The 72,089-nt window shown below is 38.1% G+C and overlaps 1 protein-coding gene across 1 annotated transcript; it reads left to right on the forward strand.

The window, feature by feature from the left end:
• The first annotated feature begins 16,518 nt into the window (after nucleotides 1-16,518).
• LOC131043442 (uncharacterized) lies at nucleotides 16,519-53,739 on the forward strand. Its single transcript, XM_057976639.2, has 4 exons — nucleotides 16,519-16,773; nucleotides 17,117-17,207; nucleotides 52,090-52,299; nucleotides 52,692-53,739. Exons 1-4 carry the CDS (start codon nucleotides 16,699-16,701, stop codon nucleotides 53,393-53,395), a joined length of 1,080 nt encoding a protein of 359 aa, XP_057832622.1. The 5' UTR covers nucleotides 16,519-16,698; the 3' UTR covers nucleotides 53,396-53,739.
• The last annotated feature ends 18,350 nt before the right edge of the window (nucleotides 53,740-72,089 follow it).

Raw genomic sequence — 72,089 nt, forward strand, 5'->3', positions numbered from 1 at the left:
AATAAATTGTATTCTATCAAGAGAAAATACTGATCAACTGGATCATCAAAAGTTACATACAATGAATATGAGCCTTATTATATAGGCAAGGCTATATGGATATGTGAGCACACAAACATGACATGTGGCTCAATAAGAAACAAGGGTAGGTAGGAAATATGTGTGGCTAGGTAGGAGAAACAATATAATATTCCACATGAGGTGGATCACCCACTGAATGTAGAATGTAACAACAAGATAAGTCCACAAAAGGTGGAAATTCTCCTACACACACTATCCCAATGTGGCACAAACACCCAAATGTCTCATACCCAAACTACTATGAAATGCATTTCCTAAGTAAACTTAAGTAAGGTGTAATAATATCCAAGATGAATAATTATTTACACCAACACCCCCCTTAAGTGCAACTTAGGGGAATGCACTTAAGTCCACAATGCAACTAAGCAATGCAAGATGGGTCCCGACTACTAGGTCATGTTAGGTACCCATGTACAAATGCAAATGCATGCGAACCAATGCAATGAAATCTCTCACAAAGCGGGGAAAGAGAGAAAAACCCAATGGGAAAAAACCCTCCCCCAAAAGAGAGATGAAAACCATATACAAAGAACTCTCATAGAAGTATGTGAAGGACAAAACCCCATGTGAGGAAAAAGTCCCCCCCATATGAGAGAAGAAGAAGAGAGACTAGGAAGCCCCCCCTCAATGTGGAATTTGCACCAATGATAGAAGCTCGAAGATTAATGAAGAAACTTCTCTATGAATGTCGAACAACATTCCTCCCCTTAGGAAGAAACAAAATCAAAGGTCTATCCATGAATTCTCCCCAATCATGAAGGGAAGATGTAGGAAAAATACTCATGATGAAAGGAATCTCTTAAAATTGCTCAAGTGTCCCCATGTCAATGTTGAAAGTAACCTCCTCCAAAGGTGGTAAACTGTGCCACACTACTAAAAAAGGCACTCCAAGAGCTAGTGGAGATGAATGTAGAACAATAACTAAAGACTCATATGTCTCCTCGAAAGATAAAGAGACCTCCTCCAAGTGTTGTACAAAAGTATCCACAATCATGTCAACCTCTAAAGATTGATCATGTAGAGAATGCACAAGAGGGTCAAAGTGATCCCTCTCAACAATCAAAGAAGGATCATCTTCATCAAAGAGAAGATGAATGTCATCAATGGTGTCTCCCAAATCTGTAATGTAGGATTCCACAAACAAACTTGCAATGTTTGTCAAATAGGCATCCCAATCAACTGAAGCTGGAAGACATGGAATATCCTGCTGCACTGAATCATAAGAAAGCAAAATTGTCGTACTAGCTGCATCATCAGGTACAATAGGTGGTGTGATATCAAGAGGAGGAGATGACATGCAAGGCTCAAGAACGAGGTCACAAGTGATAATCCCCAAGTGCAAATGCCCAAAGTTCTCCTCAAAATCTGAATCATCAACATAGGAAGAATCAACTGCATCAATAGGACCAAAATCTGAAAAAGAGTACAACCAAAATGAATGATCAACCACCCCAGTCGCAATGATAGCTCCACTCTCCAAGTCTCTAATGATAATTGAATCAGGTGTGAACTCCACAGTTTTCCTAGTTGCCCCATGTGTGATTTGATAGATGGAAAGAAGATTATTTGTCAAGTGGGGTACACACAACACATCATTGAAGGAGTTTTCCCCAATGGAAATAGATCCTTTCCCAATCACATCCATGTATGTATGATTGCCCATCAAAATTTACAGCATGTGGCAAGGCTCAAATGTAGAAAACATAGACTGCAAAGGTGCCAAATGATGAGAAGCCCTTGAATCTAGAAGCCATCTCCCTAAATCAGGACTTGTAGTAGCACAAAGAGCTTGTCCCTTTCCTTGATCTATCCCAAAAGAGTGATCCTTTCCTTTATTCTTGGAAGAAGAAGCCGATGTAGACATTCTAGAAGGTATGTTGATTCTATTCTTCTCAAGAAGATTCTTCAACTCATCAATATCCTTCTTATAACAATGATGTTCATCATGTCCTGACTTCTTGCAATATCCACAAAAAAGATTGTCCTTATATGATTTCCTCTTAGGTGAGAAAGGTGTATCACCTTGTTGTGGAGAGGAAGATTGTGCTCCATCTTGTTGTGGTTTTGACTTAGGTTGCTTTTGATTCTTGCCTTTTCCTTGATTACTTTGATTCCCTTTATTAGCCACCAAATCTTGTGACTGAAGATTTGAGAATCCCCATCGTGGTCAACTTAGATTGCTCAAGTATCAACATCTCCGTGAATGAATCAAATGAGGGAGAAGTGTATGAGGAACCTTGAGCCAACCTATGGGTGTGAAAGTTAGATACAAAGGCTGCATACTCTGAAGGAAGCTTGTCCAACAAGTTATAAACCAATTGAGCATCCTTTTTGTCAATTCCACAATCCTTTAGCTTTGCTCTTAGCTCAATTGCTTTTGTGACATAATCTTGGATTGTATCAAAATTCTTGGGATTCAAAGTTGTGAGTTCACTATCAAGCTTGTAGCCCTTAATCTCATCAACTTGACCATATAATTTCTTAAAAATATCCCAAGCCTCTTTAATTGTTGTACACTTATCAATGTGAAAATGAGGTCATCTGATACATACTTTCGAAGAGTTCCAAGTGCCATAGCATTCTTAGTAAGCCATTCAATTTAAGCATTAGGATTAGCCTTAGGATCAGGTGGTGCTGTTATAGTTTCATTTACATAATGAATGAGTCATTTTTCCATTAGTTTACTCCATGCCTTAATCTTCCATGATGCATAATTATGAGGAGTTTAAAGTGGAAATTTAGGAGAACCCATAGCACCAAAATGAAAAAACACAAGATAGAGAGAGGCACAATCACACAAGACACCCCCCAAAAATACTCAATCAAGAAACCCCCCCCAAAAAGGCGATTTTGGCACTTTATACTTAGTGCATATACAATGGGCCACTTGCAAAACATGGCAAAATGGACTTCTGATTTCAATTTACAACTTCTCAAAATGAGATCTAAGAGACTTAAACAAATACTTCTAGTGATCTAGACTGAGATCAAAGCGAAATACAAGTACCAAATATGCCAAGAATGGCCAAATACTGAAAGTACAATTTCTATTTAAAATAATTGTAAACAAATGGCAGATTATGAAAGTAGATGAAAAAATACGCACTTTCAAAAAAAATGGCACCTGAAAAGGAGGTCGTATGACCCCAAATGAAGCCTCTGAAGTTGCAAAATTGGGGATTAGACAGGTACAGTCATGAAGATCTGCAAATTCTAAAAAATCCATCCATCAAAATCAGAAAAATCTTCGACCGTTGCGAAGAGCACGAAATTCTAGCCCATTTCAAAAACAATTGCACCAAAAAAGGAGCAAAAATGAGGAAGATATGGCCTTCCAAAGTTGAACTGCAAAACTGAAAAGCTCAATGAAGAGGGGGTCAAAAAATTTCAAAATACTGCTGATGTGGTGCTGATGTCAGCAAATGGCGGAACCTAAATTTGATGCTCATCTGGCCGTAAAAAAAACTTCATCTCCCCCCTGTGTGGCATCTGTACTGTATAGACATGCTGATGTGGCACTGTGTGACGAGGCGATGAGCTGGCATACAAATGTCGACCGTGGGCCAGTGGTCGCCTTCCACATGGTGGATGCGGTTCCGCCAGTTTTAAAGACTACCGGCGGGAGGGTAAGCACCGCTAGGAGGTGTAGTAGCCGCCACTGGTCAACTGGGGAGGTAGCAGCCGCCGGAGGTCAACCGCGGAGGAGTGACCGGCGGGCCGGAAAGCGATGGACGGTGCGGAGCTCTGCCGACAGGTCAGTGGAAGTAGATGGTGTCGGGGAGGTGGAGCTCAAGCAGAGGAGGTGTCGGGAAACTGCAGCAATGGCGGGAGGACGTCGTCGGGAGGTGGGAGACCCTGCGGTGGTCGGTAGAGAGATCTGTCAGTGGGGTGAACTGGAGCAGCACATGGTCAATGCAGTAGAGGTAGGTACGGGTGGCGACTACGGAGTACGAGGGCCCTACAACCAATTTCACTGCGGTACGGGGGTCACAGGGGGGTCTGCAGACCCCCAAAACAATAATTTTTTTTTATCGCTTTTTTTTTTTTGAAAAATTTCCGATTTTTTTTTGAGAAAATGTTTTTTTTTTTTTCAAAAAAATATGAAAAAAAATTCGAAATCCGTACAATAATAGCCAAAATGGGCAAAAAAAAAAATTCTCACCAAAATAGGTCGACTTTATAGTCAAAATTCATGGAAACGACCTTTCGGATTCAACCGTGATGTCCAAATCGCTGTATGACACCCCCAAAAAATGAAGATCCCCAAATCCAAAAATTGAAGCCTCCAAAATGTCTCCTAAAGACTAATCAATGAAGCCCTATAGGCTTTGATACCATGTGAGATTTTGCCAAGATCTAGGGCTCAATGAAAAATACAATAGAGAGACAAAATATTGATAGGAATAAACTGTATTCTATCAAGAGAAAATACTAATCAACTGGATCATCAAAAGTTACATACAATGAATATGAGCCTGCTTATATAGGCAAGGCTATATGGATATGTGAGCATGCAGACATGACATGTGGCTCAATAAGAAACAAGGGTAGGTAGGAAATATGTGTGGGTAGGTAGGAGAAACAATATGATATTCCACATGAGGTGGATCACCCACTGAATGTGGAATGTAACAACAAGATAAGTCCACAAAAGGTGGAAATTCTCCTACACACACTATCCCAATGTGGCACAAACACCCAATTGTCTCATACCCAAACTACTATGAAATGCATTTCCTAAGTAAACTTAAGTAAGGTATAATAATATCCAAGATGAATAATTATTTGTACACCAACAAGTTTCATTGGAGAAAACATTGCTTTGTTGGAGGCTTTAATCATAGACCGATTGTGAGATCTTTCTTGCCTTTTCCCTTCTTTCATTATTTAATATTATAGTCGCTTTCACTCTTTATCACTTATTTACTTAGCTTAAAGTCTATCTAGAATGCATATCCGTTGCTTTGTACTTTCTATGTACATCTCTATACTTTGTGCATACAAGATGTTAGTGCGTCGTGCTATCATCTTCAAGCCATACATGTCCTCAGGAAAAGATTGTGAAAAGGTTACCAGAGAGTCTTTGTGACTTGTCCTTTCAAGTTCGGTAATTTGATATACCTTCTTTTTAGTAAACTCTACTAATAGGTTTGTGTAGTTAGTAGTCTGTTTAGTGAGGTGGACTCATACTCCTCCAAGTTTTCATCACCTTGAGGGTGTCAAATTTCCCCCTCCACAATAAGAGCATCCTTTCAACTCATTTTCATATCACATCATCATGACATCCTCAAGTATTCCAACCACGAGCATTTATTATCATCTTTTAAAACTCAAGGTAGTATTTCATTCCACCATATTCTTCTAACATTTTCAACATCATGAAGCAACAAATTACATCAATCTTCATGCAAGCACGTGTTTGTCTTTGAGTCATTCACATTTCATCATGCTATTGCATCAACACCTGTGATTACATTCAAAGAGCATTGCATCATTAACCTTCATCAATTGCAACAGATTTGAGGCATATCATCTAGCATTTACTTTAGTGTTTCCATTTGTACAATTTCAACTAAATTCAAGGGTTAATTCCAAACTTGGGGTTTGGCCTAGGCAAATCCCTATCGATAACACATCTTCCCTTCTTTCCATTTAGGCAACATATTTAGAAGCTACATGCGAAGATTCTATTAGAGGAGACAATGATGATTAGATCTGACTTTTGCAAAGGTGAAAAACGAAGGACCGAGTTGCCTTGAGTATCTCAATCTTGTGAATGTTTGATGAACTTCTGGGAATAAATTTTGAGTGACATTCTAATTTTGAAAGTTTCATGTTCGTTTGCATTTGATAGCCATAAGATTGGTCACCCAAAGAATTCTGGTCTCGTACTTTCAAGCTAGATTTTCGGACACAGGTTCCCCATTGTCCCTTATGCTCGAATCTAGCTTTGTGTCTCCATACCACATTTGTAGCTTGTTGTTCATGTTTTTTTATGTCAATTTTCCATAATTTTCCCTAGATCTAGCATTCAATTTCAAATCTCTTAAGAATCCTCAACTCAAACAAAAGAGAGGGTAAAGTCTAATTAGCATTCCATTTCATTTGGGGTTGAATTTGGCAATTTTACTCCCCTCTTTCATGTTTAGTGAAAATAAGTGGACTAATATTTGTCAATCCCTACTTCATCACTAAGCACCTCTAAAATCTACACCAAACTCTCATGCAATTCTACCACTAAAAGAAACCTTGCAAATAAATCTCAAACCTAAAATGCCCTATGAAATAGTTGATCAAAATCTCCAACATATGCCAACCAGGGTAGATCTTTCACCACCAAAGATAGTCTTCTCCAAGAGGGATTTCATCCTTAAGAAGGCTAAGTTGAAGCGAGTCCAACTCCAAAAAGCACATAGGGTTTTCTTCTCATCTTAGAGAAGTAGAGCTCAGCATAGTGCAAATGAGCTCCAATATGCATTTTTATAAACTCCCCAAAGCTCAGCGCCCTAATTAGGATTTTGTACCTGATTTGATAATTTAAAACCTTAGGTGCCAATATAGAGTTGCTTTATTAAATTAACATTGATAAATTTTTAATACAACTTAAACACTTTAACATTATTTAAAATAATATGGACCAAAATACCATTAGTCACCAAGACAATTTAAGCAATCACCAACTATCTAAAAATGACAAACCTGCCAATTATAAAAGTTAGTGGCCAAACTGACACTTACTATAAAACTAAGTGTGGAAAAATTTGTCCAAAATCCCTCCAAAAAGTGTTGGACATCTTCATTTAACCATTTGAGCACACTAGCAACAATGAATTTCTCCTTTGATCAAGTTGACACAAACCTAGAAAGTCAACTCCAACTGCACTACAAGAGAACTAGTAAAAGGGGACATTATAGTCCTTCAGTCTACCTCTCCCTTCTTCCCTTCCTCCCTACCCCCTCTCTCTCTTATTCATGGTTTATGGTTTAGGGCCCAAGGTTTAGGGCTTAGGGCTTATGGCCTAAGCTTTAAGGATTAGGGTTGATGACTTATGATTGAGGGTTGAACATTGATAGTTTAGGGAATAAATTTACTATTTAGGTTTTAGTGTTAAATCATAAATGTCAATTTTTAGGGTTTATCATATAGTGATTAGGGTTTGAGGCCTGGGGTTTACAATTTAGGGCCTAAGGTTTATGGTTTACATATAGGGTTGAGGGTCTACCTACCTCTCCTTCCCTCCCTCCCTCCTTCCATTTATAGTTCCATCTCTCCCTCCCTCCCCCTATCTATCAATCTACTCTCTATCTCACCTCTCTCTCCCCCCTCTCTACCTATCCCTACCCACCTCCTTCCCTCCACCTCTCCCTTCTTCCCTTCTCTCTTTATCTCCCTCTCTCTTATTCATAGTTTATGGTCTAGGGTTGATGGTATATGATGAAGGGTTCAACGTTCAAGATTTAGAGATTAAATCTAATTTTTTAGGTTTGTGTTAAATTATCAATGTCAAATTATATGATTTATTATATAATACTTAGTGTTTAGGGCTCAAGGTTTATAGTTAATGATGTAGGGTTGACCTAGACTAATTTTATTATCAACTTTAGCATTCTTTAAAAACATTGAATAAGATTATTTTAATTTTTTATTTCAAATTATGATCTCATAATAAAAACTATTTTTTAGGATATTTCATTTATTAGCCACTTCATGTCATCATGTCAATCATGATAAAAATGTAGCATCTACTATGTAGAGAGATTTTATGCACAAAGTGTTAAAAGTGTTTCGCCTCTTTACACCTCTACTTAAATATCACACTCTTCAACAATCAAATAATTAATAATAGTTTTATACTTCATCCCTTCCAAAAATTGATGAATGAAGTCCATTTATTTCCTAAATATTAAATAAAGTGGTGTTTACTAAAGAAACTCAAATTATTGAAAGTTCAAACTTAGAACCTACTTGTGGCTAGTGAGATTTTTCACCAGTGTGCAACTTGCCTTTCATGATGGAAACTTTCAAATTATATCATGAAATCTATTTCGCACCCTCTAAGGTAGATTCATGTTGAAATCAACTATGATACCTATTATGCCTTCACAACTCACACCCCTTTTTCTTGCTTGAGAAAGTGGGGACCCCCCTTTTTTTATTTGTTTTGTTTTTCCTCCCTCCCTCTATTTCTTTTCCTTCCTCTCTTTCTTTTCTTCTTCCTTCTTCCTTTTTCTTTCCTATCATGTTTTGCCCTTTTGGGCCTTCGGAGATTGGGGTTACCAGTGTTTCTATCTCTTTTGAGGGGTTGGCACCCCCGACCCTTTCTTCTCCTCACATGTTTTTCCCATTGCGCATTAGGGATGTTCATCCCCAACCACTAATGCCCTCTTTTGGGGATTGGACATTGGGGGTGCCAAGAATGCATGTCCTCATGCATCCTTGACAACCTTGACCCTCAATTCTCGATAGAAGGTTGAGACCCTACCTCCCCCACAAAGTGCATTTATTGCACTCAACACCTATAAAAACCCAATTCATAGGTTCATTTAGTCACCTCATTTTCATTGTTTTCACTGGGCTTGAGCTCTCTTTACAAGTTTTTTAGGCAACAATGACATGGTATTGCATGCGAGTGTGATCAAGTGACTCCTAGAGCTTTGTGTCCATATAGTCAGGTTTGAAGCTTGTCATTCATAAATTAGAGTAGGGTTTGTTGTTGTTTTCTCTTCTTTTTGTGGGTTTGTTTAGGGTTTTTTCTCCTTTTTTGTGTTTGGAAATGCCTCTCAAACTTCTAGACCACCTTTCCTTATTTTTTTTCTTTTTTTTGCTTGGTGTAGCCGTGTGGCATTGGCTTCTTGTCATTTCACAACATGTGAAAGATGTTGTTGGGGTTTGTCTTATTTTGGCCCAACATTTTTTATGTGTTTGTGTGTGCTTCTGTGTTGTTGCAGTTTTAAGGATTTCATTTTTTTACCTAGCTAGGGTTTAGGAAAATCTGATTGATGATGCTCATGTAACAAGTATTAAACACACAAATCTATATGCCCTAGGGTTTGGAGTAACCCATCAAGTTTTAACCTTTTAATTGATCAAGGGTTTTGTTATATAAGTGAGAACAACTTTGCAAGTAAAATAAAGTAAAGATTTCCATATGAAAGGATTCAACTTTGCATCTCGATCCTCAGCTTAGACAAATTTATGTTTTTTGTTCCATGGGGTTCAAGAATTCATAGTACCAGTATGGATCGGGGACATTGCATTCATGATCCCCAACTCCAACACTTGTACAAGAATTGGGTGTTGAGGATGTTACATCCCTAATACCCCAAAAAGTGTTGGGGGTGTGACACCCTTGACCCCCAAACAATATCCACTTTGTTGCTTAACAAGGCATCAAGAGTATGACACCCCCAACCCTTGAAATCCCAAGTCAGTGCTTTTATGTGGGGATTGGGGATGTCACACCTCCGACCCCTGAAAAAAGGGACTTTTCTTTCTCAACAAGAATAGTTGTTTTAGTTGCTTTAATTTTGATCTTGATTTCAACAAAGTGCAAGAGATAATTAATAAATAAGGTTGGTTTGATTTCCAAGTGATATGCTACTAACTTAATATGTTTTCATACAAAATTGATAATGTCTCGAGAAATTGTAGCAAATGAATTACAAATTCAACAGACCTTTCTCCAATAAAATGGTATCAATAGACAAAGATGTCACTGATATTGAATTGGGGCATGTATACTTGCAATATTTCTTGAGGATAATGTTGAATCCAATTGAAAGGACAGTTGGGGCCACATCCTTAGTTTGGTCTAAATTAGTACAAGCTACAAGCATCTCGGTTTCATTGTAGTCTCCAAAGTTGGTGTTAGCCCTTGGTAATTTTGGATATCTTCCTTGACTCAATTGAGAAAGTATTCGACATCCCATGACATGATCAGTATGCTAAGGTTATAGTATCATGTGGGGTACAATTCTATGATAATGAAAAGAATCTAATGGCATACATTAATGAGAAATTGTTTGCAAAGATGAAGAAGAGTCAACCATTAGAGAAAATAAAAATGATCCATAGGGCTTATCTACATATAGATGCTAGGGATTATGTCACTCTATTGAGTATAGTGGCCGACCTACTATTTGCCAAGGAATTTAGGTCGTGGATGCTCCTTGTCATAAAGACTACTACGTAACTAGAAAGGAGTACATTGATTGGGGGAGAATGATAAGTAACAATCCAGATGAGCAACTAGTCAGGGTAAATAATGACCCTAAGTTCTAAATGACATCATACTTGGTCTACTTACAAGCTACTCAAGCCACTTATCTAGGGCAGAAAGAAAATATCACTTACTAATCCAAACATGAGAGTATACATTCATTATCCACAACTAACTTTGGAAAGGAGCAAAAAGAATCATTATATTGTCAATGATGCTTTTGTGTTTGTAATTATAAGGACTTTGAAAGGAGATTTTGCTAAGAGACTATCACCAGATGTTGTTGTTGAGATCCAAAGGTTTGGCAATTACTTTATCCAATTTAAGATCTTTACATATATTAGAGTAGCATGTTGCACTCTAGCTCCGAACAAGTTGTCTTGATATCCATATGACAGGCTAATTATCCTAGAACTTTGAATGCAAGTGGGTGATGCCCACAAGCGAGTGGTTAAAAAACAAAAGCCTTGCTTTCACTTGTTAATTAGAGTTGATTCTCATGTCTATTTAGAAATGAAGGCAGTGAATAATATGTATGCTAAAATGTTATATTTTTCTCTAAAGCCCTACAAATTAAAAGGAGCAAGTTTGATTCAATCAATAGATTCAATCGTGTAAATGAGTCACACTTCAAACATGTACCCAACATTGAAGATCATTAGACAAATTGTGTAGATGATTATGAGGTCAAAATAATGAATCACTATAGGTTGGACTTAGACTTGGAAAACCAAGCAGAAGGAATGTGGATTCCAAACAATGCTTTGGCTAAGGATAGTGAGTATAGGTTACATCCAATATACAATAGAAAGAGGGTCTTTGACATCCTTATTCGAAATGCGGACATAAACCTAATAGAACAAGAAGACATGAAGCACTAAGCATGGGATGTCATATATTGGACTCATGAGTGGATCGACAATCCTTATCCAATGATTCCTTTTCTATAGGTAGAAGGAAATCCCCAACAGGAGCAAGCAAGCACATCTAAGAACAAAAAGGCTCCTTCTTCCTCTAAGAGGCCACTTCCTCTGCCTCACTCAATAGGTCATGCTAGAGAATTCGCCAAGAAGATTTACCTTAGGGTAGATAAGCAAATGAAAGACAATAACGAAACCCACAAGGCTTCTTCCACTGGTACAAATAAGACCATTAAAGGGCAGTCAAATCTTCCTCCTACAACATCCTTAATTTTAATCAAAGAACTAGATCATCCAAGGTTAAGGAGAGAATCCTAGAGGATATTCCAAGAGTTTAAAAGAGGTTGAGGAAAGGACCAAAGCCACTAAGGACAATCATAGATTGGTCTGAGGAAGAAATTAAAGAAAAAGAGCAACCATTGCAAAGGAGACAAAGACAATGGTAGAAGCCCTTATCGCACAAGAGCAAGGTGTTCTTTCCATTTAGACTAAGGAGGCAACCCCTACTCCTTAGCCTACTTAGACAAGGCAAGGGGAAACTTTTACGCAAACCCTAGTGATATAGAAAAAGAAACAATTGAGCAACAACCGAAAGATATTATTCATATCAAAGATGATGAGAAAGTGGAGGTTGGAAGAGATAATGTTCCAGAAACTCACACAAAAGAAGGACCAAAGGAATCAAAAGAAAACATAATAGATGAAATCCTTCCTCGAGATGACACCCAAGAAATGGACTTATTGCAAGTAAATGTGAAGATTGAAGAAACATAAAATGATGATAAAGTAGATAAGCTTGCTGACACAACAATGTATATGGAGGCATTCAATAAAGAAAGTGAGGAAGCTTTGCACACTCCATGATCGGAGGAAGGAATACAAATGATAAAAAAAATGAAGAGAGGAATGAGCCTCCTTACATCCAAAGGAGTTTCAAGAAGAAGAACTTTTGAAGGATGGTCATGAAGAAGAAGCTCTAAAGACGATGAGTCTCCTAAGGAACAAGGACATGAGAATGATAAAGAAAATGATCGATAAATGGACCGAGAAATAGAATAGGAAGTACCCCACCACATGATAACAAACAAAATATAGAAGAACATCTTGATTAAAAAGGAGGTGATGGAAATGAATAGATGATAGACAAGGGAAATGAAAATGTAGTTGGGGATTAGCCTCAAGCCAATGAGGAGCAACAAGAACAAGAAGGTAGATGCATGTCTAAAATAGTCTTTGGTACAACTCCAATATGGTAAACCTACACTATTGAGCAAAGGCAAAGAAGATATAAGAAAATTGATGAAGATGACTTCACCATATTGGAACAAACATTTGGAACTCCAAAGCCGAAGAGGAGAGCCTGAAAGTTGTTAGTTGTTACCACAAACTTCTTTGGCCATCAAAGGGCCCAAATTGTAGTGCCATTAGTTGATAAGTTTGAGAACAAGATGGAACTTCAAGACTATCAAATATAAGAGGTAGATCTTAGAGAACAAAACAAAGAAGGGGTAAAGCATTCTCTCATACAGGCAATAGAAACAATATTCTGAAGGTTAGATAAAGAAGATACTAAGGAAGAATCGAAGGTACAAATTAGAGAACTAAAGAAATACATTGGTCATTTCATGGGACCAATATATTCAAGTGACTCATCTACTAGCCTGGAGACCACTTTTTTCTCAAAGCACAATGTTTTAAAGTAATGATTACTTTATTTCTGTTGCTTTAGAATGGAGACATGGAATTGAGTAGCAAGGTGAAGAAGTAATCAACAAAGTGGTAAGCTTGTACCATGCCATCAAATATCAACTTACAGTTTTACATGATGACTAGAGAAGGAGAGGCCGGGGTAAGCATTGATGATACAATCCTTATGTGGGATGATTATCTCCCCATTAGATTCATATTATTAAGGCAACAAATGAGGATACACTGTTAAAGAAAGGAATTATGAATAATGCTAATAAAGAGTGTCGGTCTATTTGTCATTGTTGTCATTGATGTCATGAATATCGTATGTTATCTAGCATGTATGTATGTGATCCGATCTAGAAAGTGTGCTTTATATATGCAATACTATTTTATTCTATATGCACAGGTCCAACATTTAGTGCTACTAGAAGTTGTTTTTGGGTCTAGTCTTATCCAAATATGATGGTAGCACATGTCTCGAGATGCGTTAATATTTGGTCCTATCCGGATGCACTGAAAAGCATGATCCACCTATCTACTTGTTGCTGGAAGCTGACACCGCATGAAGACACCCATATTACTGTAGCATGTGGATAAGTCCAGTCTCATCTTTTCCAATTGAGCCAACTTGTCAGTTAATATGATGTGGATATATATTGCCAATAATATTATGTGTTGATGACATGGTTGTTGAAAAACAACTATTTTGTGTACTATATGTGAAAAGACTATGGTTGTGTATTATATGCAAATCGGGTATAGAAAATTTATGAGATAACTTATGTACTTTAAGGGAACTATATTTCATGCATATGTGAGATGCAACTACAATAGTTTGATTTTTGTATACTTCGTAGTTCGGCTATGAGCCCTCTTTTGCATACCGACAGTGAGCCAAACTGGTAGCGAGCCACCCTATGTACTGTGTAACTAATTACATATTACACTATTCCTAAGAGTATCATCTCTTTGTGGTTTTTCCCATATTGGGTTTTCCACCTACAAAATCTAGTGTTATGTGTTAAGTCTTCATTTTGTTTTTTGCATATTGAATTATGTTATGTGATTGGTTAATTAGAAGTTTAAATAAGTTCAAGGGAATACCGATTCACCCCTCCCCTCTCAGTATTCTGGTTATTCAACAAAGAGTTGATAGTAGAATGGGTAAGGGCCATTAAAATGGTTATAAAAGAATATATAAATTCTAGGGAGAAAATTATTGAGCATATCAATGCTGCAAATACTCTATTGGTCCGAGCTGAAGAATCCATTGAAAGCCTCCCTTGCACTTTGCTAGATGACAAGATGATGGTAAATGATGCTCAACAAATTATGCAAGAGTTTAAGGATAAATTGCATAAAGACTGTACTCTTGAGGTAATAGAGAAAACGGTCTCAATAAAACAACGGATTCAGATTATGTAGGCTGAGATTCCTTAGTTTGAGAGGAGAAGGAAGTTGAAAATCTTTGTCAAGAATTTGATTGTAAAATTAAAGTATACAAAGACACTTGATGTTGAAAAATTGAATAATGTTGTCAATATGTTCAACCAAGAATTTCCAAAGGAAGTCGTTCACTTATAAAAACATTATGTATCCATTTTTGACAATAGTAGTAGCATAAAATAAGAAGTAGTGAGTTTTGGATAGTGTTCTCAGACATATTTTTGGACAACTCTAGTTAACTCCAGTTTTCATGTGGAAGAAATGGGCCACAAAAGGGGTGTTTTTTTAGCATTCTCATTTTGGATAAGCTCCAATTTATTTCCAATTAAGTTAAGCAAAGAGTTGAGTGCCAAAGCCCATGTTTTGATGGAGAATCCCATTAGAAATAAAGTAGCAGTTAACCGACAATCAAAAAGTGACAAAAAGAGCTTGTTTTCTCCATATTTGGTGTCCCAAACTGGTCATATACCTCTTTCACAAGATTTATGAGTAGTTTTCTTGAGTTCTAGAGTAGTTTAGAGGTAGTTTTATTCATTTTTCAATAAATTTTGACCCTCAATTTTGCCCAGAAACCCTAGTTCGGGGTTTGCAAACTACACATTGTAATTCTTATATAAACCCTTCATTCTAACTCAAAAAGGGTTGGATTCTTGATATATACATTATAGTGGAATGATTATGTAATTTTGGTGTGAAATTTCTACCAAACTTGTGAAATTTGAATGAATAAAGTTCAAGTTTCAACATTTCCTATTTGTGTTGATGATGAACAACCAGATTCATTAGATGATATTGTTGATTATATGGTGATTTAGTTGCAAAGATAACTTGGTTAGATCATGTTTTGAAGTGCTTAAAAATAATCTCGTCTGATATGTGCATAGGGGTATGGCTGTGTAGTTTGTTGAATTTTGAAAATCTATAACTTAGTTTAATTCCTTTGGTGATTGCATCATATTTACATGCATTATGATATTCTGATTTATGTTTATATGGTTTCTCTTGATCTAGTTTAATTGTCACAAGTGGCAAGTTACTATATGATTGGAATTGTCCGAACTTGTTTCAAGTTATCTTTACATTCTTTCTTGTACTCCCTTTACTTTTCCATTTTATTTCGTAGATCACCAATATATTAGTTTTCCAAATCAATTTAGTTAGTTAGAATATATTTAGTTGGCATTACTTGATTTGTACAAGTTTTACATCAGAAAACACCAAAAATGATCATTTAAATTGTGAGAAGATGGTGACAATCCCATTCTCAAATTCTTTGCTTGAATTGTTAAACACTAGTGACCACTTTGAACACATCCACATTGTTCCTACTGATCTGCCTCGTACAGCTAAGACCTAGCTTTCTGTAACCTTGGAGTGAGGAATCTCATTTTTCAATAGAGAGGAGATCCATTTCGAACCTCCTCCTATTGTTTGTGCTAATATCACAATCAACAATACCATTTCAAACATGTTATAGTTTAGTTCTAATCAATTTCAAATGAGTTAGAATTTCAATTATGATATATGAATCTTAGTTCTAATTATTTTTTAACTACTTTGGACTAGAAGTTATTTCATTGATTTCTATCCTATAAAGTCTGCATTTAATAAATTGTATACATTTCATATTATTTTCTATGTAATTAAGGGTTTGATTCAATGAAAAAATTATTTGTCTCCAACAAAAATTTATTGTAATAAAAAAATTGTCAATGTGCTCTCTATTGATCCAATAGTTAGTGAGAAAAACAACTAAATTACATAGAATTAACATCTCTATCCTTTTAAACATATTCTACTATGATGAATAAACATACAACTAAACTAGAAACAATCATTTCATTAAAATACATATTTTAGCTAAACTAGAAACCATCCTTCTACTAAATTTTATAATTTTGTCAATAAATCCTTGCTCTTGGTGAAGTTGAATAGTTCTCAATGAGCTCTAAGGCTTCAACATCATAAAAGATGAGGCCGGAATAAACTCATGCACCCATTTCAAATAACTAAAATGACTTTATGAATAAAGATCCCTTCATAAAAAAAATTATAATTTTTTCCCAAAAAAGTATTAAAACATTTTAAGATGAAAAGTAAATCTCCATCTAAATTGCTTCCATAACTTCTATCCCCTCTAATATAATGTTGCACTACATGTTAACCTAAGAAGTCATTTTACCCTACAGTTAAAAAAGTGTGCGGTGTCAATGCCCACCTGTAGACGGTGGGGCAATACAAACTGTATGCTTGTAAAAGTTATTACCTCGATTTGGAATGCGGATGGAGTCGAGTGAGGCAGAGCAGTGAGCAATTTTGTTGAATAGGTGAGCAGAGAAATGGGTAAATCTGTAGAGAAGGAATTCCAACGAACTCTAACGAACTGCACCCAAGCCATCGATCGAACATTCATGGTAAGCAACTCTGTCTCTTACCATACTAATTTTTCTGCTACATGTATGCCAAATTGATTTTTAGAGTTAAAAGGGATTTACGTTGATATCTTCTAAACCATTATACTTTTCGAGCTTTCGGAAATCCTGCTTCTTATACTGGTTGGTTATTGGTTGAAGCACAGTAGGCTATGCCCAGTGACCATAAATTAGGGTATAGATAATTAACTTTTGAAATTGTCCTTATTTTCCAAGTGGGTTTATGGTTTATCATCCCGACTTTTGCCTTTTGAGTTGAGAGTGGAACTAAGGATGCATGTTGAGGGTGTTGCACCCACTAACTGTTGTATATTGTGTTTGGAAGCTTTTGAACGAGGCAGCTACTGGATTGGAGAAAGTGCCATGGACTGATGTGAAGAAGTCTGCAGAGCAAGTATCAAAGCAGGCCACTACAGGTACTTGAAAGGAACTTATTCACTTGTTCCAACTTTATGCTTTTAAAAGAGTGTGAGTTTGCAAAAGATCTCTTTAGGGAAGTGTTGTGACGTTTTCACACATCGCCCCATTGCAAATGGGGACCCATGTTTTTTTGCTCATTTTGCTCGTTTTCGCTTTGCTTTTTAGGGTTTTGGTTTGAATCCGGTCGGTTTTGAGAGCTTTTTGAATTTCCTTTTGTAGGATGTAATTTTGAATGAAATGAATTCGCCAGAATGGTCTATTTTCAATTGGAATTTTGAACGCAGAGTCTAAATTTGTCTAAGTGTTGATGATGAAACATGAATTTTGTCCAATTGAGTAATTTTGACCAAATTTTGACTTTTTTGATATTTGATCCTGGGCATTGGAAATGATTTGTTTTTGCCTTGTGAAGTGTTAAAATGTGTAAAATCATGTTATTTTGGCCTGTAGGAGCAAAATCGCTCCTGTCCCTCAGTAAAGGACGGGAGCTCGTTTTCAAATATCTTACTATTCCTGCAGAGTCCAGATGAATTACGAATTGGAAGTGATGGAGAAAGACGAGATCTTTCCATTGAATATAAATTGAAGATTTTCATGAGCACAGAAATGCCTCCAGGAGAAAAAATCGCTCCTGTCCCTCAGTGAAAGACCGGAGCTACAAATCAGATTTTGCTTTGTCCTTGCAGGATTTTAACGTCTTGACGATGTGAAAAGGTCCAAAGAGGTGCATTTTATCAAATGAATATAACTTGAAGCGCTGTCGGGGAGATCAACAGGGTAGCAAGTCTGGCTAGAATGTCCTGATCCTGAAAATTTGGCTAAGTCTGGAATGTCCTGATCCTGAATTTGACTAAGTCTGGAAACTGAAAAAACCTCCAAAAACTAGATTTTGCAATATAACTCCTGGAGGTCTGAAACCACTCTCAAACATCCTGAAAGTATATATGGAATATAACTTAAAGTCACTTATACTTAAATGTTATATTCCATAAAAATTATCCTGATAGAGAGTTCGAAAAGTCAAATTTCGCTCCTGTCCTTCACTAAGGATCCAGAGCGAATTTCGCTCCTGTCCCTCTCAGGAGGACCAAGGCGATGCGCTCCTGTCCCTCTCCAAGGGACCAGAGCGAAATCCTTCATAGGGCATGTACTAGGCAAAGATCAAGCGAGTTTTATGTTTGAAGGCCAGGAAGACGATGAAATGAACTCATTGAAGATAAATTGAAGATTATGAAACGTCAGCAAGGACCCTAAATGCTTAAGTTCGCTCCTGTCCCTCAGGAAGGGACCAGAGCGATTTCTGTTGTAGATGATTTTCTTGCCCAGTTTGGATGGATCTCAAGGCGTGGATGGATGGAAGAAGGTACAACGGATCCGTTGAAGATAATTTTCGAAGATGACAAAGTGAGATGGAGCCTACAAGAGCAAGATCGCTCCTGTCCCTCTCCAAGGGACCAGGGCGATATGATAAGTATGATGCCGTTCCTTTAAGTTCAAGACACTCCAAGTTCGAATACAAGGTGGTGAAGACATTTTAAGCCGTCCTAATCAAGCGCAAAGTATCAAAGGTTGCTAACATTGAAGAATTTACACCAAGATTCCCAGTTCGCTCCTGTCCCTCAGGGAGGGACCAGAGCGAAATTTGCATAAAGGCATAAAATTTGAAAGTTTATCAAGCATCAAGTGATCACGAAGGATCAAGGAACTTTATTTTGCACGATGATAGCGATGACAAGTTGAACGAGGCAATGACAAGCTCAAAATCATGAAGTTCGCTCTTGTCCCTCAGGAAGGGACCAGAGCGATGTTGAATATATTGGCTAATTCATGCAAAAATCACGTTGAGTCAATGTTTTGCAAGGTCATACAAGGTATAAGGTGTCTTTTGAAGATGATATGCAAGAGTTTTGAACGTAAAAGTGTTATCAAATGAGCCAAGGAACTCATATCGCTCCTGTCCTTTGGACAAGGACCAAGGCGATTTTTACTAAAACACTCATGTTCCGACAAAATCAAGACAATGCAAAGATAGCCTAGGTCAGGGACGTCCTTTGGAAGGCAATGAACGAAAAACGAAGATCAAAAACTTGCCAATTTGAGCCAGGACATAAGGATCGCTCCTGTCCCTCTTCAAGGGACCAGGGCGATATCACCACAAAAGGACATTCAATCGCAAGGATAAGTCAATCAAGTTCGAAGATCCCAAGGAAAATGGCAAATTCAACGTAGAAATGAAGACCTTGGATGTAAAAAATGCAAGAATTATGATCAAATTGATGGATCGCTCCTGTCCCCCAGTCAGGGACCAGGGCGATGAGGTACGTATCTTCTCACTTTTTCATTTTGGCGCTTAAAACACATTTTTTAATTTATTTAAATGCTAACAAAATCGATATTTTATTAAAAATAGCATTTAAATATTGCGCTTAATATTAATTAATTATTTTGCCTTGTAAAAAAATAAAAATCGAAGTTCATTAATTAAAAAGATGGCAAATTAATTAATTATTATGGAGCGCTTAGTATTTATTTATTTTGTCAAGGTCGGCTTTGTTATTTGTTTGAAAATCATTTAAATTGCCTTATTAATTACCGAGTCGGCCTAGAGGGGATGGGTGGTATGAGCGCTTATAAAGGGAGGTGAAAGATTTTTATTTTCACATTATCATTTTTATCATCTCAAGTGCGATTTAAGGAAGACAAAGGGAGAAGTGCGAAGTTGTGTTCAAGGTGGTGCGAATTTCATTTCAAGCTAGGAGGTGCGAATTTATATCCAAAGGAAGGCGCTAGTACTATCCAAGGAAGTGCGAACTTGTCCAAGGCATTGGAGATCACGTCAAGGACATATCAAAGATGGCGAAATTGCTAACTTGAAGAGGAGATCACGTCCAAGACTTGAAGGGTGGCGAAGTTGATAAGAGGAACGTTCTTTTGAAGATCACATCAAGACTATCGAATTTCAAATTTTGCCTGGGCGAATTCCTTTATTTTGCATTTTAGAGTTAAGCTCTCAAAGAGGTATGGCGATATGGATTTTTTGTTTTGATTTTGAGCGTTGATCGTCATTGCCTTAATTTTGAATTTTGAAATTTTGTTTTTCCTTAGCTCAATTGTTTTTAGGAAATGGTTAACAAAGGACTTATCATTAGGTTTCCTAAAAATTTGCTCTCTAATTTATGTTATGTATTGCAAAATCATGTTACTAATTTTGAAATGTTGTGTAGGCATCAAATGGAGGTCTCTTCAAGGAAAATCAAGCCGGATCAAGGACGGTCTTCGCCAGGACGATCAAGCCAAGACATGGGCGAGACCTCTTTCAATCCAGTGTTCCAAGGCGAGGTACATCATCTTCCTGCACATCAAGGACACAAGGAGTTAGAACAAGGGCTCGTTGAAGAAGCAAAATAGTTCCAGATGAATTCATTAAAGCAAGCTTCTCAACAACATCAAGTTGAATATCTACCAAGTTACAGGTGTCAAGTGAGGTGGCGTCCTAGTCATCATTTCTCCAATCAGTGGAGTCCATCTCAGCATGTCCAGATTCAATGTATTTAACTTATGGAAGGTGGCACAAACTCCGATGTACCTACCCCGGTTATCCATTGGTCGATTTTTCTAGAAAGGACATGTGTCCAAGCAATACAATTTTATCATTGGTCAAGCATTAAATGTTATGTAATGGTTGTAACAAACCCTAATTAGGGTTTTCATTGTAAAATCTTGGCCATTGATCTTGAATTGATCTAAGCCATCAAATTGTATTGTGGGCACTATATAAGCCCAGACATTTCATTTGTAAAAGATTAGAATTGGAGAGATAGGATAGAAATAGTTGAAAGTAGTTAGTAGATAGATAGTAGAATAGGAGGACAAGGCAAGAAATTGTTGCCATTGATTGTAAACAAACTCCATTTTCATTGAAGTAATGGTGAAATATGTCGTTTTCTTGCAATTTGCATGGTTTCTTGTTGAAGTCTTCAATCTTAGATGGTAGATAATTAGATGAATGGAGGAAATGTGCTTGATTAATGGTGAAATTCGTATACCCATACTACTAGCAGTTTGTTGATTGCAGACTTGCCTTGTGTAGTCAACTGGAATCGTTCAGCTCAAGCTCAATTTCAATTTGTCGCCTCTCCATTGATATGCATCAACTTGGATGGTATCTATGGCTGCGGTGATGATTTGAACATCATAAAGCTTCCCATAGAAGATCGCACTAGCCTTGTGTAGATGTTCCATTGATGTCAAAACAACACCTAGTTAGAGTTTCATCAAAATCAATCATTGCTCCTACATTCTTAGTATTAAGATTAGATCCTCTCTTCACCCCCATCCTTTTTCCATTTTTTAATCTAAGCTAGTAAGAGCCTGTGTTCCAGCAAAGCAGATCGGAAGTTCAATGTAAGTCCCCTTGTGATTCCAGCAAATCACATCATACCACAGCGAGCTTATCCACATGTAGAGACCCTACCAAAAGGAACCTTGAAGTCATCCTAACTGATCCTTCATGCGAATCTTCAGCAGTTAGCGACTTTATTCAAGAGAGGATAAGATACCCTTAGGTATTTTATTCTGTGTATGATGGTGTACAAAATACACGTCAACAGGAAGCAATTGCCATGTATGGAAAACTTTGGTTGCATTTGAATAGGTTTGAGTACTAGACCTCTTGGCATGATCCTCTTTTCTGACTTGCAAGATATATAATGACTGATATTGGGATAATTTAAAAAATGGGTTTTCTGCATAGCATAGGTTGGGTATGATATGAGAATGCTTTTTCAGTGGAAATATGCCCAGTGTGTGTCTTGCTATTGTTTACATTCATATTGATACCTATTCTTACTCCCCAAATATTTAGCTTCTTACGGTTTTATGGATGTGAAAGAGAGGGTTTGACACAAAATCCTTTATGTATATCAAATTCATATAACAGAATCACAAGATACGACTGAGATCTGATAAATATTGAATATTTGATTATCTCATTTAGGCGCCATAATAATGTAACAATTTCTAAGGTCAACTGGAGATTGTACTTGTAAGCATCTATTAGTGAAAGTCCTCTCACCCCTGGCAACCAACCTCGTGGAGAAAATCAGAAAGAAATACTAAACATTAGAATGTTTATTGTGCTCACAGATGACAGACTACAAGGTCTTTCTGTTCCTGCTTGTATATTGAGGTAATGACAATGGCGTGAAACAAGTGACATATGAGCCATTGCTTCTTGTCATAACAGATAATAGCCCAAAGAGATAATGTTAAGCCTCCCAGAACATGAGACTGTAGCTGAGGACAATAGCCCTTCCTACTTCACCAAGTTACAACGTCGAAATGCCATAGTTGAAAACTCAAAAGTGCGCCACACATTCCTTTTCTGGCCAAAAAAAGGTCAGAGACATGGACCCCACGAAATGTAAGTCAATGAATGTGGTGCACAAGGCAAAGCTTAGTCTATAAGTATAAGAGATGATTGACATCCATGTTGGAAACAACCATAGTCTACATATTTATTTTACAAATATGTGCTTGCATGGACATACAAGGGCTTAAAGGGAGTGATGCTCACGCTATGTGTGCATGGAGAAAGCTATACAAGCCAAAGTTTGTATTCAAGTAGAAATAGACAAGATTTTGGAATTTAGGATTCTTTATGGTAAACTCTAGTGACTGCATTTCACCGATATTTATTACTTTAAAGAAGGAAATGACACTGATTCACGTGTGTCTTCACATGTGTGGGCTTTAGAAGTCTTAATGTAGGCAAGCATATATATTATATCCCAATGTATTGACTAATTTTTAGCAGACAACACTGCTCATCTTATACTCTTTATTATGAAACTACATAAAATAATAAAAAAATTATACCGAATACAATAGAGATGAAACATTTAAGGTAGGGAAACACCATGGTCCATATTTAGATTAAACCATTATTCCATAGAGTTTTGGGGATGGGGGATGTTGTTAGTAACAGTTTTGGGGGATGGGGAGACCTCGGACCCAAATTCAGGGATGGTGGGGGGGCTGGTGGTACAAATGTAATATATACTTAGTTATAAACTTATACATACATATATATTTTACACACAGATGTATACATCTATATGTATAGACATATACACATACATTTATGCATATAAGTATAATATATACATACACATACATATAAGTTTATATTTGAATATGCATAACAGTTCCGAGGGAAGGGGGATCTTAGACATAAAATTGGAGACAGAGAGTAGCTGGCAGGACAAATATAATATATAGTCATATAGATACATAAATACATATGTATGTATGTATATGTTTGTGTATATATGTGTGATATACACATAGAGAAAACACATTCTATTTTTTTCTTTTAAAAGCCCCCAACAGGGTCGAGGGGCAGCTCCCCTGATTCTTCCCTGTTGTGATATAGAGCAGGGTTGAGGGGTGGCCCCTCACTACCAAGTCCAAATTAAGGTCAATCAAGACCATATGGATCTTCGTGGTGCATGCTACATAATTTTATCATATGTTTTCTCCAACGTCAAATCCTCACTATTGCTGGCAAAGTTTGGGTAGGGTGTTGATGGATGTTATCAAGTATTCATAAATATTTGTGAATCTCTGCTGACTGCTATAAGGATTTTCTAAAAAGTTGTTGATGGATGTTTTCAAGTCTTCATAAATATTTGTGAATTTCGGCTGACTGCTATAACTATTTTCTAAAAAGTTAAGACATGAAAGAAATAATAAAAAGATTCAAGAATGATGAAATAAATAATAAAAAGATTCAAGAATGATGATATTGCTGTCTTCAGAGAATTAGTGGTGAAGCTGGGGAATCTGACAGGTCTAAATGATGGGGGCTGCACATTTGAAGATAGGAATATCGTCATTCTTGAATCTATTTATTTTCTTTCCTGCTTTTTACTTTTTAGAAAACCCTTACAGCAGTCAGCAAGACACAAATTTATGAAAACTTGATAGCATCCATCATCACCCCACTCTCAACATATCCTACACTCTCTACTTAGCACAAGGTGTTGATGAACTACAAAGTTAGAATTATTTGAACACCAACTTCCTTAAGTTAAGACGAGAGTGTGCATCCAAGTAAACAAAAATAGTAACAGTTGTTTTAATTGTCTATTTTGCTTCCAATACCATATAAATATTCTCTGCTTCTTCCAAAGTCAACCATTTCTACATGCCATCATGTTGTCCATTTGTTTAAAGCTTTGACACGAATCAAAATCATTACCATGACATAGAGAACTGAGGGGACTTCCTGATTTCACGAAGATTGTCTAGGCCATATAAGGGATGCTAGGTCTTCCCCCCAACATCCCTAATAGGAGGGGACATCTTGGAGATGTGCCCTACTTTTGTAGGGTGTCCCGGAAAGACCCCCATTTCTGAAAAGGGACGATCCATCCTTGTGAAACCCCTTATAAGACGTGCCCTGCTTCTGTAGCAGCAGTTTTGAAGTAGTTTCTAATCAACTCTCAACTCAAGGCTCTATGGAGTGGCCTCCCATTTTTAATCTTATTGAATATCTGGCTTGAGCACAACAGAAGAATCTTCTAGGATAAGTATATCCAGTGGGAGCACTGTGTTTCTAAGATTGAGATAGCCATCTAGAATGGGTTTTAGTACAGGCCAAGCTTTTGCTCCTTCAAGCTCAAAGAATAAGATTGGAGATTGTTAAAACAATGGCCCCTCATTAAATAATACTAGTTAAAAGAAGGAAAGACCCAAAAGTTACAAGGACTGATATCAAGTGGTTCCTTCCCTCAGCGGCCGCATGGAAGCTAAATTTTGATGGTGATTTCAAAGCAACTTGAGAATTGTGGGTGCTGGTTGCCTTGTGATGGAAGATTAGTAATGGTAACTGTGGCACACATTTGAACAACACAAACAATGAAGCAGAGGAATTCACCATTGTGGCTTGCCCTGTTAGGACCTCCAAAATTTGCTAAATTTTGGGGTCCCATGTTGAGAAATTTACTTGTAGCACTCAGAGACACCCCTGCAGAATCTTGCCCAAGCAGCTTGCTTTGGAGAGCTACCTTTTGAAGCCCATTGATTATCATGCAAAATACCTTTGAGGAGGTATTGAGCACTTATTAGTAAGCACCATTGATTATGTTGCAGCATCCCACAATCAGATTGGATGCATTTTTCAAGCACTCAGTTTGAAGGGTCCATGAAGGTTCATTGTGTGTGCATTTCTAGAAAAGCCTGAGTAGCCTACTTTTGAGGCTTGCATCTTGCACTCAGTTGATTGTCATGATGAATCGCTTGTTCCCCTGTGTTCTCTGCAATTTTTTGTGCCCTACTGTCCATTCTCAGATTCCCATGATCTCGTTTGACATGTTTTTTGAGCCCAAATCATTTGCAATTTGTCACTTTCTGCACTTTGCACAGTGAAATGCTTTTCAGCAGAGCTCACTTTGAGCGTTTATAACTTGCACCCAAATGATTGTTTCATCAAGACAAGTGGTTCCTGTGATTCCTTGTAGCTAAATGAGCTCATATGCAGGATCCCAGACCCTCATGACATCGTTTGCTATTTTTTCGAGACAGATTTGAAACAGACTTTGAAGAGGGTTTTGATAGATGACAGTGCAGAAACAGCTGAGTAGTGATCTTTGGTGATTAAAATCTTAAAACTTAGGAAGAATTAAGACAATTCATTTTCCAGAGTGATACACAATATATTAGACTACATTCCTGTCAGGTGGCATGGTCTCATGAGGTCATTTGACTAGTTTTTGAAGGCAGTTTTCAGAGGTCCTGGGCTTGATTTGGACATTTTGCAAAGGGTTGAAAAATCATTTTTCAGTGATTTACTGATGCATGTTTTTGGTCCAGTTGCATGTTTAAATGGTTTCAGATCAGTTTCAAAGTTCAGAGGTTTGCAAATAAATTTTTTTTTAAGTCGGGCCCACAAGGGACTCGACATATTCCATGAACATTGCAAGTGTACTCAAGGTTGGTATAAGTGTTTAATTATTTAAATCTTCTCTATGATTTAAATAATTGATATGCATGTTTGAGAGATGAAGGCGCAGTTTTAAACAATGTGGGGCCTGTTATCCGCATCACATACCCATATTCACTAGTAAAGGAGGGAGGTGGGCCCATATTTGCCTTCAAGTTATATTCCAGCAAGTGCCAAGTTGAGGCCAGGGAAAATAAAAGTGAAAATGTGCGGGGACGTGTTGATGTGTTTTTTATGCACATGCGAACACAGAATAAAATACCTAAACGTACCTTATCCTCTCTTAAATAAAGCTCCCGAATGTTGAAGATATCGCAGAAGGATCGATCGGAGAAACTTCAAGGTTCTGTTATGTAGGATCTCTACTCGTGGATAAGCTCTTCGTGGTATGATGTGATTTTGTTGGAATCACAAGGGGACTTACATTCGATAACCTGCACGTCTGATTTGCTGGAATCACAAGTCCTATTTACTAACAGGAAGACAAACAAATGGCAAAAGATACAGGGTTCAGGAAGTCTACTCTACAACCTAGAATGCGAGAAGATGGATGAATGACTAGGTGTAGGCCTACTGGGCTAGATCTCACCATCAGGTTGAACAATTCAACACCAATTTAGTGCGATCTTCTAAGGGATGTTTCAAATATATCCAAATCGTACACCATCAGATACTGATCACCATTCAAGATAATGCGTGAACAACAGAGGTGTTATGACTTGGGATTAAGCTTGTTCTATGCCAGTTGACCACGCAAGGCGCTCTTATAGTCAGCAAAAGGCTAGTAGTTTGGACTAGGTAGATTCCATGCGAGTACATTCAATAAATTCTTTCATTCAATCTAATCATTTATAATCTACAATGAAGATTCAACAAGAGACCATGCATATTGCAAAGAAACGACACATTTCACCATATCTTCAATGAAAAGGGGGTTCATTTACAATCAAGGCAACAATTTCTTGCCTTCTCTTCCTACTTTACTCTAATTTCTATTCTATTCACTATTGATCAATAGCTATTCTAACCTCTATGAACTAACTATTAACTATTTACCTTTACAAATGAGGAGTCGGGGCTTTATATAGAGAGCCCTTTACAAACAGACGACTCTGATTGATTTAGAATCAATGGCTAGGATTACAAGATAGAAACCCTCATTAGGGTTTGTTACAACAAACTTCCTTAGCCAATTAGAAAATTACATTCCAAGGGTGAGGATTAATAGGAAGCAGGGGTAGGTGCCTCGAAGTTTGTGCCGTCCTCAATGAGTCAGGTACATTGAATCTAGACATGCTGAGGTGGACCAATCCAATTGGAGGAATGATGACTGGGATGCCACCTTGTCTGACACTTGTAACTTGGTTGATGTTCAATTTGATGAGGCTGAGAAGCTAACTTTGATTAACTCTTCTGAAACTATATGCTTCTTCAACGGACCCTGGTACCGACCTTCGTTGATTCTCCTCTGTCTTTGATGTGTTTGATGAATGGAGTACCTCTCCTTGACTCCCATGTGTCTGATGAAGTTTCCTGATTGTCAAGTCATCCTTCTCTGGAAGTACACCTCCGCCTGGGAGTGGTGGCAAAGCCTTTCTTGGTCATCTTGTGAATCCTTAGTGTGGCAAAGTGAAGGGCTTTGGAAATAGCTGGCAATTCCTCGAACACCTTGAGTCTTCCAATGCTTGTGGAACGTTCTTGACGATGCTGGACTGGAATTGGTCGTCCTTGATGATGCTGGACTGGAAGAGGTCGTCCTTGCCCTGGCTTGGTTTTCTCCATCTGCAAAATAAACCAAAAGGTGATTAATTACATATGATATGTTCATTTCAACAAAGCATTTTCACCTTAAATCATCAACAAAAAGACTTTAAAATAAAGTTCGTTCAAAATCTTTCATAGGGACAGGCCCTATAAGAATTTCGCCTTGGACCCTTTGGAAGGGTCAAGAGTGAAATTTGCTATTTTGCCCAATTTAGACCTCTTTTCAACATTATCTCATGACTAGCTCTTTGCTTGGCCCAAACAAGGTGAAAAATAGGAGTTTCCAAGGATTTCACCCTGCACCCTTTGGAAGGGTCAGGAGCGATTTCCTTGATTTTGTCTTAATTGCCTCATTTTTTCACTCCAAAATCTTCTTAAAGGTGAGCATATGCTAGTTTTAGTTCAACAAAGCCTAGGGATTCAATTCTTTAGCTTCTAACATGGGCAAATTAGGTGATGATGAGAATTTCGCTCTGGACCCTTTGGAAGGGTTAGGAGCGAAATTCCTTCTTTAGGTCAAAATCCTTACCTCTTGGACTCAAAACCTACTCAAACGCATGATTGTGGCAATCTCCAAGTCCAATCCTCCTTGACCACTATCCTGGCTTAGCTCAAACTTGAAGAAAAAAAGGACATTTTGTGAATTTCGCCCTGGACCCTTTGGAAGGGTTAGGAGCGAAATTCAAGTTTTAGGTCTCAATTCTTCATTTCCCTCAGTTCAATTCATCTTGTAGGGCAAAGAATACCTCACTCCACCTTCAAACCTGCCATAGGTATCAAAGTTTAGCTTCACTCAAGGAGAAAATGGTTGATTTAGAGAATTTCGCTTTGGACCCTTTGGAAGGGTTAGGAGTGAAATTCAAGTTTTAACTTAAAATTTGCATTTTTGAAGGCAACAAACCATTCAAGGGCAATCCTAGGGGCATGCCCAAGGTCTAGGCCTGGCTTGGCACAAATTTTTGGAGGATAGGATGGGTTTTAGGATTTTCGCTCTAGACCCTTTGGAAGGGTCAGGAGTGAAAATCTTGTTTTGAGCTCATTTCTTCATATTTGATGACTCTTGGCAATTCAAGGACATGCCTAAGGACACCTTCAATCTTGATCCACACTAGACTTGGCATAAAATTGAGGAAAAAAGAGAGATTTGGAGAATTTTGCTCTGGACCCTTTGGAAGGGTCAGGATCGTAATTCACACTCTAGGCTTGACATTTCATTTCTTGAACTCCAATCTACATTGCCAAGCAAAAATACATCACTCCACTTCCATATACGCCATAGGAACCAAAGTTTTGACCTCATCCAAGGAGAAAATAGGTGCTTTGAAGAATTTCGCTCTGGACCCTTTCGAAGGGTCAGGAGCGAAATTCATGATTTGAGCTTATTCCTCCATCTTTTCAACTTTAATTCTCCTTCAAAGGCAAGGTCAAGCCACCTCCGTTCTATGTATGCCATGAAAGCCAAGGATTTAACTTATTTTGAAGGGAAAATAGGTGATTATAGGAATTTTACTTTGGACCCTCTGGAAGGGTCAGGAGTGAAATTCTTGATTTGACTCAATTCCTTCAAGCTTGATGATCACCAATAAGTCAAAGTCATGCCTCAAAACATCTCTCAACTTGACAATACTCTAGCCCACATCTGACTTAGCATAAAATTGGGAAAAAAGGTGTTTTTGTGAAATTTCGCCTTGGACCCTTTGGAAGGGTCAGGAGCGAATTTCCCTTTCTAGACTTGATTCTTCATCCTTTCAATCCCAATCTTCATTGCAAGGTAAAATTTCATCCCTCTTCACCCAAGGAACAAGGTTTTAAGCCCAAGCAGGGTTAAAAAAAAAAAGGTTTTCAAGGAATTTCGCTTTGGACCCTTTGGAAGGGTTAGGAGCGAAATTCACCCTCTAGGCTACAATCCTCACTCTACAATGCTTCAATCATTTTCAAAGGCAAAAAACATGTCCATTCTTCCTCTCATCATGCCTTGGATATTAAAATTTGGTCAAACAAGGAAGGGAATGAGGTCTAGGAGGATTTTCGCTCTGGACCCTTCAGAAGGGACGGGAGCGAAAATCATGATTTGGGCTAGATTGTTCATTTTTCAAACTTCAATCTTGTTTTGGGAGCAAACATAGACCACTCTCCTTGCATCTCCATCTTGGTCCTAACTTTGGCAAAGTGGAAAATGAGTGCTTTCAAGAATTTCGCTCTGGACCCTTTGGAAGGGTCAGAAGCGAAATTTACCCTCTAGGCTAGAATTATTCATCTTTTCACCTTTACTCACTCCCTAAGGCTAGAACATTCAAAAAACACCTCCTAACATGCCTTAGAAACTAGGAATTTGGCCTTGATAAATGAGAATTTGAAGTTTAAAGGGATTTTCGCTCTGGTCCCTTTGGAAGGGTCAGTAGCGAAATCCCTATCCTTGGCTAGTTTCTCACTTCGTTTCATCTCATTCCCTTTCGAACTTGATCAAATCAACTTCCTCTTTTCGCAATCCAGACAATCCATCATCCAACTGGGTCTAGGCAAGGTCAAACTAGGTTTTTAAGGCCAAAGGAAGGGAAAATGGAAGATTTCGCTTTGGACCCTTTGGAAGGGTCAGGAGCGAAATTCTCCTTTTAGGTTGATTTTCATCATCCCAAGGTCTAAAACCTCCTCTCCAAGGAAAATATACATCAAAACCTTCTCATCTATGCCTCAAAAGTCTACAATTTTGGTCATATCCTTGAGCAAAGTGGAGAAAAGGTAGATTTTGATCTGGACCCTTTGGAAGGGTCAGGAGCAAAATCAATGCCTTAGGTTCAAATCTTCATCTCTTAATGCTTTCAAACACTTCTTAGGCAAGAACATATCAAAACCTTCACCACATTTCCAAGGAACAAGACTTTTAGTGTAAATAAGGTGAAGAATAGGTGTCTTCTTGGAATTTCGCTCTGGACCCTTTGGAAGGGTCAGGAGCGAAATTTACCTTTTGAGCTAATTTCTCACTTATTTTCCCCTCTTCATACCTTGGACAAACTTCATTAGGTTTCCTTCCATCATGACCACATGAACTTGCTCTTCAAGTTGACATCTAGCCCAAGAATTTGGTGAAAAATAGGGTTTTACATGAATTTCGCTTTGGACCCTTTGGAAGGGTCAGGAGCGAAAATCATATTTGGTCTCAAATCCTGACTTCATTTTCACATTTCTTGATTCAAACAAGTTCCTTTTCCTTCATTCAAACCTAGGAAAGGATTAGCTCAGAGCCCGGGTCGAGGTGGAGTGTCTTGTAGAGAAATTCACCTTGGACCCGTTGGAAGGGTTAGGAGCGAAATCCTCATTTTGGGCTTAATTCACCTCCTTTTCCACTTGACTTTGCCTTAGTCTTGATCTTTGATTCATTCCTTCCATGTCTTAGCCAAATTTGCTCAACCACTCACTGAGTTCCTCGAACTCAAACGGGACACCACTAGCAAAACTAAGCCTGAGGAAGACCTTGAAAGAAACCCTAACTTGGAGAATCTACTGACTCATCCTAGCTCAAGCAGAGCCTCCCATCCAGCGATCCCCCTGACAGCACTCATCATGCAAAGGCTAACAGACAAAAACCCTAAAAGACCAAGAAAGCAAACCCTAGAAAGCAAAAAGTAGGGGTCCCCATTTATAATGGGGCGATGTGTGAATACGTCACAACATCTAGCGCCACCTTGAATAAATGTTCCTCTACATTTCAGAGATAAAGACTCAATTGACACTTAGAACCCTTGGAAAATTCAACCTAACTTATCAAGAGATTAGAAAATGTACTCAAAGTGGAGGGAAAATCCTTAACCAGATCTAGACACTTAGTCTTTGATTACCTAGGTGTGTGCAAGTGTATTCATTCCTCTCGACAAGACAATTATGACCTTCAGGTTCTCCTGTGATCGGCTACGTAGTATATCTAAACTTCATAAGCATCCTATATAGAGCCTCACTGCCAGTCAGATGTCTATAGCCCCGACGATGTTATCGCCGCAATCTCACGAACATCGCTCCATTGCCAGCCGGGCGTCCATAGCCCTGATGGAGTTACTCGCATATTCCCATTAGCCAATTTTGATATTTCATTTCATTTAATTTTTTTTTTAATTTTTGTATTTTTTTTAAAATTTTTTTATTTGATTTTTCTCTTTCATTTTCTCATTTTTTCTTTTTTGATATTGCTTTTTCATTTTGTCAATTTCTTTGGCTTGTAAGCAACGAAGCTTACTAGGGTTTGAGGATTGCGGTGGCGCTGAAGTCAGATTTTAGATTTTTCACCAATCACAGCTTTGCTTGAAAACCATAATGATTCGGAGTCTATTAATGTGTGAAGATATAGTAATCAACAGATATCGGCATCAAGATACAGAAAATGATTCCCTTCCAAGTCAAATACAGGTCCTGATCAGATGATAAAGCTGGAGAGGAACAACCTCAGATTCTGAGCGCTTCATGAATAGATATCTAAGAAATGAGTCTAACATAAGATCCAGGATATTGCCAATGTGTGAGAAACAACACAGACACCCTTCTCACAAATGGAGGCTCCTACTCAAGACACCTAAACTAAACAGACAACTGTTTGCCACATACGGTAAATGATTAAATGCAGAAAGCAAATGCACAGAACATAATGGAAATATATTAAAGAACCAGTTTCTGTATTAATTCAACAGTCCATGTACATCAAGTGCTTATAACATTAAACCCAGATACGATTATCATGATGATACTAAGAAGGAACGGTATGCAATATATAATACCCGAAGGGGTGCGACCAACTGTCGTGTCCAATTGCCCTTCGGGACGACTAACTAATTGATTGTCATAACTCATTATTACTGACGACAACATAAACATTCCCGGCAACATCATCCCCCCCAAGAAAAGAAGTCGTCTCCGGATGACTTAATACAAAATAGAGATGACATTAAACAGAACCAAGGTAGAGAACTGCTGACGCTAGTCGAGCACGGAACTTATACACCTGTTGCATCCTTGCCTGAAAACTCTTTTTTGCTACCATCCGATGCTCAAGTGCGGATGTCACCATTATTGCTTCCGCAAGGAGTTCTTTTTTTTTTTTCCTTGACATCACAGTTCTTCGGTGCCTAAACCAAACTTGTCTGCAAAACAAGCTTTTCAGTCTCAGCCTCCACCAACTGCTACTCAGATGATACTGTCTCCCTAGCCAATTTGTCCTCAATAGCCACCCGTGTTGCCCTCTCGATATCCAACTCTTGGGTACGCTGAGCTAAGTCTCACGCTACTCCTGCCTCCAACCTGGTGGTTAGCTCCTCCCGAGCCCTCTGTGCATCCACTAAGGCAACCTCTCGTCCAGCCGAGACATACCCGAGTTCCTCAAAGCGTACCATTCATGCCGGGAAGGGGCCACAACCTTCGGGCACAAAGGCTAGGAGACGCCTCAAATCCTTCATCACACTCCCCAAAGGTTGATAACTGAACTGAATAACTTCCTGGTGCCGTATGACTTCGCGTGCCTACAATGCCTTCCCTCAGACTCTGTTTGTTCGCAACCTCCAAATCCGTCTCCCTCTACGGCTTATGGCTTCCCTACCACTGCTTAGCTTTAGGCTTCTTTCTCACTGTACGGGACAACCCAACACTTACCTTGCCTTCTTTGATGCCCTTCGCCCAACTCAAAAAGTGTATTGTAGCTCAAAAATAAATTGGGGGTCTGGGGGCAGTGCCGCCAGCGGGGTCGAGGGGCAGCGCCCCCGCCGCCAACACCAATTTACAACCCTCAGAACCATACGAAAGTCCATGGCGCACATCATTTCTGTGATATTTTAAGATGCCAAAACCCTTCTCCACTCTAATATTTTCAGCATCCTGGCTCCAGACGTCATCGAATGATTTTTCAATTTGGTCTTCGTTTTTTTTTTCCACTGTAATGTCCTCGATGGCACCCCAGCCATACAACCTCCCCATATGGTCAACAACAACACTGACACCTCCAATCGTACGACCACCTTCCCGTGCGGTCAACACCCTCCTTACCGTACGGTCACCCCTCCATTGTACGGATCACACCATACGAACAACATGACCAACCGTCCACACTGTACGGTCTTCCTTTCGCACGCCCAACGTAGTTCAATCGTACGTGGGTCCACTGTACGGTGGTATTCCACCGCAGTTCAACCATACGTGGGTCCACTGTACGGTGGTATTCCACCGCAGGTGTCCTCCGTCGTCAGTGGTCCACCGTACGGTGGTTCCACCGCACGTGGTCCAATGTACGGTGGTTCCACCGCAAAGGGATCCACTGCACGGTAGTCTCACCGTACGATGGTTTCACCGCATGGTGGTTCCACTGTACGGTGGTACCACCGCCACTTTCAAAGATTTTTTATTTTTTATTTTTTTTATTATTCAAGAAATTTTTTCAATTTTTTTTTCTTAAATCCCTAATCTAGTCTTCGGCTCGGGTCTCGTGCCTCTGGGATTGCCCTTTCTCGGTTTGTCTTGCTCGAGAGTCTCCCGCTTTGGTCCCGTGCCGGTCGAGTCACCTGCCTGGCCTCTCGGGTCCCCTTCCATCCTCTCGGGTCCCCCTCTGGACTCTCGGGTGTCCTTCCGGCCTCTTAGGTCCCCTGCGCGCTTCTTGTGGTAGGGTTTCAATTTGGACCCGTTGATGGCAAGTCTATTTTCAATGGCCATCCGAAGACCTGGAACCATAAATTCTATAGGAACCACGGTCTCCTTCCCGTACATAAGAAGAATAATAAAGATTTTGAAGGCTGCGGCCTTCCACACAGGGTTCCAATCGTTGCCGACACGAATGATATTGGGATTATCTACGTCACCAAGGTTTGGGGCGTCTCCCTTCCAATATTCTCTGTATTCCGGCAAGTACACCTCCTCTGTTGCTTGCTCTAGTTCCTCTACTTCGAGCCTGTAGCTCTGGAACATTTCGTAATCCTCCATCTTCCAATGGAATAGCCTGTTCAATGACCTCGTCTCATCCTCGGAGCACTCTCCTAGTTTGAGAATCCCTTCGCCGTTGGGCTCCCTGCAGCCTCGTCCTTTGTCCCTCAGGTCGCCTTCTCCTTCACACTCCGATTCCGAAGATGATGCCAGTTCCTCACTAACCAACTGCGTCCCAAGGTCTATGATAAACTTCCTTCCTCCATTCTCCATAGACAGAGTGTTCTTCTTCCAGTTGTGGGTGGGCTTGGCTGCCACCAACCACCCTCTCCCTAAGATCGCATCATACCCTTTTTTCTTTAGTGGGATTACCACGAAGTCCAGTATGAAGGGTTGCGTCCTGATGGTAACTTGCTGGCCCATCAGTGTCCCGATGGGTTTGATTCCATGTTGATCTGCTCCCAGCAAATTGAATGTAGATGGCCACAACGTCGACTTCCCCAGCTTCTGCCATGTTTCTTCTGGAAGAACATTCACTCCTGATCCACCATCGACGATGGTATCGGTTAGAATGGTGCCAAGGATACCCATCTCCACAATGGCCGGGTTCCTTCCAATGTTAACTGCCAATAGCATGGGGTCTATTGCAGACACCTTAGGAACATCTATGCAGTGGTTGGTGTTGGTGCGTGGTTGGGAGAGATTATTCAGCAACGCCGTTCGTAATTGAGGCATCGTCTGGAGGAGGTCGTGTACCTTCACAGGCACCTCCAGTTTTAAAATTTGATTTAGTATAGCCTCCTTTGCCTCCGGTTGGCTAGAAGTACCCACCGTACCCTTCGCCTTCGACCTTTCTCGTATCTCTTTCTCAATTTCTTCTCGTGCTTCCTGTACCCTTCGCTTCTCCGTCTCCGGGTCTGGGCACATTGCGTGTCTGGCTTGGGCGCGGGTTACGGCCAACACTTCCTCTTCTTTGGTTTCCTCGATATTGAGCAAGTTGACGTCGGACTTTGGGCAGGTGGCGTCTTCGTGGTCTCTCGGTTCGCACCATTTGCACAAATATTGTGTGGCCTCTCCCTTTGGGCAGTCTCGGGCGAAGTGCCCCCACTGGTTGCACGCTCTGCATTGTACCATCGGTCGGCCTTTGGAGTCGTATTGGATCCGACTCCTTGTATTGTTATTGTTGTTTCGTCCTCCCCACCGGTTTCTCGGTAGCCTCCCGATGTTGCATTGTTGTTCGCCTGGGAGCTGTCGGTACCACCCGATGTAGTTGGTTGTTCCCGTGTAAGCAATACTTGTTGGTTTCGTGTTTTCATGTTGTAGGGGCATTCCCTGGTGGGATGCCCCATCAACTGGCATATATCACAATAGGCCTTCTTTTGGCAGGAGCCTTTCGTGTGGCCGTCCGTCTTACATTCCGTGCACCAAAGCTCCCCTTCGTTGATCTTGCTCAAACCTCCCTTCATAACCTTCAGCTCTTTCATCATCCTCAACATGTCCTTTTGCAGGGCTTGCACCTTTTTGCCAGACTCGCCATCGCTGTTGCTTCCCTCGGAAGAGTCATCATCCTTGGACGAGCTATCCTTCTTCTTTTTCTTCTTGGATGTCTTGGTCTCGCTCTCGAGATCCATCGCTCTATTATATGCATCTTCGTACGAGGTTGGTGGAACAATTTTCATCTTCTTCCGGATGGAGTGTTTCAGTCCCTCCACGAACAATCTCTTTTTCAACCCATCCGCTAGTTGACTCTCCATTTTCCCCAACAGTTCCTTGAGCCACCGACTATAGGCTCGGACAGTCTCGTTCTTGTTCTGCTTCGTGCCATAGATTTCGGCTACTGTTTCATTGTCGTCTCCGAGGAGGCGAAACTCTATCCCGAACTCCTTCTTCAGGCCGGGCCATGTGCCGACTTTGGTCTTGTCCATATCGGAGTACCAGTCGATGGCCACTCCCCTTGAGGTTGCTGGAAATTGTGTTACCCATTTGTCCTGGTTGGTAACACCGTTTGCTGACCATATGGTTTCGTAAGTTCGACAATGGCGGATGGGATCTTCCTTCCCGTCGCCGTTGAACTTCGGCAGCTTCTGCTGACTTGCCATCCCACCGCTGGGTCTTGCTCCTCTGGTGCCTTGTGTGCTTGTACGTGGTGATCCTTCGCCTCCGCCTCCTGCCCCTGACCCTCCACTCGTGGGTCCTCCAAAGAAGGTTGTTGACCCCGAACCGAACAAATTGCCTCCTGTATGGTACCCTTGTGCTCTCTCGGCACCGTCGGCCATACCGTCACCTTTGGTCGTCTCCCTCCGGTTGTCCTCCGAAATGGACAAGTTCTTTAGTAGGTCTCTGGTAGCGTCGATTAGGTTTAGACTTCGCCTTGTTTGTTCCATCAACTCTTCGCGACTTCTTACCCTACGGTGGTATTCTGGCGAACTGTAGAGTTCTCCTTCGGCACCCTCCGTGACTCCTAGGTTCCCTTCGGGCAGCCCTACGACAGTGTAGAGAGTGTAATTCTCTCCGTCTATCTCTAACTCTTCGCGACTTCTTACCCTACGGTGGTATTCTGGCGAACTATAGAGTTCTCCTTCGGCACCCTCCGTGACTCTTAGGTTCCCTTTGGGCAACCCTACGACAGTGTAGAGAGTGTAATTCTCTCCGTCTATCTCTGCCTCCGCAACCTCCGTGACACCTCCTGGGTTCCCTTCGAGCAACCCCTTGGCCGGTCGTCCTTCGGCAAGCTGCCTTAGCCTACGCCTTCGTTCTATTTGCTGTCTAAGATTCAACGCTCTTTGTGCCACTTCCCATTCATCACTTTGTATCTTTTTATTTTTGTCCTTATTTAGTATATTTGGCATAAATCACTTCCGTACATAGCAAGCACACATCATGTACACAATTTTTTTTTTTCCCTTTCGGCCACAATTTATATCAACATTGTGCTGGGATTATTACAGGGTTCAATTTCCCCTTCGCCTCTTGGCATCATGCTCTGTGTCCCAACGACGATTGTTCTGTTTGCACGTCGTCGGCCTCTGGGTTAATCTCATCGATGGGTAGGCCCATCGTGTCCGTACGCCATCCACTGCTTCCTTTCCCGAGTATGTCTAGGCAACGGCGCCAAATGTTTGCCACATACGGTAAACGATTAAAAGCAGAAAGCAAATGCATAGAACATAATGGAAATATATTAAAGAACTAGTTTCCGTATTAATTCAACAGTCCATGTACATCAAGTGCTTATAACATTAAACCCATATACGACTATCATGATGATACTAAGAAGGAACGATATGCAATATATAATACTTGAAGGGGTGCGACCAACCATCGTGTCCAACTGCCCTTCGGGACGACTAACTAACTGATTGTCGTAACTCATTATTACCGACGACAACATAAACATAATATGACAACATAACATAATGATTATTCCCGACAACAACGACTGACCGACCAAACCCAAAAGCAAACAAAGCTAAGACAAACCAAAAGCTAACTAAAGAAAGCAGACAACTAATCCTGAGCCACTCAAGAATCATGAGTGAAATGACCCAAGGCAAATTAAGAACAAGGCTCAAAAACCTATAAGCTAAAACACACGAAAGGAAAACCTACTCTAAACCTATATACAAGACTCCTAGACTCAACACGACTCAAGGAAGCAAAATATGTACATGTCCTTACATGGTTTCTCAGGTTGTGCAATAGGAGCATGGCAAACGTGATGGTTCTCAGTCGGGCAAATTCATCCTTAAATACAGAAAAGCAAACTCTCACCATGCATTTCTCATACTCAAGCAAGTTTTCACTTAAAATGATCAACAAGGGTAATTCGTTAGGACCATGATCAATCCAGATGCAAGTTGTTTTCCCAAAATCCCCATAATCAAAATCGTAATAACTCTCAAGGCTGGGATTAAGGAAAGAGACAACTTGGCACATTTCAGGCTCAAACAGAACTGTATTGTCGGAAGCGAGGTCACCAGCTGCTTCAGGAGGCCGCCATTGATGATGAACCATTCCACGAGCATTTGCAGTATGTTGGTCCTGATTTGGAAGTTCTTCTTGAAACAAGCCCAGCGCGCCCCTTCGAATAGCTCAACATTCTTTGCTTTCACTGAGACATCTTGCATAAACCAAGCATCTTCATGAAGTTCTGTTAGCATATCTTCAAAAATGAGAGTCTCCTCTAGTTGATCAAATACAATCTCTGGTGGCGTTTCATCTTCAAGCATAGTCTCGGGAGGTCGGAGTTGATGATGGATCATATCACTCACAGTAACTTGCTTATCTTGAAAAACATTTGGCCGTGATTTCATTTGTTTTTCCTCCACGATCTTTCAATGCCCCTTCAAATATCATGAGAGTGAGGACGTCCTTGAGTGCCTCCTCGAATTGTGCTTCATATCTGAGCTCACTTATGATAATTTGTAGCTCTTTGTTCAATATGTCAACTTGATTGTCCTCGTCAAGGATGCTACTTGAAACCTCTTGTATTTCATTCTCAAGGATTTCCTTCTGTAACATAAATGAGAATTCTTCGAGGAATGAGTCCTTTTCTTCTTGGATTGCTTGTTCAACTCCCGGATCTTCCTTTATCACTGTTTGAGTGTTCTCAACTAATTCTTCAATTTTTGTTTCATGGTTTTCCTTTTCAGGTGCAAGGCATGGCGAGCTATCCACTGTAGTACATTGTTCCTCAAGTGCATTTGTATCGTCAACGTACAACTGATCCTTCTCACAATTAGATGCTGGAGCAATGTCTTGTTCATAGTTTCTCCTGAATTCAGCTGCGAGATGTGCACCCCAAGATTTGTTCACAATACATTCTTCCTCGGACAAAGTTGGCATTCCAAACTGGTTTCTGACTTGATTGATAGCCATTTCACATACTGAGCAAGTAAATTCAGAGTAAGGTGAGTTGTGAATTTTACACCACAATGGTAGTAATGTGTTCTCTAAATGCATTTCACCATTCAAAATGAGCCGACTCTCGATCATCCACAAGAAACTTAGAAGAGGATCCTTGCTCTTTGGGACACTGAAGCTGCCTTCTTCTGTTTCTGCCCTGGGGACATCCCAAAAGAAGATTTTTCCCTGCGCTGCCGATTCCATCCTTGATAAGTACTTCAAGCAATGCATTTCATCATGTTTCTCTGTCTCATGGACTCGACACTGCCCTGGTCTTGCAAACTGGGACAATCTGCGTGGATAACGCTGTATATCTAATCTCCACCAAAGTTGAGGAAAATCAACTTGTTGCTCCTTGTGAAACTGTTGCCGCTCCATTGAGAAATCTTTTCTTTTTGATTTTTTTTTTTTTTTGAATTTTCTATTTTTTACTTTTTTTGATTTTCTATTTTTCACTTTTTTTGGATTTTCTATTTTTCACTTTTTTTTTTGGATTTTCTGGAATAAGAGAGATCTTGAATATCTCAGATTCAACTTGAATGTTCAACTGATTCCAGCATGCTTCCTTGTTTTCACAAGTCCAACTAACGACCCAGCAATCACCTTCCTTCTTTGCATCACTTCCATTGAGCGTTGAAGAAGGCTTTCCACTGATCTTCCTTGGATTCAAGATTTCGCATTCACTGTCAGGCACTCCTAATTCTATCAATTGTTCAGGCGTTTATCGCGATCATGCCCTCCTAGTGCCAATTCTGTTGATGTGTTTTTTATGCACATGCGAACACAGAATAAAATACCTAAAGGTACCTTATCCTCTCTTGAATAAAGCTCTTGAATGCTGAAGATATCGCAGAAGGATCGATCGGAGAAACTTCAAGGTTCTGTTATGTAGGATCTCTACTCGTGGATAAGCTCTTCGTGGTATGATGTGATTTTGCTGGAATCACAAGGGACTTACATTCGATGACTTGAACGTCTGATTTGCTGGAATCACAAGTCCTATTTACTAACTAGAAGACAAACAAATGGCAAAAGATGCAGGGTTTAGGAAGTCTACTCTACCACCTAGAATGCAAGAAGATGGATGAATGACTAGGTGGAGTCCTATTGGGCTGGGTCTCATCATCAGGTTGAACAATTCAACACCAACTCAGTGCAATCTTCTAAGGGATGTTTCAAATATATCCAAATCGTACACCATCAGATACTGATCACCATTCAAGATAATGCGTGAACAACAAAGGTGTTATGACTCGGGATTAAGCTCGTTCTATGCCAGTTGACCACGCAAGGCGCTCTTACAGTCAGCAAAAGGCTAGTGGTTTGGACTAGGTAGATTCCACGTGAGTACATTCAATAAATTCTTTCATTCAATCTAATCATTTATCATCTACAATGAAGATTCAACAACAGACCATGCGTATTGCAAAGAAACGACACATTTCACCATATCTTCAATGAAAAGGGGGTTCATTTACAATCAAGGCAACAATTTCTTGCCTTCTCTTCCTACTTTACTCTAATTTCTATTCTATTCACTATTGATCAATAGCTATTCTAACCTCTATGAACTAACTATTAACTATTAACCTTTACAAATGAGGAGTCAGCGCTTTATATAGAGATCCCTTTACAGACAGACGGCTCTGATTGATTTAGAATCAATGGCTAGGATTACAAGATAGAAACCCTAATTAGGGTTTGTTACAACAAACTTCCTTAGCCAATTAGAAAATTACATTCCAAGGGTGAGGACCAATAGGAAGCAGGGGTAGGTGCCTCGAAGTTTGTGCCGTCCTCGATGAGTCAGGTGCACTGAATCTGGACACGCTGAGGTGTACCAATCCAACTGGAGGAATGATGACTGGGATGCCACCTTGTCTGACACTTGTAACTTGGTTGATGTTCAATTTGATGAGGCTGAGAAGCTAACTTTGATTAACTCTTCTGAAACTATCTGCTTCTTCAACGGACCCTTGTACCGACCTTGGTTGATTCTCCTCTGTCTTTGATGTGTTTGATGAATGGAGTACCTCTCCTTGACTCCCATGTGTCTGATGAAGTTTCCTGATTGTCAAGGCATCCTTCTCCAGAAGTACACCTCCGCCTGGGAGTGTTGGCAAAGCCTTTCTTGGTCATCTTGTGATTCCTTAGTGTGGCAAAGTGAAGGGCTTTGGAGATAGCTGGCAATTCCTTGAACACCTTGAGTCTTCCAATGCTTGTGGAACGTTCTTGACGATGCTGGACTGGAATTGGTTGTCCTTGATGATGCTGGACTGGAAGAGGTCGTCCTTGCCCTGGCCTGGTTTTCTCCATCTGCAAAATAAACCAAAAGGTGATTAAGTACATATGACATGTTCATTTCAACAAAGCATTTTTACCTTAAATCATCAACAAGAAGACTTTAAAATAAAGTTCGTTCAAAATCCTTCCTAGGGACAGGCCCTATAAGAATTTCGCCCTGGACCCTTTGGAAGGGTCAGGAGCGAAATTTGCTATTTTGCCCAATTTAGACCTCTTTTCAACATTTTCTCATGACTAGCTCTTCGCTTGGCCCAAACAAGGTGAAAAATAGGAGTTTCCAAGGATTTCGCCTTGGACCCTTTGGAAGGGTTAGGAGTGATTTCCTTGATTTTGTCTTAATTGCCTCATTTTTTCACTCCAAAATCCTCTTAAAGGTGAGCATATGCTAGTTTTAGTTCAGCAAAGCCTAGGGATTCAATTCTTTAGCTTCTAACATGGGGAAATTAGGTGATGCTGAGAATTTCGCTATGGACCCTTTGGAAGGGTCAGGAGCGAAATTCCTTCTTTAGGTCAAAATCCTTACCTCTTGGACTCAAAACCTACTCAAACGCATGATTGTGGCAATCTCCAAGTCCAATCCTCCTTGACCACTATCCTGGCTTTAGCTCAAACTTGAAGAAAAAAAGGACATTTTGTGAATTTCGCCTTGGAGACTTTGGAAGGGTCAGGAGCGAAATGCAAGTTTTAGGTCTCAATTCTTCATTTCCCTCAGTTCAATTCATCTTGTAGGGCAAAGAATACCTCACTCCACCTTCAAACCTGCCATAGGTATCAAAGTTTAGCTTCACTCAAGGACAAAATGGTTGATTTAGAGAATTTCGCTTTGGACCCTCTGGAAGGGTCAGGAGCGAAATTCAAGTTTTAACTTAAAATTTGCATTTTTGAAGGCAACAAACCATTCAAGGGCAATCCTAGGGGCATGCCCAACTTGGTCTAGGCCTGGCTTGGCACAAATTTTTGGAGGATAGGATGGGTTTTAGGATTTTCGCTCTGGACCCTTTGGAAGGGTCAGGAGCGAAAATCTTGTTTTGAGCTCATTTCTTCATATTTGATGACTCTTGGCAATTCAAGGACATGCCTAAGGACACCTATAATCTTGATCCACACTAGACTTGGCATAAAATTGAGGAAAAAAGAGAGATTTGGAGAATTTCGCTCTGGACCCTTTGGAAGGGTCAGGAGCGAAATTCACACTCTAGGCTTGACATTTCATTTCTTGAACTCCAATCTACATTGCCAAGCAAAAATACATCACTCCACTTCCATATACGCCATAGGAACCAAAGTTTTGACCTCATCCAAGGAGAAAATAGGTGCTTTGAAGAATTTCACTCTGGACCCCTTCGAAGGGTCAGGAGCGAAATTCATGATTTGAGCTTATTCCTCCATCTTTTCAACTTTAATTCTCCTTCAAAGGCAAGGTCAAGCCACCTCCGTTCTATGTATGCCATGAAAGCCAAGGATTTAACTTATTTTGAAGGGAAAATAGGTGATTATAGGAATTTCTCTCTGGACCCTCTGGAAGGGTCAGGAGCGAAATTCTTGATTTGACTCAATTCCTTCATGCTTGATGATCACCAATAAGTCAAAGTCATGCCTCAAAACATCTCCCAACTTGACAATACTCTAGCCCACATCTGACTTAGCATAAAATTGGGAAAAAAGGTGTTTTTGTGAAATTTTGCCCTGGACCCTTTGGAAGGGTCAGGAGCGAATTTCCCTTTCTAGACTTGATTCTTCATCCTTTCAATCCCAATCTTCATTGCAAGGTAAAATTTCATCCCTCTTCACCCAAGGAACAAGGTTTTAAGCCCAAGCAAGGTTAAAAAAAAAAGGTTTGCAAGGAATTTCATTCTGGACCCTGTGGAAGGGTCAGGAGCGAAATTCACCCTCTGGGCTACAATCCTCAATCTACAACGCTTCAAACATTTTCAAAGGCAAAAAACATGTCCATTCTTCCTCTTATCTTGCCTTGGATATTAAAATTTGGTCAAACAAGGAAGGGAATGAGGTCGAGGAGGATTTTCGCTCTGGACCCTTTGGAAGGGTCAGGAGTGAAAATCATGATTTGGGCTAGATTGTTCATTTTTCAAACTTCAATCTTGTTTTGGGAGCAAACATAGACCACTCTCCTTGCATCTCCATCTTGGTCCTAACTTTGGCAAAGTGGAAAATGAGTGCTTTCAAGAATTTCGCTCTGGACCCTTTGGAAGGGTCAGGAGCGAAATTCACCCTCTAGGCTAGAATGCTTCATCTTTTCACCTTTACTCACTCCCTAAGGCTAGAACATTCAAAAAACACCTCCTAACATGCCTTAGAAACTAGGAATTTGGCCTTGATAAATGAGAATTTGAAGTTTAAAGGGATTTTCGCTTTGGACCCTTTGGAAGGGTCCGGAGCGAAATCCCTATCCTTGGCTAGTTTCTCACTTCCTTTCATCTCATTCGCTTTCAAACTTGATTAAATCAACTTCCTCTTTTCGCAATCCAGACAATCCATCATCCAACTGGGTCTAGGCAAGGTCAAACTAGGTTTTTAAGGCCAAAGGAAGGGAAAATGGAAGATTTCGCTTTGGACCCTTTGGAAGGGTCAGGAGCGAAATTCTCCTTTTAGTTTGATTTTCATCATCCCAAGGTCTAAAACCTCCTCTCCAAGGAAAATATACATAAAAACCTTCTCATCTATGCCTCAAAAGTCTACAATTTTGGTCATATCCTTGAGCAAAGTGGAGAAAAGGTAGATTTCGATCTGGACCCTTTGGAAGGGTCAGGAGCAAAATCAATGCCTTAGGTTCAAATCTTCATCTCTTAATGCTTTCAAACACTTCTTAGGCAAGAACATATCAAAACCTGCACCACATTTCCAAGGAACAAGACTTTTAGTGTAAATAAGGTGAAGAATAGGTGTCTTCTTGGAATTTCGCTCTGGACCCTTTGAAAGGGTCTGGAGCGAAATTTACCTTTTGAGCTAATTTCTCACTTATTTTCCCCTCTTCATACCTTGGACAAACTTCATTAGGTTTCCTTCCATCATGACCACATGAACTTGCTCTTCAAGTTGACATCTGGCCCAAGAATTTGGTGAAAAATAGGGTTTTACATGAATTTCGCTTTGGACCCTTTGGAAGGGTCAGGAGCGAAAATCATGTTTGGTCTCAAATCCTGACTTCATTTTCACATTTCTTGATTCAAACAAGTTCCTTTTCCTTCATTCAAATCTAGGAAAGGATTAGCTCAGAGCCCGGGTCGAGGTGGAGTGTCTTGTAGAGAAATTCACCTTGGACCCGTTGGAAGGGTTAGGAGCGAAATCCTCATTTTGGGCTTAATTCACCTCTTTTTCCACTTGACTTTGCCTTTGTCTTGATCTTTGATTCATTCCTTCCATGTCTTAGCCAAATTTGCTCAACCACTCATTGAGTTCCTTGAACTCAAACGGGACACCACTAGAAAAACTAAGCCTAAGGAAGACCTTGAAAGAAACCCTAGCTTGGAGCATCTACTGACTCATCCTAGCTCAAGCAGAGCCTGCTATCCAGCGATCCCCCTGACAGCACTCATCATGCAAAGGCTAACAGACAAAAACCCTAAAAGACCAAGAAAGCAAACCCTAGAAAGCAAAAAGTAGGGGTCCCCATTTATAATGGGGCGATGTGTGAATACGTCACAACAGGACGCGGGGTAAAGTGACAGGATAATTTGGTGTGCCTGCATTCCCGCAAGGAAAAGGGAAAGTAAAAACTTTGTGCGAGGGTGCGGGGTGAGGTTGAAAGTGCCAATGTTTTAAAATTTTGCAATGTTACGTTGACCTCCGCATACGCCCATAAAGTAGTGGGAAAATCCTTAGGTAATAGTGGGAATGCGGGAGAGGCTAGGGTTTCAGACGCATTTTGCAATGCTTACAGGATATGCATGAAACATTTGTTGCAGAGGTTTTTAGAAACTCCAAGCAAGTGCATTGGCAGGTGTAAATCCATCTCCACGCCTCTTCTAGGTTTGCACTTTGCCTGCACCATCTTGGGAGTTTTGGAACAAAGGATATACGTCCATAAAGGCATATAATAAAGGAGTTTTGTTGAGCAGTGAAGCTGCAACTACCAAGGCAGCAATGCATACAAAATGTGGAACCATCGATAAGGCATGTAAATTATTTGCCCCAAATGCTTTGCAGAGATGTATCTCAGAAGTGCCGACTGCAGGAAATGCACGATGTATGTATGTTGCCAAAGCTTCGAGACCTCCAAGCAAATGCAATGGCATGGAGCCATGTGCCACGCCCCTTGTCCAATGTATTCCTTCTCTGTGCCATTATGCAGAAATGAATGCAGAATGTAGAGGCACGGCACAGACAGTGATTGTTTGAAGTATGCTTCAAAGAAATGTGTCTCTGGAACGCTACAATTGCTTTATTGCGTAAATTGCAAATGTGTTAGATCGAATGAGGAGATTATAAGGTTTCCATCAAACATTTGTTGAAAAGGATTTAGAAATTGTAAAGCAAATGCAATCTGCTCTGAATGTATGCAGAATATATAAGTACAGACATAGCATCTGGGCTATTTCAATGTCTTTCCAAGCAAGTATAAATGACAGGTGAAAGCCAAATGTCATGACCCTTTCGCGGTGCATTGTGAGAACGATGGAGTAGGATATTCATTATCCCTCAAAGCATAAATCATAGGAGGAATTTTGTCAAATACTATATCTGGAAGTTCAAATTAAATTGTTGTTTAGGTCTTGAAAACTCTCAGAGAAGGGATATCTGTATAAATACAAGTAAATCAAGTATGACTTAAAGATGTAATGCATTTCACCAAAGTTCAAATATGGATGAGAGGCAAATAGAACCACTAATGGGCACAATGTGCAGAGGAGAGGTATAGTGTGCAGTTAAATATTCTTGTGAAAAGCGTGAACATGGAAGTGTGAGAAGGTGCTTTTTACAAGAATAATATTCTTCGCCCAAATGGATAAGATGCCAGTGAAAGTGTGTTTTCATAGAGCAGAAATAAGATAAATGAGGAGCATAAAGAGTGGGAGAATGTTTTCACTTTGGGTAAAAATGGTAAAGAAGTGCGGTATAATAAATTGTTTTACACAGGGAGTCAACAGTAAAAGTGCAGATAAAATGCTTTCATTGAAGGTTCAAACTGGAAATTGTTTCACCAAAATGTTAAAATTAGTGAAAGAATGTATATAAAGACACATGTGACAGATTAATACAAGAGGGAAGAGGATTAAATCGTGAGTGATTAAGTGTTTTATCACTTAGGGGAAAATACAAAATATATTTGAAGTGCAACATACTGCTGCACAACAAAGTTCACATAGGCATTAAAATTTTACTAAAAGGCACATTCACGGGGAATGCAAAGACAAAGTGTTGCTTAATGGAGACAAGGTGGAGGTTAGTGTTGTTTTCAGTTGTAAGGGGCAAAGAGGTGAAGTACTGGAATTTCTCAGGCAGCCAGGTGTCATATTCAGTTTTCTATTGGAAAGAAAGGCAGGGGATATTTTTTAGTTGCAGAGAGATGAAAGAGGAGAGACAAATGTCATCAACAAATTAGATTTGGGAGAAGACATGTGGCAGCCATCAGACAAATCTGGAGATTTTTCTTCTTCTTTTTATTATTCTCCTCTTCTCATTCTCATGGTTCCAACTTCTAGTTTTCTGAGCAGATGTAATTGTTTGTACAGGGTAGCTTAAGGCTGGTTTTTTCTTTGAAGTTTTAGTTTCAGCATGTTGTAATTAAGCTTGTGACTATGATAGGCAAACCAGTTTGCGTGATGTCTCCTAAATGTATGCTGTGATGTCTCCTAAATGTATGCTGCTTTATTTTGAACCTTGATAATCAAGGATTTGCAGGCTTCTTGTTGCACATTGGCTGTAGCAGGTGTTTGGTTGAAGGCTCATGTTCAAGGAACAGGTTAAATTGGCTTTCAGTTGAAATACTGAAGATTATTGTATTGCTTTCAGGATAAATTTGTCATTAGTATATTCATAAGAGGTCTCATCTTTGTAATGCATTGATGGTTTGGAAGATCACTGGTTGTGTGTTATTGTCACTATCATGGGTGGATATTTCATGTTGACTCTGTGAATGGATAAGGGACTGGTTAATTGGGTTTTTCTGTGCAAATCCTGGAGGGACCAAATCTCAAATCAAATTAATCTTTCTGTTAATTCTTTCCTCTCTTATAAGTTATTCTAAATTATTTGTTCTCAAATTTTCTCAAAGACAAAGCGAGTGGGATTGAGCTTCAATCTAAAGTGATGCATAAAGTGTCTTATGAATCTGAGAATAATCCATCTTCCATAGGCCTGTAGGTTGTGCTGTTGTAAGATTATTATCAATGCAGGCCCAAAATAGCAACACCCTCCTGAGTATGATGGAGCTCGAAGTGAAGAAGGCTATTAAAGCCTTGTCATGCTGCATTTCCTTGTCTTCAGTCTGTCAACAGTGCAGGTTATGAACTCTAGGTTTTCAATCCCATATCCTAGAAGTTTTATTTCTCCTTAAGACTGGAGTTATCAAGGAAAAACACCAACATGCCCATTGAAGATTTTGTCTTTGGAGGTGGAGGGAGACTCCTGAATTGTAATTAATGTAATGAAGAAAAGACCAAATTCCTCATGGAGAACCTGACTACATTCTAAAGAAAGAAAATTTCCTACTCACAAAGTTTGAAAAAGCTTAAAACATTGTTCCCACAAAGCAAATAAGCTAGAAAAACCTCTTGGTCATGTCAGTACCTCCTTGGATTCTGTCTCCTTTGTTGTGAGGTCAAAATTTCAAATGCCAATGATGGTTTTGGTCCAAAGAATCTACCAGTCACGAAAGCTTTCTCTTGTGCTTTGACCCCTATAATTGTGGGCTCCCTCATTTCCCCATCGGTTGTGGGCCATAATAATTTGTATGCCTACAATGATCTTTAACTGTATTGCCGTGCCCTATCATTTAAAGTATGTCCCTTTTTGAGATAAAAGAACCCTGTAAAATTTTATGATAGTATAAAGATAAAAAGTGTTGCTTTCATTCCTCTTTGGCTTCCATGAGTCAGGAGTAGGACAACATTTTCTTCTCTCATCTCTCCTTCACTTTGTGGTGTGTCCACGTAGAAAGAATGCAGAATTGCACAGAAGGCTGTTAACTATTAAGTTTTTTGAAATCTGTCGTTTTAGTCACTGAGAAACATGACTGGTGCTGGTCAGGTTGATTCTAAACGAGGAATTGAGAGCATCATCCTTCAGGGTCAAGAGAACAAACTCAGTATTTGTGGATGAGTTCTTGTGGAGGCTTTCCCCTAAATTGCAAACAAGGATCTCTTAATTTGGATGCATAAATACTTCATTAACAATGTTTGTTTGCTGGACAAAGATGAGGTGGCCCTCTAATGGGAAACTTTTCGAGGGTCCTCTGATGCTGTCAAAGTGATTTGGAGGTGGTGGCTACACAAGGGTAGGCTAGTGCTGTGCATAGGACGTTGATTGAAGTAATAGATTCCCCTAGCTCCTTTGTGATGAGGGCAAGAGTGGAGCAGCTTGAACAAAGGTTTTAGTTGCTATGCACTCACCAATTTTCATTTTTATGTTTTGACAATGCTCTAAAAGTAGCAGCAAAAAAAAGTGTGGTCCACAAGGAGTGTGCAGTTACTAGGCTAGTTTTTTGCTTTTTTTCTCACTCATCTCCTCTTGTGCTCTCCTTTGTGCCCAGGGTAAAATCTCGCGCAACTTCCCTACTTGTTTGAGAGGGATGGGTAGGGTTCTCAAGAACCTTGCTAACCTGCTCAAGTTGATGAAGGAGCTTAAGTTGGGGCTTGGATGTCAATGGGGTTGTATAGGTATCTATTTTGCAGGTATAGGAGAAACTGATCAAGTGGAATGTCACAATTCCTCTCGCAATGGCCTTGGGAAGGGAAAACTTACTCCTGGTCCAGATGGAGATTATTGCAACCAGCGGCAAAATAAGAGGTTGCCCAAGTTGTGGCAACAGGTGGAGGGGTAAAGGCCAAGGTTGATTTTGTGTAAGAATTGTGATTGTGACAGTGGATGCAGATGTAATAGGATAGCTAAAAGCCTAAATGGTTCCTGATGGTGAACTCAAGGGTGGCACCATGGTGGTCCTGGCCCTCCTCCCTTTTCTTAATCATGTTGTTTGTGCTGATGTCAACTTTTGCTTTGCCTTGCATGGCCAAGAGGGTTTTTGACCTATGACTATGTAATCACTGTTTTTTAATCATCTTGCTTCAGGCATGCACAAATATTTTCTTTTTTGTTGTTGTCTGCGACCTTAAAGCTGCTTGTCTAGGTGAGGACCTGTAGGGAGACTAGCAGCTTTAAGGCTAGGATCTATAGGGACACCATTTTATAACCATGCTTATTGTTTTGGGGGAGGGTTCCTAATAAAAATTCCTCCTTTATCTTTAAAAAACCAAGATCAAGCCTATTTGGTATGGACCTTAAACCATATTGCGAAACATTGGTAAAAATACTTTGAGATTGGATCTTCTTTCTTAACTAGGTATACAATGATGTTGTGAGTTCAAGTAAACTTAAGCTTTACAGGCCACTGTATTTGGACAAACAGCTTTTATCTCTTAATGACACATCCAAATTTTCATTACTGTTTGGTTGAAGCTACTCTTCTTGATGCTTGTGCATATAGCGAGACATAACTCTGCTATCAATGCCGGAGACATTTTCTAGCTTGGATGAGATTATTTAGAATTTTGGAAACCCTTAAAACAGTCATTATATATAGATTCATACCCCAAATCAAGAAGTATTTGATCAATCAAATGCTTCAACTATAAAGGAAATTGCATGGAATAAGACAGCCAGACTGGGAGTATTTTTTCTAGATTAGATAACACGTCAGTGATCTCAATACTTCAATTCATAGGTGGCCTAAAAGACTAGAACTTTGCATGGATGAATGTGTTGCACCTCTGGAACCTGATTCCTTGAGAAGCCCATAAATTACTAGATCCCTTGTTCCTTTATTTATGTGAAGATGTTTGTCAATGTTCCCCAGTTATCATCCACTTTTAGAATGCTTTCAGTGGTCAGATCAATTTAAATTAGTATCATGAGATTGGTACCCTTATAATTTATGCATTGTTTGTACTTGCACACATTCTGAAAGGTAGAGACATAGGAAAAACAGAATTTGTTTGTATTTAAGAACATGAAACTCAAGAAACATATGCAATTTATGGTCATAACTGGAGGAATCAGTATTGATGATATCAAGCCAATCTTATTTATCATCCAGAAAACCCATTCATGGATAGCCTAAGAAGATAAAATGAGATCACAAGCTAAATAATATGTATAATCCTGGAAAGGAGACATTGTGATTGGAGATTCCTAGATTTGGTTACAACTTCAGAACGTCAAATGCTGTATACTTTAGTTTCTTCACCTTAGCTTCATCTAATATTATTATATTACATTGTAGCTTGATAAACACATTTTGCAGAGATCAGTTAATACCAATTTTGCAGCTGCCCAACTAACAGAATGTGGTATATGAATATTCTTCCTTAAATATTCACTACTAATTCTGCCAGTTGGTGGTAGCTTTCGTGACCAACTTGTTCCTAGCTTATGTCCACTATTTGCTATCGTGCTAGCATAATCAATTGTTAGCTTTGAACCAACATCAGCTATCTTGCTACCAGCAATTGACTTCTGAATGGCTTTGGATTAACAATGTATCTCTATACAGCGAGTTTCCAGTGTTCAATTTTCCTATATACCATTTGAATTCTTGACATGGAGACTGTTAAATGTCTTTTTATTACTATGCTTGTATTGATCTTGCCTGGTTCTAGTTAAGGATTATGTACCGCAGTTACCTTAATAATGACCATTGTAATACCAAGATGTACTGTATATTCAAAGGCTTTTTCATCTATATTTTGGATAGTGTTTTAATATTTTATGAAAGATTGTATCATTAAAAATCATTTTGCTTATATCTTTGTTCATATCTAAATTCATGTTGGGTGCAGCTGGGTTTTTATGGAGTAGCCAGCAACTGAAACTGGCAACTGGACAGGAAAATATTAAAGCATTTTGTGATTCACTTCATGGATTCCTTTTACTTTGTCATGGGAGTACAGTTGGTGCAGGACCTACTCTTCGCAATGCTATACAATTGTCTGCAAAGCAAGTTGTAGATTCAAGCCTCCAATTTATAAACAAGGCCATCTCTGTAACTGGTGAGCACTGCAGTTCCTTAACCTCTACAAAATTCACTGGAAATATGAAATACACAAGATATATTTTTAAAAAAGAAAATGCATATTTTGCCTCATTCATAGTATTACACTTAGAAACAGTTTTTTCGCTCCTCTGATTTCAAATAAACAAATTTTGTAACTTAATGCATGTCGCGTGCACATACTTTTTTATTGCTTTAAAAGACCTTTTATGTCACATTAGTTGAGTTGGTGCTTCAAAAGGATTTAATGCAGCATGATATACATTGAATGTTTCAGCAGATGATATCATCATATCATTAAGAAACAGGTCTTACACTCTTTTTTGTTAAGGGCTAGATTTCTTTTTGTTCTGATATCCTTTAATTGGCACCTACTCTTTGGAATGATAGGAGCACAAGATGCAGAACGGAAAACAGTAATACCACAATTTGTTGGACGTGTGTGGGAAGCATCCAATAGTCTTGCCAAGACACCAACCTCCAATAGTATAGCAATTGGAAGGAACTTGGCACAGGTTGCAGCATCAGTAAAGGATGTTATTCGAGAAATGGGGGATCTTAAGGAGTCTGAGATTCGTTTGGAAAATGGATTGGCAGGTAACGTTTCTGAGATTAGAACAGATGGTGTCGAAGGTCAATCAGATGGAGAGTCAACTTGCAGCCTTGAAATTGATGACAGACTATCACCAGAAGAGATGGAGATTGCAAAATCAGTTAAGGATTTTGTTTCTCTCATTCTTGTAGTTTTAAAGGAGATCCTATATGCTATTACTGGCATGTCACAGTGCTTAAAGGAGAATGACACAATTTATCTTCACCCTCTTGAAAGAATATTAGAGCTTTGTCAAGAAATGAGCATTCAAGTTGACGAGGTTGGAGCTTGTTGCTATCCTCCCCAGGAGGTTCAAAAGATAAGGGCTTCTACACAAAAAATTTGGGATTTCATTGATGGCCTTTGTTTGGAGCTTCAGAAAATTGATGGTTCTTCATTAGATGGATTTATGTTAGCAACTGGGAAGCTAGAAAAATCTTTGGCCACCTTAAAAACAATTCTAGATGCTTCTGATAGTGGGAAAGCAGAGGGGGAAAACTGACCAGCAGATCAAAGTTTTAGGATCTTGTCACCCCTTTTAAAAGCATGTGGACTTGTGATTCTTTAAATCTGAAACACGTGCCTGCATTAAGTCTGATTATGGAATGTGAGGAATTTGTTAAAACAGGTTCCAATTTTTCTTTGGTGTATTACAAGCGAGCTCATTTCTCTTAGCATCTTTTGTACTTGAGCTTGATTTTTATGTATTTTGTTCAGCCGGCCCATGTAAAAGAATAGGTCAAAATTCATCCTTTAGTTTGCATGGCCCATACTAAGACAGTCCTTATTCTTGATAATTGATGCATTTATGACAATCTAAGAAAACAATCAGCTGTTATTTCGAAAGGCTATGGTCACCATAAAATTTTTGCCTTTGAATATTTCAAAAACAGTAAAGTTAACCAGAGCAATATTTATTATTTCAAAATATTATTTGAAGCACATTGTAACATGCAGATTCAATGGAATTGGGTGTTCCAGTCCTGGTGTGTTTGGATGGAAGTTGTTTAGCCATGGGGTTCTTAACATTCTCTAAGGTGAGTTTTTTTCAGAAAAAATAATTTGGGGGATAGGAAGTTTTGTTTTCTCTGTTTTTTAGATGAAGGAATGTGGCTCGAGGGAAGATTGTGGTTATTCTTCAAACTATGGTATCCAGAATTTAATCGAGGCATCATTGTTGGTGTAATTAATTATTCATGTTGGATATTATTACACCTTACTTAAGTTTACTTAGGTACATGCATTTCATTGTAGTTTGCATATGAGACACTTAGGGAGATGTGCCTACATTGGGAGTGTGCATGTAGGAGAATTTTCACCTTTTATGGTGTGATCTTGTTGTTACATTCCACCTTCAGTGGGTGATCCACCTCATGTAGAATATTTTACTATTTCTCCTACCTACCCCTACCTACCCTTGCATCTCATTGAGCCACATGTCATCATTGTGTGCTCTCGTCTCTTAGCCTTGCCTTCATAAGCAGGGGTATCCTACACTGTATGTAACAACAACAACAACTTGTAATGATCCAGTTGATCAGTATTTTGCATCATTGATAGGAATACAGTTTATTCTTGTCACACTTTGTTCTCTTATCTGTGCTTTTCATTGCCTCTAGATCTTGGCAAGTTCTCACAATCATGGCTCTGTCCGCGTTACCATCTTGTGTAAAGATTCCTACATCTGCTTGTGTTTTTTTGGATAGAGAAATTATTCTTTTAAGTCCATAAATTTATTTGAAGGATAACAATGTTGTCAACATGTGCTAGAATCTCTTTCAACTTGATCTTAAGAGAGGTGGTCTTGAAGAGGTAATCCCTGATTGTGCAATTATATAACTTTTTAGATGCGAAAGTTGGCATGAATGACTGATAAAAGAATTTTACAGCTGAATCCAATTTTCAACGAGGTACTAATTTTCTTAAGGTTAATAAAGGTCTTATGAGTTTAGTATTTGAAATCCCAAAGATAGGGTTATAACAGCAGCTACAGTTTTGATGACAACCACTTCCAAAAAAAATTATAGCTAATTTAAGAAAAGAAGATAGCTGCTAGAGTGCTTTGGTCTAGCCCATCATCTTATGGTTTGTCTTTGTGAATGACTTATGGCCTGCTGATATCATATTGCTTTTGATCTAGAGTATCTGTTCATGTATTTTGCCCCTACTTGTGCCCTATGGGCAGCCTAGGGCATTATTAATGGTGAAAACCACGTCTTTTGCAACTAATATTGCATATGGCGGCAAGAATGGCTCCCAAGCACACATGGAAATTTGTTTCTGACAATGTAATTCCTTATAATTTGATGTTATTTTGCCAATAGATGTTATACAATCTCTTTGCAATTGCTGTTAGAGCTATAGTCTAATTGCATATTATGTGGGTCATATCCCCTCTGAGCAATATTTGCTTTCTTGGGTTAAGAATTCTTGAGAGCTCCACAACATTAAGATGTCAATGGTGAGGAACCTTTCCAAATGTTTCACCTTGTTTAACTTTCATGACACCCCCAATAGGTCAACATGCTTTTCAATTTGTCTAGTTGCTAGTTTATGAGACAAGCTCTGTTGGTGCTTTTCCATCGGACTTGGGATTTTAGATCTGACCTCCCAATACTCTTTGTTCCTATGGGGGCCATCATGGAGCAACTTCTCCGATCTCTTGGCTATTTTATTTGCCATGAAGTCTAAACTCTGTTTTACTTTTTCGTTGGACTTGGGATTTTAGATCTGACCTCCCAAGACTCTTTGTTCCTATGGGGGCCATCATGGAGCAACTTCTCCAATCTCTTGGCTATTTTATTTGCCATGAAGTCTAAACTCTTTTTATTATCACTTGACCCCACATATTGATGTATGTAGAGGTAGATCTCATCATGAATTTCAAGAAATATATTGAGGTGTAGGTGAGTGATTTAACTAGATTACATCTACATGAGAAATTCCTGCAAACAAGTATTTAAAATCCAAGTGCAAAATAATATACAACATACGTCAAAGATGATAGAAGATATACCTTGGGAAAACCATCAAAAGAAAAAATCTAGCCTTAAGAGCATTCATCTTCAATGTGTTATTCAACAATAAAGATTACAGATCATCTATAGAGTCTTCATGAATACTTCTAAAGCATCAAGCTTTTGGAACAAACAGATCAGAATCATATAACAATACATCCCAAGGCATGCTTCAAACCCACAGATGTGCAACTTACAAGAGATGCTCTCACAAGCCAACGCCAAACTAGTCTTAAGCCAAAATAGCCAGCCTTAAACAACTACTCATGTGCTTGCTTTTATAGATTTAAGCTTGCACAAAACCACTGAGTGGTATTACATAAATCATGTGACTAATACCATGAATTTACAGAACCATTTCCACGCTTTACTTTTTATGCTTAGTTTTGTCAATATTAAATTTTTTCAGTGTGTAAACCCACATAAAATATTTATCCCAATGTTACATACAACACATAGTGACTCCAAGAATGCCTAACCGATGTGATGCACACATCCCTAGATCTTTTAGGTACACTATAATTAATATATTAAATTACATTATAACATTATGCAAGGTGTATAACACCTTTTCCTAACACAATCATAAAATTAGGGATTGTTTGTACATGCTCAAAGCGCTTGCCAAGTTGGTAGTTGAGTCTTTAGCTCCCCTAGTTCAAGAGATTAGGTGGTTGATAATTAGTGGTAAAATCATGTAGTTATGGTTAAGAAGACCAAACCAAATGAACCTTAACCCCAAACCTAGTTTGTTTAGAAGGGCAATGTCATTCACTCAATTAAAAATGATGTATCTTATAAGTGCCTAATCCTCTAGGTGCTCTTGCAGCCCATCTAATGATGAGGATTTGTTTAATGGAGAATTTGATGTCAAACACTACTCTATTTCACTCAAGGATTATCTTGCCAAATCCTCCTTTGATAGCTAACCAAGTTGTTGCAATTAATAGACAATGATAATGATAAGTTAAAAGATCCCTCCATGTGAATGTCATTCCATGGAACATGTAGTGAAGGAAATTCAATTTTGCTGAAGAAAGAAAAGTTTTATTTGAGAATGATTTGAAGCACCACACTAGGGTTAACTAGCAAAGGTTTTGGTTTAACTCTAATTTACTATTGAGATTTTAAATGTTTAAGTTTTAAAATAGAGATATGCTTATGAAATTGAACTAAAACACTTAAGAAAATGAACTATTGCTAATTATGGGAAATTGTTTTACAAGTTGAATTAAGAAACAAAAAATGCAAGACTGAGAAACCTAGACTGAAAAATTGAAATTGTTTGCCATGGATGTGAGCACTTCGTGCAAAGTATAGCAAGATGCGTCGTAATCTTGTACAAACAAAAAATTGGAAACACGATCACATAAAGAAAATTGTCGCATGTACAACAAAGAAAAATATGAAAGTACAATGAAAATGCCAATGATTAGGATGACAAATTGACAATAAAATAAATAATTCTAATGCAAGAAATTTACAAAATGAGAAAGAGGTAAGGGAATAGGATATCACCAAATAGTTTGTGAACTCAACAACTTTTCTTTAATGCAAACTTGTAAGACATGAAAGGACAAAAAAATGTTTTGTACTTGTTTGGGGATTTGCATCTTACAACATTGTTATAATCATCAACCTTTATTAGATAGTTTTTTTGACAATGAAAATGATCAGAACTAAAACATAGAGAGGAAATTAGAGCAAAAACAAGAACAAAATCACTTTTAACATTTGAAGTAGTGAAGATAGATAATGTTGACCTATAGAAAATGCTTCAAAATCCCTACGAATATAACAAATAAGATGAGATCCTTAACATGTAAATAGTACTAGTAAAAGCTTCAAGAATCCACAATGGAGATAGCTAGTTTTTGTTGATAGAGTTTTGAGAGATAGCTTGTGTGTGTGAACATAGCGTATCCATTTAGATAGATAGATTCTAAAAAGTGAGGTCAAAGAGAAGCCAAAGGAGTCGTCACCATTTGGAATTTTCTTAGGATGATTAGCTTCAATACGTTGACCTTGGTAGACAAATGAAATGCTCAAAAATGTAACTAGAAGTGTGAATTGTTGTAGGATGCCAGTGCATCATGAATACATTTGTGCACAACACTCTTCTTTAAACAATTTGGACCAAAGAAAGGCTCAACTAACTAGGAACAAGACAAGGAGTTAGAAAAATACATCAAAACGTTGCTAACATTTTGACATCTAGATAATGCAAACCAACACATCAAAGTGAATGGAAAATAAATGAAATTGCAAGGGTATGGAATTTTTGACATTACAAAATATTCACGGCCTTTCCAAAACATCCCACAAATCTTCTATTTGGGTTGCTCGTCATAAACTTACTCTATTAAATACTATTTGTTTATAGGAAATTCAAGTAGTTAGATTTTTGCTTCAAATTGCCTTAAGGTCAATCTACCCGTAGGCCTAAGGATAAAGTTTGAAATAGTGCTTATGTGCTGGTGCATGCTAGAGTGTAAGGTTTGGTTCTATTTTAAAAACCCTTTGGGAGTGTTAAACCAAAAAAATTAGTCACACCTTGCCATGTTGGATGTGGCATACTTCGTTTGATTAGTAGGTTGGAGAAAATAGAGTGCTTAAACACCTTGATACTGTTATGATCTTCAAATAGCACATGTTCCACCTTGTCAATCATTATGATTTTCAATAGGAGTTCACACCATTATCATTCTCTCTGATTACAATCTCATCACTTTTAAGGTTGTGTGGGATAATGTGCCTTTGAAAGTTCCAAGTAGATTTTTTATTGAACGTGCCAATCCTTGATCATTAAGGGATAGTCCATCTCATTACATAAGTTTAGAATTTGAAGCCATGTCGTTTGGTGGCTACCAATTGGTTTGAGTAGCATAGCTAATTGCTCGCATTGCCACATTCCTACAATGGTTTGGAAAGTGGGTGTCTTGGGCTTGCAAGAGAGAAAACTTATGTTTTTGTGGAGTTTTTCCACATTGATAGTGAGCTTGAGGACCCTTTTAACACAACTTCAAACATGGGTTCTCCCACTCAGGCACAACCTTAAGATTGTTGATAACCATTAAGCCAAGGGTGCTCAAATATGATTTCACTTGTTTTGTGATGCAGAGGTAGGTAGATGTTTAGGATGATTTACAAATAGGGTTTCAAATCACCAATGAAGGCAAACACATAGGGAAAACTTTCTCCCAACTCACCTAACAAACTAGACCTCCTAAACCTAGGCAAAATGGGCTCAATTTGGTGTAGGCATTCAAATGGATTAGGGCCTCAAGGGCAGGCTTTCCAAACATCTTAGGGCATCCAAACAAACATGTTCCAAGAATTGGGAAAGGTCTCTAACATGTAGGATGCTTCACAACCACCCAAAATCCTAGTAGCCCTCCTTTTTAGGACTGGTGAAAAGATCTCTCTACTCAACCCCCTTCTCCAAAATCTGAAACCTGATTTGAGTACCCTTTTCAGAGCCCTAAATCATATCTCGAGGTGATCATAGGTTGTTTTGGAGCATGTTTATCAAAATTGGCTTCTATTGTTGCACTGAAGCCCAAATTAGCCCTCTTTTCCAAAGAAACTACCTCTCAAATGCACACAAGTCCTCAACCAATGGATCCAATTTGTATCATACATCACCAAACCACCAAATCAACTAGTTTTGGGTGCCCAAACACTTAGGTTTGCAACAAGTTCACTCAAACCTACAATTTCACCCCTCTTTACAAGCCTGTCACATAGAGATGCCATGCGAGATTCACTTCAAACTCACTCCAGACTTGATTCCTTGCATTGAAACCAGAAGGAACATTGAAAGGACTCCTACATTTACAATTCCACTAGGTTCTAGTTTCTCCCCACATTGGAATGGGAATTTATTGGCATTTTGGTGTCAAAACCCTAGTTTGTGAGGGTTTCAGACCTGTTTTTGGTAAAACACTTATATCTCCCTCAATTCTTAATGGATTTGAGCCAAACCAATGCCAAAATTAAGATAACTCATCCCTCTACCAAAATCAATGAGTTCTAGTGCATATTCAGACCGTACAGAGAAGTACAAATTGCTACAATGTGGGAAAAATAATGAATTTGCAGGAAATCAATGGTAATCTTCTTCTATTCTCTTCAAAACTTGATCAACAACCTTTTCCTCAACCAAAAGGGAGGATTTTAAACATGTAGAGACTGTTCCCAATGGTCCCCAAACAATTTTCAAAGTGGGTGACTGTTGGGTTGCACTTATACAATTTTGCAACTAAAACTTGCAAAGTTGCAAAGCAACTTTTGCAAGAATTTTACAACTTTTTCCACATTTGGTCAAATGACCCCAAATGACTTCAAATCACCCTAAATTCTCCTAAATAGGCCCAAATAAGCCCCTTTACATCATTAGTCACCCTAGATGACACTTTGACAACATTTGACACAATATGACAACATTTTCCCAAATAGGGCCAATGGCCAATCTAACTCATCCATTGAGTTCCACTTATTACAAATGGTCTATAGGACCTTATTGAATAAAAAAAATGACAAGAAAACATGAAACTAACATCAACAAGCCTCATGGAGGCACAACAACCATTGAGTGCCATTGGGTGCTCATGCACCATTTTGGCTCAAGGTGGGTGTAAAGTTACCTAAGATTTTTTTTGAAACTTTATGTCACACAAGATTGGTCTCAAATCAAAGAAGTTAAGACCACTCATGGGAGGCTCAATATGTTCCCAAAGATCTCCCAAGAATTCTTGGAGCATTACAAGTTGGTCGTTTAGGCGAGAAAAACATGTTGAAATGATGTAATGTGCTTCAACAATGTTTGGAGGTGGCCTATTTCCATTGATTCTAGCTCTACAATTCAAGTTACTTGTGATTATCAACTCACTTTAAAGGAGCTATATGACACTCTTATATAGATGGAAAGCGCTGAGGTATTGAGCCTTGATGGTTTTCCTTGCAAGTTTTATAGGGCCACTTGGTACTTCATTGGACCTAATTCATGCAAGTATATAAGGAAGCAACTCACAACCATTCCCTAGGATTGATTATCAACTACATAAACATCAAAGTTATTCCAAAAGTTAGGGAGCCTAAGCTTATCTCCAATTAGGCCCATTACCTTGTTAGATGTCTCTTATAAAATTCTTGCTAAAGCATTATATCCTTGCATCATTATCTTTTGCCTTCCATTGTGAGCCCTAAGTACATTGGTTTTATTAAAAACCACTACATTTTTTAATAACATTGTAAGGGATTGAATAGGTAAAAGCATTCTTGCAAGATATTCTTATTCTTAAATTGCATCTAAAAGGCTATGCTTGTACTGAGTCTCTTATTTTGGCCATGCTTAAAGCCTTGGGGTTTGCCATCTTTTTTCTATAAGCAATTCAAACTCTATTTTATGATGTTTTGACTTGTCTTTCCATTAATGATAGGACCTTTGAAAATTTCATCCTCTTCTACTCCATTAAGAAATGTTTCCCTCTTGCTTGTTTGTATGTTCTTGCAATTGAACTCTTTGGATGTCTTCTAGCTCACAACGCTTTGCTCAACCTAGTTAAGGGCATTTCCATTCCCCCTTCTCAACAACTTCTCAAAGGGTATTTTATGGATGAATATTTTAATACCTTGGTGGAGTAACATGAGTTTTTGAAAGTGTCATATTTGGACACTTTTTGGCTTGCTTTTAGGGTCTAATCTTTAGTGGAATTGTTAGGATCAGGTGTTGTACACATTGCAAATAATAAAAACTGTAATATTTAATAATTGGTAATGTGTTCAATTGTCGACCTTGCATGGAATGGGGTGTGATAGTTAGGAGGAATATTAGCACTCCTTGGATGAGATACCATGCCACAATATTTGTATTATGATAGGTATAAGAGAACATTTCTATGGGGATATACATTCCTATCACCCAACCAATGTGTAAATAATATACTTTGGCTCCTAAAATATCACATCGTATAGCTCACCTTAATGCATAACCACCAACTTTAGATGACCAAAAATTCCCTTAATTTGTCTTTGAAAATTGGGCGTCCTTGAGCTTTTGGATTAGTGTGCAACCTCGGGTGTCTAGTGGATGGCCTAAACATTTCATATAATCACTAACAAATCAAACAAGATAAATTCAATTAATATGCTTAGGGTGAACAACATTTTTTGGCTATCTCACGAAAATCTATAAATAAACCACCCTTTCCCACATTTTAACATAAGATTTGTAAAGTTTCCATATGTTTGCTACTTTAGATCTATCTTTCTTGAAGAAGTGAAGGAATATTAATGTTTATTATATTGCAATAGATTGTTAGATTTCATCCCAAATTTTGCAATAGTATTTTGGAGCTTCTTGTTCATTCTCTATGATATAGATGACTATATATGTGATTTTGCATTATATGCAATAGGTTTCTTGTTAGCTATACTAAATATTTGTTCCATTCTACCTCTAGTTTACATTTCCCTCATCTGAGTCTTCCCTCATCCTTCTCTATCCTTTTCTGTCTACCATCTTCCACCCCGTGTCTTCCTAATCCATTTTTGTTAGTAGCTTTCGTTTTCTTGTTAGATCTCATCAACCCTCTTCAAAATTATTATTCTCCCCCTCCCATGTCAGTTATTCTTAGACCCATATTAGTAATTTTTTGTTGTTTACATTTACTCTCTTTTCCATCTCCCATTCCTTCTTTCTCCTTCTCATTTTCCTAGCTTTAGGTTTTCCTTTCAATTTCTTTTCAAATAAATTATACTTTTCCCTAAGCTAGTGTTTTCTCCCTCTCACCTCAATCCTCTTTCTAATCATACCTCCTTTTTTTGAATTTCTCTCCACTTTCCTTTTTCTATGTCCCCATCTTCCCCTTGTTCTTGTGCTTCCTTTATTTCTATCTACCATTTCTTGCTAGGTTTTCATTATCTATTAATTGAATTGGTAATATTTCTTAGTATAGGTATTTATTTTGGTACTCTGTAATTACCATTAGCCAAGTGGATTGATTCTTGAAAGCCTAGAATGAGACTAATTGAGATAGACTCCCTTTTAACCCTTTTGTTTTGTAGGTTTATTTTTTATAGACTCAACATTTGCATGTAAAATATGTTTTTTTAGAAATAATCTTTAAGAGCCAAGAAGAAAGCTTGTTGGAAATGATGAGATGAAGCTCCCCATAAATTTTTAGGTTATTTGGACATACTAGACTAGGCCATATCCTAGGCCACTAGGAGAGGATTAGGTCACCCTAGGGTATAATATAGCCATACAACCTTGTCCTTAACTTTATTTCACTTAGAATTTGAATGGGATTTTCTTCGTTGTATAGTCCATTTTGTGTTTTCTTTTTCTTTTAATGTCTTTGAGTTCATTTTTGACCTTTTTTTTTGTTTTACTATATCCTTTGCTCTTTGTCTTAATAGGTGTTGATATAGAGAAGTAGGGTTTTGTTCTCAGTAGACCCATAAAGTTTTAAGTCTCTGGCATATAGGACAAAGATACAACTCTAAGACTAGGTGGCACCCTTGGGTGGTGTATCTTAAGGTTGCATACATGTCCTTTCATTATAATTTCATGAATTGTAGATTGAAGGTTCCCTGAATAGTTTGCAATCCATTTTTAGTGGTAACTATCTCCTACCAAAGTATATTCTCTCTTTTTCACTATTATTTGTCAAATAATCCCAATTTAAAATTTATTATTATTATTTCTAAAGCCTCAATTTTTGTTTATTTTACAATCTCAACTCTTTGTGTGTTATAATAGGTCAAAATGAGGATTTTAAATATGTTTTGATTTTTTGTTTGGTTTACTTAAACACCTATTTATACAAGGAAAAGTATATTTTTCTATGCTACATTTTGGTGAACCCATTCAAATTACATTTTGAATTTTGATTTATGTTTAGATTAGCATTACATAACTTCGATTTTGTTAATCTTGTCTTTATTTCTATTTTTGTTCGCTTGGTTGTGTTTCCTCTTATTTTATGGCATGACTCTTATCTCTTTCCTTTTCTTCATTTATAGAAAGCCTCTTGATCCTCATCTTTCCCTTACATTTCATCCTAACAATCTCTTTATTATTACCTCTCTCCTTAACCATGGTTTGACATTTACTTCTCATATTCCATCTCGTCTTACCTAAATTCTTCTCCTTCCACTCATTCTCATGTATCATGAATTATTTTTTACTCTTTCTATTGGATTATTTACCACTCATGATGATCCCATACCTAGTGATGCCTTTATCATTCTTGAGGATCAATATTATAATATTACTCATAAGACAAACTACTTGATGATGATGACTTTGATGACCCTTCATATTATCCTTCAGTAAGCACTAATTTATTTTCTCCATGGGACACACCTTAATATGATACATAGACATATACACCTATTCCTTATCTCACTCTATGTATCCCACTCTATATGTTATTCCTCACTATGCACTACTTTATTTTCCCCACAAGACACACCTTAATATGATACATGTCTGTCTACACCTATTCCTCTCTCTATCTCACTCTATATATACCACTCCCTTTGCTCCTACCACTTCACCATCTTCCCCTTTATGTACTAAAATATCTACCTCAAGTGGCACATCTTTTGATTCCTTGTTATTATTTTCCTCATGATGTCTTAATTTTGTCTCCTTCTATCCTTGCTATCCCTGAACCCCCATTATGTTTTCTCTTTCTTATGAGTTGTCATTCTCTCTATCTACTCATAGTGATATGATACCTTCAACTCCTAAACCACATGAATGCTTAACTTATTTTTACCTACAACTTCTCACCTCCCAATTATCCTCACAACCACGATCCTACACCCCTTCCACCCCCTTCCCTACAACACACTAAGCATGAGGTTCACAATGAACATAGGAAAATCAATGGCATTGAAGCTTTCATATATCATATATTGTACATGCATATGATGATAAAATTTTAAATGTTTATGATTTTTGAATAGTGGTAATCCTTTACATGATGTGCCTTTGCTCTCTAATAATATTCTATACATGTTGTGCATAGGTTTGTGAGTGAAAAATAACGAGTTTATTAACAGTGTAAGGAATATGTTATTTTTATTTTTTGGAATCGTCTTAGGATTTCGGTGTTGGATATTGACTAGGGATTTAGGAACCACATTTTGGGTGATTTAAGTTCATACATTTCTAATTAATATTTTATGGCTCTATGTATTGCTTCTTATAGGGAATTAAGCTTTACTTGTGTCTGTAGACTATAATAAGGTACATAGTACACAACTAACCCATATAAATGAATTTTTAAAAGTTTGATAAACAAATTATTATGAAGTCTAATAGTACCCTACAATTTTTTCTAGGGTTTTTAAGCTTTGCCTAGTGTTTCATTTTAGCTAAGTATCAAAAACCCTATAAATTGACTAAAGCCCTAGTTACTTTTTCTTCTAATTTTCCAGTCACTTGCAATTGCACATTGTTGGTATTTAAGTTGTAAATTCAAGCCCTATTATGTCATATGTTACCAGTTCCTCAACCTAGTAATCAACCCATCCAATTATCTTTTAATACTTCATGCAATTCTCTAAGTTTTTAGTTCATGTATGGTGTTGTGCGATTGCAACACTTGGTGGCTTAGCACACACTCATGGGCTCTAGAGATATGTACTATGTTGGAGCTTAACTAAAAAGTATAAGCAAAGAACTTTCTAGTTAAGCAACCCCTAATTGGTCATAGACTAGTGTGAAGAAAAAGAAGAAGGCAATTTTAATGTCCACAAGGCTAAGGATAACCTATGGAAGTAAGACCCTGGTAGGAATTGTGTTACTAGGGTCTGGCACCACGTGTCTTGGGCTCACTAGTATTCATAAAAGTAAGGAGAATAATGTGGTCCACATTGTGATCATGTGCACGATCATAGTGTCAAAATAGAGGGACCCAACAAGATGTGCAAGCATGAGATATCACAACACCTTTCAAAAGGAAGAGGTGATCAATACAAATCGAATGCTAAATTGGAAAATGATTCCCCTCATGGAAAATTTTGATTGGCCAATACTGTTCAACGCAAATGATGAATTTTTCAAATCATATTTAGCCAAACTGATTTGTAGACCTTAACATGCCAATCCAAAATCAATGATGCACATTCAAACTTTATAATGGTTAGTTATAGATACTTTTCTCAAGCGCATAAGAATTAATGATGAAAGAGACTATTACCAATCTAATTCCAGGACATTTGAAGAAAATAAATAGTGCATTTGGGTCGCTGTAATGTCTACTCTCAATTGCAACAATAATTTTGAAGAGATACAAGTTTTGTATTGTGCTCTAGCAAAAACTAGGGTTTGCATATAAAATTCAAGTGGTAACTCTATGCTAGAAATCAGTGAATCATTTTCTAATTTTTGTTCTTAAGCTCTATACAATTGTATAAGCATGAATTGTTCAAAGAAAGGGTTGAACCAAAAAGATTTCATAAACCTTGACCATAACAAAAAATACCTAAGCTCTATATTCCAATAAGATGAGCCATTCATTTGGTCAACCACTGACCTCAAGAAGGGCATTGGATGAAGACTTTCTTGAATGAAATGTCCAAGGTCTTCTAGAAGGTCTGTGAATGTTTGTGTTTTGGGTGCTATTGGAGACATGTTACTTAACAATGCAAGAGGGTGTAATGATGCAAACATTCTAGTTACAAGGTGGCATATATTTGAACATTAGTATAGAAAGAGACAATATTGGATCCCATTATTAAATGCTAGGTTTCTTGACCTGACTAAGATCATGGTACCAAATGTTTTTGTGGATGTTGACTTCATCAAAGAAGTGGCTAGAAGATATCATGCATAGAGTAGAAAGGTGTTGGCACATAATGGTGGAGAGATAATAAGCATAACACAATAATATATTTCTAAAGACTTTGGATTTAATCTTGCTACCAATAAAGCCATTAATTTTGAGATTTTCAAAGAGATATATAAATTACAAAGAAGCAATTATAGAATAATGCTTCTCCCAAAGCATAGGTTCAGAGGATTAGACAAGAAGCCAATGAAAATATTTAGATCGATCCAATGCCTCTTAACATTCACCTAGTAGGGGATTATTTCATTAAGACCTATCATACTCTTTGTCAAATTGTGGGAGAAGATGCAAAAGTGAAAATGCCTATCCATCTCATATACATGGCAATAGACGTCAAAGGCCTAATGGTAACAAATGAGTATGATCACATTCATTATAGATGGTATGCATAAGCAATTGGTGTCCATTAAAGCAAATAAGAAAAAGGTTGATTTCATATGGTACTCCCTACCGTGTCGTATGTTTCTATATATATGAAGAGGATTCTGGCAAGTCTCTTCAAGTAAAGGATTTTGATGATTTAGGTTCTCCTCTTCTAGTCTAGTGTTGGACATATATTTGGGACAAGCATTGCAAAAATGCTAATTTCGTAGTCTTGGAAGAGTGTTTCGTCAGAAGAATTTTAAATTTATTTGGAGAAGAACAAGTCAAGTTGCCAAAAGAAATCATTGATTTTTTGAGACCAACGGATATAACCCTTGACTTACGAATTCAACATAATCGGGGAGATTGCTTTTTGTACACCATACCACCGAAATAAGAGAGTATGGATATAGCGTAAGCCCTCATATATTGCCCAAATAGGTTCCAAGGAAATTGGGTTATCTAGAGGTGATTTGGAAATTAAGTGAATCTAATAAAGCTCATTTAGGGGACCAAAGAAGGGATCTTTCTTCCCTACTTCTACAAGTAATTTTGATTTCTTGGCTACAAACAAGGATGGATGGGATCAAACTTATCCAATTTTGCAATTGTATAGAATGAGTCTAGAATGTACAAGGATCTTTGATCCTGAAGGATTCATAAATAAGGTCAGGATAAGCATCAAGAGACCTGTATATTCATAAAGTTTTATATGAATAAGATGTAATAATTAATTGCCTCACCATTGAGTAGGTAAATGGTAGAAGAATTAAATGGATTGGCATTATGAAGGGAGGAAAACAAAGAAGAAAATAGTAAGCTAGTTATCCTAGTGCCTATGTAGAGGAAAATGATCCAATACTTGGGATATAATTTTTTTTGGCAAGTCTAGAAACATTGATTGGAAAAGCTATTGTAGTAGAGGAGATGCCAACATATCAAAGGGATACCAATGCTTCCATTCCTCCTTATGTTCTTTTAGTAAGTGAATCCATTGCTCAGGAGTGATATCAAGCTATTGTTGCCCCTTCAAAGCAACTTACAAAGAAAAGGAAAATCGTTGACCTTGAAGGCGGAGGAGAAGCAGTTGAGATAAAAGACATTGTAGAGAATTTTGTGTGAGAAGAGAAAGAAGTGAACCATCCCATGTCTTCACCCCAAGCTTTATGATGACGATAATGACAAAGATCAGAATGTAGTTGAATGTAAAAAAATATGTGATGACACCAATAATATAAGAGCCTTGGCTTGTCGAAAAATAATGTTTGATGATGGATTTGTCAAGAATTAGGACTTAGAGAATTTTTGTTAAGATTGAAAAAGGATAAATTTCACAAGAAAGTTGAGGAAGCTAAGAACAATGTAGATCCTTCATAGTATAAAGAAGTTTCACAAAAGGTGTTTCACGAGGTTGGCTTTGATGTCAACAAAATAACTCTAGAAGAAGGAAGTCAATCAATGCATAAAAATGGTTTGTTGTTGCTCCCTGTCTGTGACATATCCTCTACACTTTCCCTATATACTATAATAAGAAGATAAGATGAAGAAGTGTTTGAAATAGAGGAGCAAGCATAGTAAGCCTTCTTTGGGTAAGGATTCAGTCCTAAATTTGAGACCTTGGCAATATAGGCAATGACCCAAAACATAAATAAGACAAAGGTAGTGAATAAAATTCATGACTTGACTAGTAGTCTTATTGTTTAAAGATTATTTGATACTCCTCCCCAAGCCATATCAATGGTAGTGCACACAACTATTTTTAATGAGGCTGTAATTAAGCATTTGCAATATAATTTTGATAGGCTACATGAACAATACATGAATGTTGTGGTGGACTCGAACCAATTGAGGTCTTTTCGACTTTCATCTCCAACCATGTTAGTGCCAATTATTTCTGCACCTTCTAGTTTTGCAGACCCATTTCCATTAGATAGAGAGACCTTACTTGCAAAGATCAAGGGATTGAAGGAACAAATGAAAAGAGCAAAAGAGGATAAAATGAGGATAATTGGAAAACTGGTCACTAACTTGATTGACTACAAGGTATCCTAAATAATACGTAAAATTGATGATGCTTGGAAATCCTATTTAGATTTGAAGACAAATTTTACCAAATAAATGCATGATAATGATAACTTTAAAGGGATATCTTATAGGTAGATGCCAAAGATTACAGTCATATGACAAGTGTATACGTGTGCCAAATTTTATCTAGAAGCCCCTACAGACATTAAAAAAAACTATAAGATGATGATGGTGATTGAAGAAGTTGTTGCATATATGATAAAGCTTGATAGTCAAATCAATGATAAACTAAATTTGCTTGAAACTAAGGATAAAAAGATCATGCACAATATTCAAGATGATAATGGATAGATGAATCCCTTAGACCAATGGAAAGGAGAATTCAATGTGGTGGTACCAAACATGTCATCTTTTGTATGTACACATGAAGAGTTTAATATGAGATTTTTAAACACCAAATTAGATGAAATGTTTACCCTAGAAATGAATTTGGATTGTTTCAGTAAAGAAACTAGGGTAATTTTAGATGCAAAATATGTTATACATAGTGACAAAATGGCTAAGATACTCTCTTTCTAATGGCCTTTGGAGAAGATATGTGCATCATGGATAGAAAATTATAATGATTAAACATATTCACATTTCAATTAGTCATTGTGTCTTGAGAAGTGAAATCCAGATCAACAGGTGACCTAATTTTGATAGTTTTCCAACAATACAACAATTTTGGCTTCAAGAGGCAACATCAACATCAAGAGTAGTCCTTTTTAACAGTAGCATGTGATCCATGGAGTCCATTTTCTAAGGAATATCTTATATTGTAATGGGTACAATTCCCTAAGTCATTTTTATTAAATGAAAAGTAGAAAATGTAACTAAAAAGTTGCAATTAGGTCCTAGGCCAACATGTTTTTACCCTTCTATTTAATGGACTTGTGATATTGTAAAAGGGATTACAAAATTTCAATTTTGGGTTGGTGTTTCTTGAGAAGTAAATATTTTTATTTGTAGAGAAAATTTTGCATGTAAGTGAAAAATATTTGTATGACCTATTTTTAATTTAGATTGAGGAATATCATTAATTCTTACATGTGTCTTTTGCAATGGTCTCCTAGAATGTATGCTTTTTTATTATAAATAAAAGAATCAAGGGTTTTGTTGCTTATTTGTACATATTTGTTGCATTGTGTACCTTGTTTGTTGCTTCTATTCAAGTAACAGATTAAAATATTTTGAATGAGATATGGAGAATTGTGTTTTGCTTTAAAGATTGCTAAGAAGAGTTGTGGAAGATACCCTTTCTTGGATATGTCATTGTAAGGAAGTGATACAATTTGTCCTTTGAGTTTGAAGTTTGGATGTTAGAAAGAGGCATTGCATGCAACTATTTGACTCTAGACCCTAGATAGGCATTGATCAAAAGTACATTTTAGCGAAAATCTAGAACCAAAACCCTAAAAGTACAAATTATTTTAATATTTTAATATTATTGTGATTTATTCATGTTCTCAAGGTTTGTGATGAAGAACTAGTAAGAATCTAGCCAATTCTAAGCCAATCATACAAATATTAGTAAAATTTGTGGGAACATTTCTACTCAAACAACATTATGGTGTAGAAGAGAACTATAATTTATTGATAGTGTCGAAAGGGATACCCCATAGGTCTAGCATAGCCTAAAGTGCAGAGGAGAACAAGATTTTGTTTCCTGTTCATTGGCTATTGATTTGAGTCTTGAGTATTAAATATGGCTACTTTATAGATATAATCAAGCAATAAGTTGGAAAACCCAATATATTTGTGACTCTATTGGGAAAAAACCTAAGTGAGTTATTATATAAGAATCTTAATCTATTTAAGACAAAAGCCTTTTTCTTGAGAACATTGTAATTCCCAAGGTTTTGGGTTGCGACTTGATATTTCCCAACCAGTGTACAAGTTTAATACTATTTTCCTAAAATGGATGGATGGATATCTTTTTCTTAGAAGAACCATAATAAGCCTTTAACTCGAAGACTTGAAACCCAAAGATGGAAAGCAAAATGAACAAAAAAATATTCCACTTCTACAGATGATCTCTTTTCACCAAGTAATGAAAATATTGGAGCTATACCATGTTTAGGGAGTGGATTAGAAACACAACCTCTCACTTTTTGAAGAAGCTAAAATCTAAGAGGCTTATGAAGCTTGGGAGAGAAAGACTAAAATATTAATCACTAAGATGCTTCTGGATTTGAATTTGTGTCTTTGTTTTGCATCAACGAATTTACTTTTACATCTCTTGACACTCTCTTACATCCTGATGATGGCTCACATAGTGTGATCCGAAACGTTGATGCAAAAAAGAGACACACAATCGAATCCATAAGCAACTTAGTGATAAACTAATAGATTGTGGAAATCTGATAAAATTAATTGACTAAAAGATTATCAACAAAATAATTTGCATGCCAAGATATTCTCAAATCTAGTATAAGAAGACTCTATCAACACAACTATCACTCCATCAGTCAATATAGAAAATGTTCAAAATTCTCTTAAAGCATCATAATCTAGACTAAAGATGCAAATTGAGGAAGATGTTGAAAGAACTGTAAGATCTTAAAGTTGAAATAGACTTAATGGATGCAATGAGACTAATGGATAATATGAGAAGAAGACTTGATGCATTGAAAGCTTCTTATCAAAATGCTTCTAATTCTACCTTATATAACATTTTTGCTAGTGCTCCCACATCCATAGTTGCTACATTTATGCCCTTGAATCCCTAATATAATCCAATGCTAAACCCATATAATACAAATATTAAAGGTTTAGGTCATAAACATGGTTATATTTGGTAAGGAGGATATGGTGGTGATAATGTGCATAATCCACAATGAGGTACAAATCCTATTGCTAATCAAAAAGTTCAAAATCAACA

Source organism: Cryptomeria japonica, chromosome 5, assembly GCF_030272615.1.
Source record: "Cryptomeria japonica chromosome 5, Sugi_1.0, whole genome shotgun sequence".
NCBI classification, from domain to species: Eukaryota; Viridiplantae; Streptophyta; class Pinopsida; order Cupressales; family Cupressaceae; genus Cryptomeria; species Cryptomeria japonica.

What these genes read in the sequence shown, in the direction of transcription:
- LOC131043442 (XM_057976639.2), top strand. Translation starts at nt 16,699, where the DNA reads ATGGGTAAATCTGTAGAGAAGGAATTCCAACGAACTCTAACGAACTGC. An exon ending in ATCAAAGCAGGCCACTACAG is followed by an intron (nt 17,208 to 52,089) that starts GTACTTGAAAGG and finishes TGTTGGGTGCAG; the next exon opens with CTGGGTTTTTATGGAGTAGC. An exon ending in CAAGGCCATCTCTGTAACTG is followed by an intron (nt 52,300 to 52,691) that starts GTGAGCACTGCA and finishes TTGGAATGATAG; the next exon opens with GAGCACAAGATGCAGAACGG.